We start from the raw sequence: 72,089 nt of genomic DNA, 5'->3' as shown, positions 1-72,089 counted from the left end.
CTTCAGGACTTCCCTACATCCACATCTTGATTCAACTAGTTTATGCTTCTAAACTGTACCAGAAATGACACATACACTGGTGTAGAAATAGAGGAATGGAAGCGCTGCAGGGATCTGTTAGTAGTGGCTCTTAGATGGGTGCTCTTTGGTGTATTTGCACTGTCCCCTTCTTTCTTCTGTTTCTTCAGATGCGGCGGTTGTTGGGGTGGGTGGGAGAGGGTAAGCTGAGCAAGCTGTGTATGTATGTATATATACCGGTATGTATGTATCTGTATCTTATCTCTATCTGTGTGCTCTATGTTTTATGTATCTGGTTCATGTTTCATGGGTTCCCCCTTGAAAATGAGATGCTGCATCTCAGGGGGCTATCCCTTCAATAAAAAAAAATCTGAAATGGGGCAATACTGTCATCTAGTGGTGAGATACTGAATAGCACTGACCTCCCAGTAAACCTCGTCATCAAAGCAGTTGTCATCAGCAGGGTCTCCCCAGCAGGGGAACCTCAGGAGCAAGCCTGTGAAGACAGAAGAATGGATGTTAGCTGGGGTTTTTTTAAGTATGTGGAAAAAACAGCATAGATCATGTTGTAGATTCATGCTGTGTTCATAGCAGACTAGCCTAGCAGTGACAGAACCTGGCCAGCTCTATTTTTGCAGAGTTGCAGATTAAGTATTGCTCAAGTGCACTGATTATATGAAAACGGAAAAGGTTTAAATATCACAGGGAAATTATGTTTTTCTTCCAGCTGTTACATAATGGAGCAGGGAATTGTGGGACGAGAGAAGAGGAGTGGAAGTGGTGAAACAAAAATGTAAGGTTGATGCTTCGCGGTGTCATTGGAGGACTGAAAAGCAGTTAAAGCCAGCTCAACTTTGATTTGTAGAAGTCAAAATAAGCAGAAATGTATTTCACTGAATGGAAATGACAAGCTTAGCTGGGGTAAATTTTTAGGACGCTGAAATACAGATTCTCTGTGATATTTGAAGATCGTGGAAAGTAGCCTATAACTGTTTAGACTTGAGTCTCTGTAGTGGTTTCATGATGGCTGCAGGCTTGTTTGTTTGTTTATTTTTAAAATAACTTCTAAAAGATCTCTATGAATACATGTTATGCATCTTCTTTGGGTTGTCCTATTGTCAATCCACAAGACATACAGACCACTTGGCATGACAAGGAAATTGTAGGCCTATATTGGTTCAGATATTACGGTATACAGTCCAAAGTTTCCAAACTTACCAACGAGAGATCCTCCACCAAGTCCAAATGCTATTGACACACATGTCCCAGCAGCTTGGAAGCCACCCTGCGTCAGCACAGTTCTGTCTTTAAAGTCCCCGAAAAAGTCAAACGTGTTGACCAACCTGTGGAGAACGGGGCATAATGTTAAGTTTCCTGCGAGATCCGATTACACGTCATTTTCTATCTGAATTCCATTTTGATCGTTTCGAGAAAGCGAAAGGGCCATTTATTTATAATGATACTGCATTAACATTTATTCTGATGGTTAAACAGTGACTTAAATCCCTAAAACGTGTTCTTGATGACTTAAATGTGGCCTAAATTCTCAAAGTTTTTTCTTATATGAAGAGATTACATTTACTAAAGAATAAACATTGCTGAGGAGATAAAGTGTTGTAATTCAGTTGTCTCCTGGAAGAGAAACAAAGCCTGGTCACCTGACTGTGATATCAGTGTCTCGGTTTACTGATGGAGAGATGTGTGTTTCTGATAGTTTATGAAGATAAAACAGTTTCCACTTTGAGACACACCTGTGTGTGTGTGTGTGTGTGTGATGGAGAGATGTGTGTTTCTGATAGTTTATGAAGATAAAACAGTTTCCACTTTGAGACAAACCTGTGTGTGTGTGTGTGTGTGTGTGTGTGTGTGTGTGTGTGTGTGTGTGTGTGTGTGTGTGTGTGTGTGTGTGTGTGTGTGTGTGTGTGCGTGCGACTGCGCGCGCGTGTGTGTGTGTGCAATGGATAAAAATGTGTGCGTGCGTGCGTGCGTGCGTGCGTGTTTCCACTCACCCCTCCCTTGTATAGACTGCTTCAGTGGCTGCTGCAGCAACGATGGCTCCGGTAAACCCTCCCAGCATCCCTGGTACGGCGTGCAGGTTGTGGACGCCACAGGTATCTTGGATCTTCAAGTATTTCTCCATCGCAGGCTGGAAGGCAGCAAGTGACAGGGGATCGTTTGTTACCTATACGTCATGCGTCATATGTCATGCGAGGCCTTTTGTCAAAATGACATGGAGAAAGTTAAGCAAATAATAGCAGAACGATTTGACATTACTCAACCCATTTTCAAAAAGAAAATAAGAACAAAGAAAACATTCACAGAGGAATGTCCAGGTTTTTCCTGTGCAATCAAAATTGTATTTCTATAGTTTGTTTAAGTAGCACAGCACCCATGGGGACACCTTCCTACTCCAGGAAGTCATATTGCATTAATTTAATTCACTCTGCTACACTGTAATGACACAGTGTTCATTTCATTCCGAAGGGTTTATGATTACAAATGAAAGGCCCGTCCATTTCTACTCTCTTGGTGGTGAAATTAACACTTGGGGTTTTACCGTGCATAGCAGTGTTGTTTTCGTTGACTAAAACTATGACGAAAAATGTTCGTCGACTACCTTTTTTCACTGACGAAAACTAAATGGAAACTAAATAAAAACTAAGCCATGGTGACTAAAACTGAGACTAAATATATTGCCAATTTCGTCAACAAATAAAAACTAGACTAAAACGTTAGGAATGGACTATAGTCATGGACAAGAGATCCAGTATAAGCCATTTTACACTTGGTTGCATGCTGAAAATAGCAGATCTACAAGCTCACAACGCGTCGTGAGCTTGTAGATCTGCTATTTTCAGCAAGTGTAAAATCAGTCATTACGACGGCATCGAGGCCCGCCAAAATACATTTTAGTCGACTAAACTAAACTACATTTAGTTGACTAAAATCTTATGATATTTAGTCGACTAAAACTAGACTAACACTAAAACATTCCAGGTGACTAAAATGTGACTAAAACGAAATGAAAACTATTCAAGGGACTATGACTGAAACTAAAATAGAAATTTGCTTAAATTAGCCTCCCCCTGGCCAGCCTGATGGAGGGGAAGAAACTCCCCCCTGTCAGGTGTAAAGGAGCAACTTGGACACTCAAGCATGAAGGAAGCATGAGTTAAGTCCGTTTCTCTCCCCAGGTTGGCGGAGGGTGTGTAGAGCCCAGGATCACATTAGATGATTGACACAGGGGTGAAAAATGGGTTACAAAATCGTGGGATAAAAAATATATTAAAAAAAGAAAGAAATTTGCTGCCAGAAACAACACGGTTTCAAACATGGACATAATCAAAATGAATAATGTGCGTGCTCACAGAGACGACGACGTAGCCGAAGGTGGAGATGATGCCACAGCAGAAGCCCACGATCAGTGCGCCGTATGGTGTGATCATGAACTCAGCGGATGTTCCCATGGCCACGCCCCCTGCCAGGGTAGCATTCTGGATGTGTACCTGTCAGTCACAGAGGGAGGGCGTGTCAGTCAGGTCAAAAAATACATGCCTATTAATGTTATGTCTTTATATTGTTTTAATGATGACGATAACTGGGGGGAGGGATGGGGTGAGGGAGAAAAAAAAATGGTATGTTCAAACTGTACTAAATTGTTGATGCCTACTACCAATAAACATATATTAAAAAAAAAAAAAATACATGCCTCAGACAGTCTGCAAATCACATCTCAACGGTATGATCATTGATCATTGCATGCTCATCTCATCTCATTTTATTTAATGACACTTCAGCTTTAACCATGCCGTGGTTTTCAACCCTTTTCATACCGACTAGGCCCATTATTTATTGGGCATTTGAGCCCATTTGAGATAGAATTAATTGTAAACAATTCCATGCTGTGTATTGATGTTAATGGTACCATAGGAGAGATAACAGGCAAACGTTGATAAAAATTGCAATTATTCTACATTCTCTAATAGAGTAGACTGCTTGTACATTAAGTAATGCAAATGTGTTTAACAATAACTTTTGAGAGCGTAAAATGAAACCAAATAAACCTGTAAGGGTCCATTTGGTTTCATTTTAGACTCTCAAGAGTTAAAGATCTATAAGGGTCCATTTGTTCGGGACCACCTGGAACCTCCTCATTGAAGCAAAGTGGACAGTTCAGAAACCCGCCTACCAGTGACATCATCAAACAAAACTTTGAATGTTTTGTTTTATTAATGCGAGAATAATGGCTTCTACTATAACATGCTAACTGTCCAGGAAGAGAAAACATGGAGTTTCTCTTTAGCTTGTATTCCCCAGTGATGATGTCACTGGTTGGTAGGCAGGTTTCTAAACTCCCCCAGTACAAAAATAGCAAGCCTTAGTGAATGAAGAAAGGTTGAAAATGGGTGAAATGGTCATTTAAGCCCTATTTTGCATTCTCAACAACTTTCAAAAATAGTGGAAATAGCAGATTGGCTATATTTTTTGTTTTAGAAATGTTTGGATTTTTATTATTATTATTAATATTTGTAATAGTGTCTTTTTTTAATGCAAGGACGCCCAGGTTGAAAGTGGTCGAGTATCTCTTTAGTTGTTTGTTTGTTACCATATCAAGCTTGCCGCCCTTCTGGGACGCGCTGGACACACACACGGTGGTCAGAACACAGGAGGCCAGGGCCAGGTAGGTGTTGATGGCTGTCCTGTGCTGTCCGTCACCGTGGTCTGTGATAGCGCCGTTGAAACTGGGCCAGAACATCCACAGGAACAGTGTGCCTGTGTGGTTCAACAGGACAATAGGATTCTGTCACCATGCATTACAGTCATTGTTTGTTTTTGGTGTTTTTGGTTTTCATTTTATATGCAATTTTAGTAATCCCTATCACTGCTAGTGCTAACTATACTTGTCTGCTCTGGTACACCAGCCGTTTCTTTTTACTTGACTGCGAGGATGTACTATTTGTGGGGGAACACGCTAATCCTAGTCATTCCAGTTCCACTCCCTGCTGAACAGGTGCCGGACCAACTTGCAGGAGTCATAGTGAAGCTACAAAGATCACCCTTCCCCTGCCGGCTGCCCACCCACAAACAAGACTGACTGTGTTTGTTGGTGCGACTGGCAGGCATATATAGTCAAGACATTTCCAACTCACCAATCATGGCAAACACATCAGAGTGGTAGACGGAACCATTGCGGCCGCTGCTCTGGTGTAGGTTTGGTCGGTAGAGGACCCAGGAGATGGCCAGGCCGTAATACCCTCCGAAGCAGTGAATAATCATGGAGCCACCGGCATCTCTGCACTGCAAATAATTAGAATTCTTCTCAATATTTACATTTATCAATTATCAAACATACAGTAACTGATTCAGGAGATAATTAATTGTGTATTGTGTACTTTATGGGACTCACATGTAGGAGGCTGAGTATAATGTACTCTTCCACAGCAAACAGCGTGACACCAAATAGGGTAAGAACCAATAGCTGCACTGGGCTGACTTTTCCCAGGCAGGCGCCGTAGGCTATCAGACAGCCAGCTACACAGAAATCTGCATTGATGAGACTGAAGGAGGGTGGAGTGGGGACAGGACAAGATATATGATGTTGGACATTGAGCAGACTAACTTGCAGTGCAGTGCAGATCGTAATCTTTTAAGAAGAAAGTATGTTCGCCATTCAAACCGTCATTCAAAACTTTGAGTACAACAAAGGAAAAGAACACACGTGTACTCAAGAGTGACAGGAGTAATGAATGAGTAATGTGAGTGTTACATAAGCACTGTAGCCTACGTTCATGTGATATAGCCTATTGTATGTAGGAGTTTAAGTTACAGTAATAAATCTACAGTATGTTGACAGATTTATGGCATGACTGCACTGTTCTGATTTCTAGGAAAGCTTTAATTACCTCTCAACTCCGATGTAGATCTTTCCGGTTTCGTGGTCGAGAGAATGAAACCAGCCTTGCATGAGAAGAGCCCACTGGACACCAAAAGCTGCAATCAGAAAGTTGAACCCCACCGCGCCGAAGCTGTAGCGTTTCAGAAAGGTCATGAGGAAGCCGAAGCCAACGAAGATCATGACATGGACGTCCTGGAAGCCTGCAAACAAATAGTGTTATGGTTAATTCATATATATATATATGAATTAGGCTTTAGTTGAAGTCACAGGCTAAACTGCATTGTAATAATATCAAGTTGAGGTAAGATTATCCTTTTCACAGTGTCATGTGTCATAGCAGGGAGGTGCAGCTAAGAAATGTATTGTTGATATGTTCAATTTAGTTGTACCAGTAAAGCATTGCTTTTGGCATTATGTGGAAACAAGTCCAAGGCAACTTTTGATTTTGAAACAAAGTATTGTTTCATTTGCCTTTAGTCAACAACAGTTCAGCTGCTCATTAGATAACAATCTACGTAACAATTAATGTTCTCTGTGATCATCAACTTGTCAATGAAATGAATCAGTACAAAACTGCCAAGGAAGGCATACAATGAAATAATTTGTGTTTGACCGTTCAAACAAGCAGCACATGCATTCTGATAATCAGTGCTAATTGAAAAGATCCAGAGATGACCTATGTCAGCACTATGGACTCTTTTGGTGTAGTGTTGTAATACAATGATTATTCATAAAATTGGTTAAGTAAGTATTTTCATTTTTTTCCTGTGGCAGATTCGTCTGATTTTCAAGCTAAGAATTTTCTTTTTTATAATGTATTTCCACTTTAAAATATCACTGTAGGTGAGATGGCATGCAGAATAACTTAATTCACTAAATTAATCTAGATAATGCTGTTAAATAAAAATATTAATATGCCAATATTAATATGCCAATTTCAATGTTTTTAAGTTAGACTATACCCGTTTATGAAATTAACTGCTAGACATGTATTTTGAAATGTGAATTCCTAACTCCTTTGTGTGTTCTGTCTGTAACTGGAGTTTTAATTATGCTGCTCTCTGTCTTGGTCAAGTTTCCTTTGAAAATTTGTTTTTAGTCCCACTGAGATTTAAAAAAAGAAATCTCAGTAGGACTATCCTGGTTAAATAACTAGACATTGTAGCCTATGTACAGCAAATTAACGCAAAAAAAATATCCAGCTAAAAGATACAAGTGACCGTTCTTAAATACTTACTTGGATATCTGAAGTAGAAGTCGTTTTCGGCATCGCTGGTAATGTTGTAGTGTTTTTTGTGCTCAATCCATTTCCCCGTGTCCGACTCGTCATCATAACGGATGAAGACTCCAAATAGGATGATCATGGCAATCTGCCATACCATCGACACCACTGGCAAACTGACATGCACATTGGTGTTTTTCTGCCGGCAGAAGAAGTTCTTGGCTGCCTGAACACAGTTCCCCATGGTGGTGCTGCTGCTGCCTCTGAAGATGAACTATCTGTGGTCAGTTCTCAGTCTGCCGTTGCTCCTGAGAGACTTGCAAGCATCACAACAGGTATATATGGGCCTTTGGAGAGGCGTGTCCTCCTACTCGGAGCACCACCTGTACAGTATGTTAGTTCCTCCTGACCCAGAGGTACAGTATAGCCCCTGATGGTGACATTCTTAAAACATGTGCTGTAGCACATGACAGCTATAGGGAACACACACACACATACACATGGATTTACATCACACACATACTGTACTACAAAACAGCACAACTGGCCCGTTGTCAACAGTATATTTAGTCATAGTTTTAGTCACCATAGCTTAGTTTTCATTTAGTTTTCGTCAGTGAAAAAAGGTAGTCGACGAACATTTCTCGTCATAGTTTTACTCAACAGAAACAACACTGCTCACAGGCCTCAGTCTGATGGCCTCAAAAGTCTAATATCTCCTCCGGTCAATAGGGATGTCTAGTGGGGTTAAGGTATTGGACTTTGACGTGGGAGACCCGAGTTGGAATCCCAGGCGTTACCTATTTTGCGTAGTTCACCACCTGTTCGGTGTGTATATATGTCCCAGGTGAGTTTCTCAAGGACTCCCACCCAAGAATTTGAAGTTGCTGCATGCATGAGTCATGACTCTCTCCACTGCAGCAAAGATGAGGCTGTGTTTGTTGTCTGCATGGCCTCCTGTAGTCCATGATGTGCTCTTGGGTCTTATTGATGTTGTGACAACTTGTGAGCTGGAGTTGTATCCTCACAGTGAAACACCACAGTCGAGAGTCGAGACATGTGATTGTGTGTTCTGCCTATAGTGTAGGACCACATGTAGGCATAGTAGGGAAGGGACCAGTGATGTATCCCAAGGTCATCACCTGGGACGTATCCTCAGTGATGTATCCCAAGGTCATCACCTGGGACGTATCCTCAGTGATGTATCCCAAGGTCATCACCTGGGACGTATCCTCAGGCCATCAAGGTTTCTCGGACATCATACCCCTCACTCAGGTGACCCAGCCGAGGTAAAATGGTACATTTATATACGTAACACCTTTATCCAAGGCGCTTTACATAGATTGTGCATTACATTCACCCATTCATACACCGATTGCGGCGGAAGCCATGCAAGGTACCAACCAGCAAATCGGGAGCAATTTGGGGTTCAGTGTCTTGCCCAAGGACACTTCGACATGTAGACAGGAGGAGCCGGGATTCGAACCACCGACCCATGGATCATTGGACGACCTGCTCTACCTCCTGAGCCACAGTCGGTGATCAAGTCCCGACTTACGTCCCAGTAGCTACCCTCGATCAGTCCCACTAGGGAAAGACCAGGGCCATACAATCCGCCGCCCTGGAACTACTCTGCTTTCACATTCTGAGCTTGTAGGTAAATATTTGGCCAAAGTTACTTGCCAAATGGTCCAAATTACCCGACAAATAACCGATTTTCACGACCGCACATGAACGTGTGCGAGCGGGGACCGTTTCATCAGAAAACCCATGGCTGATAAAGCCTAGTTTCGCCACTGAGCCTCACCATATGTTTGTGCTGCACCCCCCACCTCCTGTACTGTAGATCGGCTACTTTCGCCATTTCATCAATTTGATTTGGCCTAATGTTGGTGTGTTTAACAATGAGTTTAAGTCTTCTAAACACTTAGACAGAGGATCGGCTTGGCACATTTTGTTGCCCCCCTCGGCATGTTGCCCTATATGCACAGTTTCGTGCCTGGCGGCGGCAATGACATTCTTTAAGCTTAATTGAGTGTCACAACAAGCTTTTAAAATTCTACATTGACACAATAATATCTGCCCAGACTCTTAAGTATTATAAGAGCTCCCCTGGAGAGCTCATCTTGACCATCTGACATCAGATATATTTGTATTGATTTTTTTCCATAAAAAGAAATGAAAAAAAGTAATTAAAAAAACATTGCCCTTCGCGTAGGCTATTAAAGGGCCAACATCAGTCACCAAACATGGTGTTTTCAATCAATCTATCGTGGTTAAAAGGGAGTTTGAAGTTACAATGTGTTTGTACAGGAAAATGTATCTAAATACTGAATCAAGAAACCTAAAATAGCCCCAAACATGCTTGAACGTGAAATAACCCTTTAAGAAGTGAGTGGTGCAACCCTGTGTGTGTGTGTGTGTGTGTGTGTGTGTGGGGAGTTTCAGACCCACAGGAACGCACGATTCTGGCAAAGGTTGAGAAATTACAGAGTTACCGTGTGTGCGGGTCATTCTACTGTACTGTACTGTACTGTACTGGCACACCCAAAATCACCATATATACAGTTAATATGTGTGTGTGTGTTTGTGTGTGTGTGTGTGTGTGTGTGTGTGTGTGTGTGTGTGTGTTAGGTTGCGCACAGGTAGTGAAAAATAACCATGCTGTTTTCGTGCTCAGACCCACCCAGCCAGCCACACACACACAGCTCCGTAAGGGAGTGGTTGCACCACTCAAAAAGATAGCATCCTCTGTGTCATTATGTGGAACAGATTAGAACTGCTAGTCTGATGACTGATTGAATGATAGCGAGTGTGTGAGTGAAAGAGAAAGAAAGGGAATATACTGTAGAGTGAGAGATTCCTATACAGTCAACCGTTGGATGTCTGTGTCCAGTCTATCCACAAATCAACTCTGGTTTGAGTAACACTTAAAGCGGCACCATGTCACTTTTTCTTAATGAATTCAATTACATTTTGCCCAATCTGTATGGTAGAGTATGTTAATGACAATATCTAACAATATAGAAAAAATAAGGTAAAAGTGGAAGCTCTATGCAATACAATAATGCTCTTTTTCAATGCTGACAGCAAATGAAAAACTGAATAATTGCAAAAGAGATAAATAAAAATGTGTTAGACCTGAAAGCATGTTAAATGTTAAATAAAGTAATTGTGAAATAATTGTGATTATTCATTACAGTAATTAATGTTGAACTAGGCTTTGGTTATAAAATAATTTAATTGTCCATTTAATTACAATATGCATGTGACCACATGTAACACACTAGTGCACGTTTGTCTCTCTTCTGCCGAAAACGTGTGCAATGAGTTCCTGCTTTACCATAATACTATATGAAAAAAAATAAACATTCCAGATGATATCACGTGTTTATATACGTATGCAGTTTATGCACTATACTGAATTATGTGCAACATGAACTCTTACTATCACTTACAGCTGTACAGTAGGCACACGTGTGCTCATGTGACGTCAAAACAAACACTGTACAAGTGATTTTCAGTTGTACAAACTTATGCCACACTGTCACCACCGGCACAGATTGACGATTGTACCTCCATTGCATTCAAACTGAATCAATACTTAAAATGAGCTTTGTTTCTATAGATTCGTAGTCTACAGTATGTAAGCTGCAGTCCATGTGGGGAGGACTGATAACATTTATTTTAATTGCTTTTTTAGTCAAATAATATACAAAATGCACTGGCTTCCACCGTTCAGCGTTCGCACCAAGAGTACATCTCAAATCTACTGCCAATACAGAATATCTACCATTTAGCCACTTAAACACAATATTTGTTGACTGGGGTCCCCCAGGTGCCCCCCCCTTTTTTCTCCCACTACACCAAATCTCGAAAAACAACAGCTCTACAATCTCACAGTGCGTTGCTTACTAAATGCAACCTCTCAGTAACAGTTTAGCCTTTTACAGTGTGGTCCGTTGGAATGATGAAAAGAATATGTTCTGGGCTCACGCATGGCAGGTAACTTTAGTACAAACATTTCAGCAATGGAACACTGAAACATGTGACAAAATGACAGTATAGACGCTTCAGATTGTATCTCTATTAGGTGGGTGGCATTCCAAAGTAGTCACATGGTGTGTTTTCTCCTCCTGCCCTTGACGAGAACATTCCAGTATCGAGATGTAGCTCGAGATTTTATGAGGTGTCACTCAGAAGCAGCAGTGATGCACAGACCAAGCAGCAGACCATATATCAGACTAATCAGACAGCACAGAGGTTTGTTTTTCTTGCCCTTCTCTTTGCCAAGTTGAAGCATATCCATGCCAAGACTGCTATTTAGTTTCACTCGTGATTATTAAACCATATATTATAAAAAATAAGCTTGTCATTTTGATTCAACCACATGAACCCTTGCGTGAGCTTGTAGCTTCTGGCAAATACCTCCCATTATAACAACGAAACTAAACACTACAAAGAAACAAATAATAAAAACTCAACTCAAACTAGCGTGAGACTGTCATAATCTATAACTGAAACTACACTAAATTGAAAACAAAACAAAAAACAAGTAAAAGTACAAAACCTTGCACGCATGCACACACGTGAGGACGCATGCACACAGACACACACAGACGTGGATGCATCCACTGTATTCCGAGTTTGAAGTCACATGTAGAACTCTCACATGCACGTGAACACACACACACACACACACACAGAGCCAGATCAAAACATTACCAGTAAGACGCCTGAGGGCGAGAATATGTTGCGTGCACGCATCCGCCTCATTGACGGCAGACTGCTGGGCGAGCGCTGGCATGGGTGGTCAGACCGACATGGAATTAATTCTGTACTGGCCATATAATAATAATAATATATATGGAATGTCAGAACAGGTCAGCTCCATACAGTATATGGAGATCTAAGGGTGGCAGCGGGGACATTCTCTTCAGTGTATGTACAGGGTTTGATGAGGGCCCAGGTAGGGCCGGGCCTTCATTTTCGTGCCTGTTGAGAACTCTAGTTTTCGCCGGCTGCCGGGTGTGGCTGCACTAATAACGTTGGGGCAGGCCCGTCTAGAGTTTAAATGGACAGGTATCAGTCAAAAGGGAGACATCGAAGAGGAAGGATGGATGGGGAAGGATCAACATATGGAATGTCAGAACAGGTTCTGACATATATCCATATATGGAGATCTAAGGGTTTAGGGTCAGGTGTAGAGTTGCTGGCCAATAGAGCGTCGCAGTCCCTCCCCCTTTCAGAACGACGAGTGGCCCAGGAATATTGTGTTTGTTGTCATGATTTGTCACGATCCGAGTTGGCTTTGTCCGCGGCGTAACAGTCTTTATATAAATACTTTTTGAAAACCCTATGGATCTCCATATGGACTTAACTGCGACAGCAGGTCGCATTTACTATGACATCATCCCTGATGATGTCACGTTGTTATGGCCGATAACCAATATAAACGATGTCGATATGATCTTATCTGTATTAAAAAATAATAATAATTTTGTCCATTCTGAAAAAACGCTGAATTTGAAAAAGCAATGCATCTTTATTCCAAAACTAGGAATGCCCCATTATTGAAATGTTGGCCCATATCCCAACATAAATTTTGAATGTAGTATCTTTATTTAAAAATGCGATACTGGGGCGGTAATAGATAGTACTCCCAGCATAATCACTAAGGTGGAAATGGCACATCAGGGGGGGAACGCGTCATCAGTGCCCATGAGGCTGGGTTGGCGAAAGGGCCTTTCTGTGTGGAGTCTGCATGTTCTCCCCGTGTCCCCTAGGGTAGGTACACCGTCACAAAAAACATGCAGTAATCCTGGTCTCTAAACTTCCACCCCCCGGCCAGCCGGGGCGGAGTGCAGCGACCAGGATTACATTAGATAAGTGACACTGGGTGAAAAAATGGCACGTAATGTAATTATTCCATTCCATAACGATGTTTGATAGAAGTGATGTGGAAAATGGATGTAGAGGTTGTTTGCATCTAGTGTTTGTATGAATAACGAGTCTGCTCGCCCCTTTACCAACACGCCCCCGCGATTTTTTAAATGTAGTTAACAGTTCATTTAGTATTTCCCTCCCTCTCTGAAATCTGAAATTATCTTGTATACAGATTTATTTGATTGTATAGTAGTCGATCTCTATACTCTGTAAAATTTAGAAAGAACATGTCACAGAGACGGTGACTGCTTAATTAAGTTAATTTAGGACCTTCTAGCAGTTAATTTAGTTTTATTAAACACATTTCTTCCATGTAGCCCATGTTTTGTAATGGCATCATCATGCTATTATGCCCGTGGGTATACAGAGTGAACTTAACAATGATAAATGAATAATCACCAACATGAATTATGTTTGTTATTTACAGCTAGGTAGAGTAGTGGGGCGAGATGGAAAAGGGGCGACCGTACCCGTTACCGTTTGCATTACCATATGGATAGCGTTACGGTGCAGTACTGTACTTTCTTTGCAAAGCTATAGAGTTAATTTGCTATTTTAACATTGGTTAATCACACACACACACACACACACACACTGCAATTCAGTCACACAACAGCTACAGTCTTCATCAAATGTCTTGGCAAGTGCAAACATATCAATGACAGTAATCCTTCCTACTGCCAAAACCCTGCTCCCTTCTTAGAATCAGACATTTGATGTATCACCAGACATTTCAATTACTCCTTTTCCTTCCGTGGTGAAAGCTATGAGGCCTTTATTATGTAGCTCTGCAAGGTTGGGTGTGGAGAGATCAATGACAATTGCCATGGCAGCAGTGCTTGTTATGCATGTGAGTTTGGCCTGGTTAGTAAATAGTAACAGACAACATGTTACAGAAAAGGAGCAGGTGGAACGGTACGGTACGGGCTAAATAATGCTCTGCTACAACAGTAGGAGGAGATGGGGGCAACATAGAAACTTATTTTAAGCTTGCAGATGACAATCTTTGGTTGCTCTTTTAGTCTTTATTGAGTGTCGTTAGTGTGCTATAGGCAAAGCTGAATCTTTTGTCCAGTTTTCAAAATAATCATCTCAACTGGTTATTATATCTGATGTGGTGTAGTATAGGGTTAAATGCACTGAGGGTGTACTTGCTACTGTCCACAACAAGTGTTTCCTGGAAATGCAAGAACGATAATGTGATTTATTCTGTGATATTCACTGGCCCGCGGAGCCTACGCTGTGGCACCACAATGGCTGTGACTAACAGTGGAGGAATTCAGGCACTGTACAGGTGCAGGACGGTGCAGAGGGAGATGACAGGGCGATATACAGTAGGAGACAGCCAGGTAGCCGACTGTCTCTGGGTTACAGTGACCGGGAAAAAAATGATATGACTCTCAGATAACCTTCAACCAGCGTGCGATGCTCTGAGGAATAGATCACATTTTGCCGTGTAGTGTCTCTCACAATGGCCAACATGTGACAGGACTGGTTTGCTTACATACTGATATAAATCAGCCCTGCGGTTACACACACAACTTTCCTTTCATACAGTACTGTAACACGTCACCCTCACTGACCCATAGGCATTGCTGGGACGGCACTATTAAGTGGTTCTCCTCCTGCCTGACCGACTGGACCTACCAAGTTTCTTGGAAAGGTTTGCTTTCATCCCCCGAACCCTCCTAACTCTATGATGTCCCACACGGATCTATACTTGTTCTCCTCCGTTTCTCCCTGTACACTAAATCTCTTGGCGCTGTCATCACTGCTCACAATCTATCTTATCACTGCTATGACGATAGCAATACTGCTACTCAGGTGGAAGAGCACATCACTGCATGCCTGGCTGACATCTCACAGTGGATGTCTTCTCACCACCTCAAGCTGAACCCAGACAAGACTGATCTTCTCTTCTCCCTAGCTAATAGTCCTTCCCCACGCAGGAGATAACTATTAATCTCCAGCGCCTTTGTGACTTCGGTTCCAACAGCCAAGAACCTTGGTGTTGTCCTGGACAATCAGCTCTCATTCAAAACACACATTACAGCGGTCACTCCATCCTGTACAGTGATGTATTGTATTCCCATGCTTTTGTTCTTGCTTAATGTAAGTCGCTCTGGATTAAGAGCGTCTGCTAAATTCCTAAATTGTAATTGTAAATTGTTTACAAAGGATTAGACCAGGATCAGCCCAGCTTCCTTATCCAGACATCAGTCATATCAAAACTCTCCTTACTGGCATAGTTGGGTCGTTTACGGCAGTTCCGTGACCGCGGAGAGCAAAGGTCCGTTTCTCAATGGATTTGTCATCTGGGAGGGTTATTAGACAAATTGAGCCCCCATGTAAATCGCAAAAATGCGGAGAAAGTTCATGAGAGCCCCAAATCTATAAGCAAAATTACCTAAAATGAATTCTGCTTACAGTAGCATGTGACGTGTCAAACTAGGGGGTTTGACACCCCTTGGGCTAAAAACGACCATAGCCACTTGCCCAAATGTGCTCAAATGTGCTGACCTCATCACATTTGTGATGTGACGGCTATGGCTGTTTTTTGCCCAAGGAGTGTTTTTTGTGCAAAACTAATGCTTGGAATGGATTCAGAATCATGAAAACCCCCTAGTTTGACACGACACGTTGTGAGCTTGGAGATCTGCTATTTTCAGCATGCAACCAAGTGTATAATTACTTATACGGAATCTCTTGTCCACTAGTCCCTTCCTAACATTTTTGTCTAGTTTTTATTTGTTGACGAAATTGTCAGTATATTTAGTCTTAGTTTTAGTCATCATAGCTTAGTTTTCATGTAGTTTCCATCAGTGAAATAAGGTAGTCGACGAACATTTTTCGTCTCACAAAAGCCAATGAATGTCTTGATGGTGTATAATATTATTAGGTCTACTATGTATTGGGCCTACAGTATCTACTACACAGAGAAGCCTAAACATTGACATTTGCATTATTACAGTATGTACGTAATTCTGTACGTCAGACCAAGACGTGACAACGATTCCCAGCCGAACAGCTACAGTATTTGCACGCAACTAGTATTACCTGGGGGTAAAAGTTACATAGGATGACAGGATGTCTGTGATTTAAGACCTGTGTGAATTGGCCATATCCGTAATTTGTCTTGTGACATTTGTCGTTGACATTTAACAAAATTTACAATTTGCAGTAATATAGTATATATGTACCTGAGGGGGCTTTGGAATAGCAGAGCTGGCATTACATACATAAGACAAACACACTTGGAATGGGAAATAGAGCGGGAGAAATGGACTAGGTAGAGTTTTTTGTATTTAATTTTTAATGCTACCGAAGTTTTTGTGCACAGCAACTCTAGAAAACAAGATATTGTGTAGTGAGTTTGAACTGACAGGTCCTTTTTGATGTCAATCAAAGTCACCAAGTGGCACATGCCAAAAATAGTTTTCTGATATTAAAATGAAATATTCTTTAGGGGCATGTCATGTGATCTACCTGCACAGCCTTTGTGATCTACTGGTAGATCGCGATCTACCTTTTGGACCCCGCTGGTGTAACAGACAGTAATCTACTGACACTGTTTGAAATCTGTCTTTAATTGTTCATAAACTCCTCTGATATGCTACTTTTCCGGTTGAATCAGAATTACCGGTAGGCCTATGTATTTATTTTTAAGCCGACAGGAATTGTACTGTATTTGTACTGTATTTAACAATAGACCTACAGTATATTTGTTGAAAAGACACGGATGAAAGGGGGGAAAAAAAGAAATAACCAGATTAAATTAAAAATAACCCCCTCGGGGGTCCCCAAATTATTAAAAAAAATATATATATATATTTTTTGCAACTGAATGGCTGGAAAATGATAATTAAGAGTTTACATAGTACACATAAACTTTCCTTAATGATTATATCTGGTTTCAGTATTCATATCCGTTTTCGGTATTAATTTATGATATATTTTCTCTATTATTAAGGTCAGTTTGTATTGGTGGTGGGGAGTTGGGGCGGGCGGGGCGGGGGTCGCGAGACATGGCCAAAGCATTTCCAGGGGTCTCCAGCCAAAAACGTTGAGAACCCCATCTTTTTTATCTAAATTTAACACAATTAACTATATTAGGACACTGTTGTTTTCACTCTACACTAAATATCTTGGGTGAAAATAGCAGACCTACAAGCTGCTGGAGTCGAACGGTCTTTGCTCTTGTCAAATTTAATTCACTAGCTTTTCTTTTTCTTCTTCTTCTTCTTGAGCATACTGTTATTATACGGTCCTGTAAATACTTCTACAGTTGTGGATATTAAACTTTTGGTACAAATTATAACGCATACTGTCAACAATATTAAAAGCTTGCGTCAGTAAGGTTTCAATAATGCTATGCAGTTGTTAAAATATGATGCATGTCTTTGTGGTGCGATTTAAAGTTTTTTTCTTTTACAGTAGGTTATACAGTACAGGATGATCATGTTTAATAATATGGTTACTGTAACCAAGCGAACGGATGTTGGTGTACAGTATGCAATCCTTCGATTAGCAAGCAGCCCGAGGTTAGAGGCAATCCTCAAAATCACGGGACTGTCAGGTGAAGATGGAAAGTTGCAGAACATGCTTGACAGGCAAAGATTGTTTTAAAAGTGAGACGGTTGAGCAATCAGTCTCTACACCTGTCATGAGTATCTTTCATATCCAAGGCGTAACGGCGACGGCTGACGTATGCCACACCTTCATTAATGCAGGTATTTCTTGACTTCTTTTTGGCAGATGAATGGCCAAATCGGTGCCTTACAGTGGCAGAACATAATGAAGTCTATTGCAACAATGACTCCATTTACCGGAATTATGTTTTAATAACCATGATTTATGAAGAAAATAAATTGTTGAGTTTGATTTTCTTTTCTTTTTTAACATTATAATTCCAATTCTAGTACAGTCAAGGGAAAGGAAGAAAAAATTAATAGAAAGCATTGCACTGATTGCAGAATGTAATTATCTTGTCTCAGTGCTCGAGTAAAATCCAACGAGTGAGTTGACTTTAAGTACTTGTTCTGCAACTGCATTTTTCACGTTGGCATTCCTCAACTGACAGAATCCATTATAGCTGAAGCAATTAGTGGCTAATAATGCTGTCTGTTCTTATTGAACAATGAATTATAGAATTAATAAGTAATGTAATCTACACTGAAATGTATTACATTTCAAAGCTACACAATTCAACAAGTCCATTATTGCAGTGCCGGTGACAGACACCTGGGTCTAGACAGGATTCAGACATCAAACGAACTTCACCTGAACCCTTGTGGGAGTATCAGACTATCAGTGTCATCCTGCCTGTCAACCATGCACGTGTCTTCTGTCTACCATGTGGTGGTAGTCAGTAATCAACATGTACTTGAGTAAAAAGTACTGAAGTATTGGCATCAAAATGTACAACTTAATTTAAGTATAGTACTTAAGTACATGTAATTAGTTACTTTACACCACTGCTGTCACAACAAGTTAAGTGTGATATGTCTCTGTCTCGTGATCAACTTCTGAATTACGTGGGTTCAGAGAAAGTGTCATCTTTATCACCTGCTACTTTACATGAGTACAGAACAAGTTACGCATGAGAAGCCCAGCGCTGAACGCTTGGCTGATAAGCACTCTTGCTTGGGAAACCCTCTCTACATACTGTATGGAGCTGATCTGTTCTGACATTCCATAGGTTGATCATCAAACCCTGTACACTCAAGACATGCTCCTTTTATGGCCAGTACAGAATTAATTCCATATGTTGATTTCCCCCCCCCCCCCCCCCCACACACACACACACACACACCCCCCATGCCAAAGCACCAGCAGTCTGCCGTCAACGAGGCGGACTGCAGGGTGCACTTTTATTCTACTTGTTTCTACTATTTGTTTCTTTATTATTCCATGTATAAATATGGCAGTTCTGGCCCTGCATGGAGGAGGGTATTCAAAACGCGGTGTAGGAGGAGGCACCAGTTCTAGACGTCTCTGATAGGTGATATGTCTTCACGTGACATTAGGGAGGAGGCCTAATTTGAAGACGGAAAATATTCACGAGGTTGGCAACGTGTGTCGTTAACGTCGTTAAATCGTTTGATTGATTGATTGAATACCTAATTTTTGCAAAAGTATACAGTCACTGGTACAATTATACAATGACGCTGAAAGGATATTAAAAAAATCACACCTGTGTGAAGTGAGGGGCGCTCTTATCATCATACGTCATCTCATCATACATCATCTCATTCGGGCCAATCACAATTTGCGTCCTCACTTTTATCTTCAATGTTTGTGTTTACACAAGCCCTCAACGCTGGACACAGGAGGGGCTAGCGAAAAGAGTCCTTCCCATACAGCGGGAGCCGAACCTGGGTGAAAACGGAAAACGGAATCGTAACCGCTAATACCGCTATGACCATATGGGGAAAAAAAAGTAGTGTCAGAAGTGGATCATGGGTTCATTAGTGGCTAAGCTTAGCTTATTGGCAATAAATCACAGAGCTTCGTGATACGTTTCTACAACATGGTCAATGACGCCCGACTACGCTGGAGGGCCAAACGGATAAAGTAAAAATCATATGCATGTTGAAGGCTGTAAAATCAGCTCTGAAATCGAGAAATCTATTCTGAAACTCACAGGCAAGAGAAGCAAGGAAGGCTGTAGTTTTGGTTGTTTCTTAACAGTTTTGTAGAATTACAGTATAAGGTACATTTCAAGCACAACTCAATGTTAACTGTGGACGACACCATAAAGCATTACACTTGCTTAGGGTCCACCATTTTCAATTCATCAGAACATGTAGAGACGTACAAATATACACTTCTATATAACTAAAAACAGGAAATCATCATAAAAGGAGGTAAAAAGGTTGATTGATTTTGACAGATTTTACGGGGGCCACTTAGTCCTGTAGCAAGTACTCAAAAAAAGCTGTCGTTTTTTTAGATACCCCTACTCGAGGTAGGTATGAACCAGGCGTCTACCCTACATCACCATCAGTCAGAATGTAATTTACCTACAGAAATACTGAATTTAGGAGGAAATTGTACTTTTGTGGTGAGGACTACTTTACTTTCTCTCATTTACAAGAAAAACATATATTCCTGTCTAATATGCTGTTACTGCATTGCCTAGGATGCTATTAAACAATAACCAGTGGTTGTGTGGAGATATCTAGTACAGTATACATATACATCATCTCATTCCGGCCAATCACAATATCTTCAATATGTTCTATTCATTTGAAATTAATTGTATCGTTCTGCATTCTTATTTATTGGTCCCTCTCATATGATGTTTGTACTTTTGTATCTTTTTCTACTGTCTGAATATGTGATGTGAATTGTGATTACGTGTCTATTCAAGCATGTCATGGAAACTTGTGGTAGAGAGCACTGAGTTTAACCTGGAGTTTGGTGAAAGTTGGTCTGTTTCTTGAGTCATACTGCCAGCAGCTACACATGAGGCTGTAGACCTCCGAGGGGCAGCCGGCGGGAGCAGGCAGACGGTACCCTGGGAGACATTGAGCACAGAGTTGGAATTTCTAGTTAGATGATAATATGGTACAGTATAACCGTATGCACATGAAGAGACATTTTTGAGTGGTGCAACCACTCCATTATGTAGCTATAGTGTCCGTCCCTGGCTGGCTGGCTGGTTTGAATTAATTTAACCACAATTTAATTTGAATCCTAGTGTTCCTAGAATTTCTGGGGGCGAACATTCAGAAAAAATAACCTATGTATGTACAAGCTCACAACGTGTCACCACGCTTTGTGATTGATTGATTGATTGATTGATTGAGAGCGTCTTTAATGTTATGAAGTAGTTTCACAGGTACTGTACAATACATGCAGGCAGTGTTGTTTTTGGCAGCAAATTTAGATTTTTATAGTTTTAGTCATAGTCTCTTGAATAGTTTTCATTTAGTTTTAGTCACATTTTAGTCACCTGGCTGGAATGTTTTAGTGATAGTCTAAAGTCTAGTTTTAGTCGACTAAATCAACTGTAGATTTAGTCGACTAAAATCTTACGATATTGTATTTTTTTATAAAATGTATTTTGGTGGGCCTTGATGCCGTCGTAATGACAGTTTTTTTCACTTGCTGTAAATAGCTGATCTACAAGCTTGTAGATCAGCTATTTTCAGCATGCAACTAATTGTAAAATACCTTATACTGGATCTCTTGTCCATTTCGCCGTATTTCTGTGAGATGTTGAATTACCGGCACCGTACATGTAGGTGTTTTTGCCTCGAGGTACTGTACTAATACATGTTGTATTTGACAGCTTTAGTGACTTTGTAGATTTAGATTATTATTACAAAACATACAGTAACCACTTCAGCCCAATATACATTTCAGCCATTTGAAAATAGCCGATCTACAAGCTGTGCCGCATCGTGATCGCGACGCACCGTAGATCTGCTATTTTCAAAAGACTTTTATACATTTGAAAACGTGAAATATGAGACAGGACTAAGTACATTTTGAATTCCGGAATTTTACTATTTCTATATTGCAGAATTAATACTTTTACTAAAAAGTACTTTTTCCATGGACTATTATCATAAATTCATCCTCAGTGCTTCTGTACCCTTCTCCACCTCATCCCGTGTCTGTTGGTTGCTCATGTGGGTATATGGAGTCACTCCCTTGGAGAAAGTCTCCCATAGCAAGACCCCAAAGCTCCACACGTCACTCTCTGTGGTGTAACGACCTGAACACACAAGCAGGGGGCAGCATTGGCAAAGACACTGCCTATAACTGTCACTACCATTAAGCTATACTGTATATGCTTTTACAGAAAACTTGTCAGGTGTTATACACAACCAAACAGAGTTGTTGCATTTTCCAAGGTTGGTCAGAAGCAAATGGGCCGTACCATAGTTGAGGGCCTCGGGGGCCGTCCATTTGACTGGGATCTGTCTGAAGACTCCTGTGGCAGAATAGACACCATCCTCTTGCTCACGTGACATACCAAAGTCACTGATCTTCACAATACTCTCGTGTCCCACTAGACAGTTTCTTGCTGCTAGATCCCTGAAATGACAAAGGCTGTTTAATGTGTCGGTGAGTGGGTGTCTGGGTGAGTGAGTGTCTATGAGTGTCTGAGTGAGTGTCTATTAGTGTCTGAGTGAGTGAGTGAGTGTCTGAGTGAGTGAGTGAGTGAGTGAGTGAGTGAGTGAGTGAGTGAGTGAGTGAGTGAGTGAGTCAGTCAGTGAGTCAGTCAGTCAACTCCAAAGCATAATTATGCTCTGAATGTGCAATTATAGAGGGAATGCGTGTGACATCATCATCGTACCCAGAAGTTATGTGGGAACGCCTACTGAGTGCCCATACTGTACCTCCAAACAGAAAAGTCCTATATCTGATTGCATTAAACGATGTTAAACGAGGTTAAACTATAACTTTATGCATGCGGTGCATACCCTCTATACTGTAATATGGTATGCACACGCTATGCTTTTATACTATTTCATGTCTTTGATTCATAGTTTGTGTCCTTAAAGTGTCCTGATTCATAGATTTGTTAGACCTACCTGTGGATGCATTTTTTGCTCTCCAGGTACTCCATGCCAGAAGTTACATTTTCTGCCATGTTCACCAACATCTTTGGCTGCGTGCCGTAACCCACGGTGCGTAGAAAGGTGAGAAAGTCACCACCTGTTTGACAGACCGACAGACCGACACACACACACACACACGAGAACACACACACACACACACTCCAACTATTAAATAATCAATATTATTGTATCTAGAATAATTATGGTCAAAGCAAGGAAAACCAGGACAGGGCCCTACTGTAGCTGTTGTGTAAAATGGTGTGAAATGAGGATCATATAATATACTGTACCTTCCACTAACTCCATGATGATGTAGATGGGTTGTTTCTGAGTGCATACCCCAATGAACCGGACAATGTTGGGGTGATCGTACTGCTTCAGGATCCTGGACATAGTTGTGAGTTTAGACATGAGTCGCAGTGATGAGAGAGGAGATGAAGGGACAATAATGAAGGTGGAAAGAAAGGGGGGGGGAATTAGGAGAAATAAATAAACACTGGATGCCTCTCAAGACAATCACACAGTGTATTCTAACCTCATGTACATGCTGTACGGATATGCTATGTGTAAATATGTAGATACATTTTGTATGCTTTCCCCCCACCTGACCCCCTATTATTCTGGTGCGTGCGTGTGGTGAAAGGTGCGTGCGCAACTGCATGCATGCCAGGCACTTGTACGTATGTTGTAAATGTAGTGTATTGGGTGTGTGTTTGCACCAAACCAACCTGGCTTCCATAAGGAACCTATTCTTTTGTTCTGGTGGCAGGTTCTCTCTGCAGGTTTTGACAGCCACTGGGGTGTTATCAGAGCGCAGGCGACCCATATGAACCTCCCCAAAGTTTCCCTGGGCAATAGAAACACACTGGCTATTAGGCCCTAAAGACCCAGTGGGAAAACAATGGTTCATTCACAATGTTAATGTTCATTTCAAACAACCATTTAGACGACATATTTAGCAAATATCAACTCACCCGACCAACAATGTGTCCCAAGATAACATCATCATGCTCCAGAACCCACTTGTCCTAATTTTAATATAAGGGACAAAGCAACAATTTATGTGTGTGTGTGTGTGTGTGTGTGTGTGTGTGTGTGTGTGTGTGTGTGTGTGTGTGTGTGTGTGTGTGTGTGTGTGTGTGTGTGTGTGATACCTTAAGGACAGGTTTCTGAAGCACAATGTCTGTCCTCCTAGTGACATGCTGATGTGAGGAGACCAGGCTTTGCACCAGTAGGGGAACACTGTGGAACCCTTCTCCATCCAGACGGTACAAATTCTACTGACACAGAAATGTATGACAGATTACATGCATGTTTGTGCACTGTACATTTATGCAGATTTGCAAGCGTGTTTGGTAGACTATTTGTTTGTGTGGAGATTATTATTATTTTTTTTAACCTTTATTTAACCAGTAAAAACCATAAGTTTTGTGTGAACTGGCCAAGAGAAGAGGCGAAATAAGTAACACAGCTATAGAAAGTAACAATAAATACAAGACAATAACAGGACAGACATGTAACGTTCATAATCACAGTATACCACTAACTAAGATGCTCAGAAACGTCTAATAATGCAACCAATAAGGCTAACATATAAAGAGATTTGATGAATGTGTGCATTTTATATTCACACATTCTCACACACAAGGAAACCATGCAAGGCACCAACATGCTCATCGTTACCGCAGGGATTCTTTTGCTAAAGGACATTTCGACACGAAGCCAGGAGCCTCAGGTGAACAACCGAGTCTCTGTTGATAACTAGATATTTTAAATATTCAAAGAGTTGTGGTAGAGTGTGGTAAAAACCATATATTTCCTGTTTTTTTTCTCTCTCTCTCTCTCTCTCTCTCTCTCTCTCTCTCTCTCATAAACCCACAGTATTAGCTTACAAATTATAGAGGAACATGTCACTTCTGCTCTAAGCTATTTGTGTACTGTATGTGGTAGTAGTAATTATAAACAATTATGTTCACCTGTGGTAAAACATATAGGACATTACTACAAACCTCTCCCAGTGATACCACTCCTGTTGGTCTTTGTTTGGAGCTAATAGAGAGCAGTACAGTAAGGCCTACAGCCGCTGGCCTGCTGGAAATAGCAAACACACTGTGGCAAAAATCGAACATCATTGGGGTTTTACTAAGTGGAATTAAGGAACAAGGGAAATCAGCGAGACAGAGACGGCTGCCAGTTGTCAGGGAGGGATGCAACGTGTCGTGGCCGCGGGTAATGGAATTACCCCACCGTCTGTGGTTCGGTAAATGTTTGCTTTGTAATGAATTGTAAAGATTTTTGTTTTATTTCACGGCCCATTTCGACCAGTTGAGACGCCACAAACTGATTGGGGAGTTTTCCAGGGAGTAGATGCGGCGCTCTGGAATATCAGTTGAACATAATTTTAAAGTACGAAGGAACAAAAATCGTGTACCAGTACTGTATGAGGTACAGTATATGGTGCACAGCTCCGTAATCATGATCCCAAGAGCCCAGTAGCGGTACACTTTACCAGAGCAGCACACAATGTTTCAACTCTTAGATACCTGGGTATAGAGCAGGTTAAACTGCCCAGACGTGGTGAGGATATCAACAAATTATTACTCAAACGAGAAGCTTTTTGGATCTACACTTTAGAGACATTAGCCCCCAAGGGTCTTAATGAGGACTTTGATTTACGGCCTTTTCTGTAGTCCTTGTGGCATATTAGGGTCAGTAACCCAACCTTTTCTTTTATTCTTTTTGTTTTCTCTGATTGTGCGCTTTGCACACTTTGGGTTTAAGATGCCTTAGGGTTATGTACTGTGTACTTATTGTGCCTTTATGCATTTATCCTATTCTGATGAGTCTTTGGCTGTGGGATTTATGTCTCCAAAATCCTTTTTCACCTTTATTAGAGTAGCAGAGGCTCCTCTAAAATCCGTTTAGTAGTACAACTCTTTTATGGGTGTTTTTTCTGTTTTCTGTTTCACTTGACGTTTATGATGGTGTAAACCTGATGTCTTGTGTCCCAGTTGATTGGTTTATCTTAAAAAGAATATGGTTATGATGTATAAGAATAATGGGTCTGTCTGTCTTCATATTTACTATGATGGACATGTATGTTTACATCTTTAAACATTGATTGACGGTGTTATGAGCACCAGCTGTGTCTGGTCATGTGACACAGCAGTGTCAGGTATATGTAGGGGCTTGTTTGTGATGTTCATTGTGTGATGAAGAGCCGTGAGGCTCGAAACGTCATGTCTCTGTGGTGAGAAAATAAAACCATAAGCTTTTGGAGCTCAGTCCAGTGTGCGGACCTTACTTTCTTTTATATGGTTGCACAGGCCACCAACCTTTTAGATTAACTCAGTGGTTCTTTATGTGGGGTCCCGACTAAATGATAGTTAGGAATTGGAACCAAATGGATCATTAATTATAGTAGTCTGTATAACTTCTGTAACAGACTGGGGCCTGCCATGGGCAGTGGCGTGCACAGATAGACACTAAGGGGTGCTAGAGCACCCCTGCCCTTTTCCCTCTGGACAAATGTGCCCTTTTGAAAATAAATAATAATAGTATTTTTTTTGCTACAGTAAAACAGTATGTGGACCATGGTGACATTGATCAATTCTAGATTTAAAAAAAAGCTTCTAATATATTATTTAGGCCCCAAAATCTATAAATCTCACACTATTAAGCCAACCGTCCGGTTCCACGCGCTGCACAAGGTGCCCTTTTTTCACATGAGCACCAGCCACTGGCCATGGGGGTCCTTGATAATAAAAAAGCGAGAGAACCAGTTGGATCAACTTACGCCAACTCTCTGAATGAGGAAGTGTCGACAGGCACCGGCCCCGTAGACAGAGAGGACGTACTCTTGCTTCCCCTGGCTCTCTCTGACCAGGAAGTCTCCATCGTTCTTCAGCAGCTCCTGCACCTCCAGCCGGGGGATAGCACCATGATACCAGTCCTGCTGCTGCAGCGGTCGCTCCACCTCTGGCACCAGGGCCAGGGCTGGGGGAACCTCTGGCACCAGGGCTGGGGGCACCTCTGGCACCAGGGCTGGGGGCACCTGCACACAAGAAGACTTGAATAAAGTTGTTCTACAAACCATATTATTATGAGTTCACACCTGTGTTGTTTTTGGCAGAAAAACTTTATTTATATAGCACCTTTTCATACATAAAATGCAACCCAAAGTGCTTCACATAAGCAGCGGAATGCCAGAAAACAAAAGCAGGTCAATACAAGACAAAATATATACAAATGAGCAAATAAAAATATAGCAATACAAAAAGAAAAAATGGTAAGGAAAATTGTAACAGAACATTGAGGGCTGTATTTTGCGTGTCTTAAGTACCAGGTCTTATTCCCTAACTTGAGTAAACTAAAGACCTGGAGGCGTGGTCAATGCTCTTTGGCCACTCAGAATAGCCAAATGGCATTGATCACACCTCCAGGTCTTTAGTTTACTCAAGTTAGGGAATAAGACCTGGTACTTAAGACACGCAAAATACAGCCCTGAGTGTGAACAGTCTAAACAAATGCCACATTGAAAAAATAAGTTTTCAACTCGCTCTTAAAACCAGCAAGGGAGGTCGCCCTTTTAAGGTGCAGTGGTAGTGTGTTCCACAACTTGGGGCCATAGACCCAGAAGGCGGCCTTACCGATGTTCTTATGTTGAGCTTTGGGTAATTTTAGTAGGAGAGCGGATGAAGACCTGAGTGTTCCAGTTGGAACATAAAAATGTATGGGATCCTTAAGGTGCCAAGTTATTAAGTGCTTTATGTAAGCCTATCTGGCTAGGCGGTCATTGTCGGGAGATAATTCACCGACGGAGTTTAACCACAGAGGCAAAGCCGAGTAAATCAAGCGGGGTGCAGCCGCGCAGCTGGTGCTCAGAGGGTTTGATTAGGCAGAGGTCTGTTATACAGCGGAGCGGTCATTATCATGAGATAACTCACCGCTGAATTAAAGCGTTTGACCAATCAGAATCAAGCATTCAACCAAGCCATGTAATAAAAACTAATAAAAGTGCTTTGAAATCTATTCTAAACGATACTGGTAACCAATTATTATACTGTACTGACTGTGATTCTGGTTCTAAACACGTTGCCCAGGTGGTTGATGATCCCGTCCTTGGTGAGGTGATTGGAACCACTCCTCTCCGTCTCCAGCTCCTGAAAACATCACATCACAGGCGTCAGCATAAGAGAAAACAGTGATCGGAAAATCAAGGTTGATATGCAATACATTGCAATTAATTATTCTGAATTTAAACCTAATCTTCATGGTTGATGTGTGTAAGAGGATTATTTTGCGTCATAAGCAATAGCTGTTTGTTGTTTTGAGTGTTGTTGCCCTTTTGTTGGTAGCCTATTGTATTAGTGATCTTGTTTTTTACAGTGAAATCAAAACAGGGATTTTTAATTCCCGTCATGTTACGACGACATATGACTAACATACTGTAGGACGTTTGTAAGACATAAGTGCTACTGGCAGGTTCAGTGAGGTGTTAGCCGCGTTACCAATTATATATATTTTTTGTTATTATTTCCAGAATTAATTTAAAATAACAATTTAGCTGATAGCCAATACTGATACCGATAGGTTTATTTAGTTTTGGTTGTTTTCATTTCCCTCTTTTGTACCAGGGAAACAAAGACGATCTAGTTGCCAATAACGGCAAATATTGGCCTAGATACCGATATGTAGCTGCATCCCTAAAAATGACTACCACTTCAAAAGTAGTGTTGCCATGGAGATACTGGCAATAATGACGGCCATGACTGTTCATGCTAAGAGAATGCCAGAAAGCCAGATAAAGAGCCACATCTCGGAGCCAAAACTTTCACTACAATTATTTGAAAACTTTAGTTACTAGTTACTTTGGCGATTAACCACTTCAAAACTATACATTTTGACCATTTGAAAATAGCCGATCTACTTATAGATTGGCTATTTTCAATAGATTTCCTACACATTTTGAACTTGTGAAATGGGACAGTCTGCAATATGAATACTTTTACTTTTAGTACTTTAAGTACATTTTGATGCCGATACTTTTGTACTTTTACTCAGGTACATTTTCAATTCCATACTTTTACTTGTAGTTCTACATTGCAGTATTGGTACTTTTACTTAAGTAAAACAATTGAGTTCTTTTCCCACCACTGGAACACATTATACCCTGGGAGTGGTGGTAGAGACCACAGAGCTGTCGTCATCAGGCATGAAGGCAGAAGGGGGGTCACGGGACCCCAGCCATTCTAGTCTCTCGGTGAGCAGCAGTCTTTGAGCCTCCAGCCTGGCTCTGGCGCACAGGGTCAGCAGGACCTGGTGCCGACACTCCTCTAGTGCGTGCAGCTTGCTGAACTGGTACACCCTGCAGGATTAATTTATTATTCTCGTTTGTTCATCAACATTCACTGTTCTTTTTTCTTCGTCTCTTTTTACCATGCAGTCCCATCCCTATTCTTGGGCTATAGCCATGGTTCACACACGTCTGTCACGAGCGTCATGGAGGAACTTCAGCCTGGTTTACGCACGTTACGCTCCAAATAGTGTTGTTTCCGTCGACTAAAACCAAGACCAAAAATGTTCGTCGACTACCTTTTTTTCACTGACGAAAACTACATGGAAACTAAATGAAAACTAAGCTATGATGACTAAAACTAAGACTAAATATGTTGACAATTTCGTCGACAGATAAAAACTAGAGTAAAATGTTAGGAAGGGACTAGTGGACAAGACATTACACCTACAGTAGCTATGTGGGGGACCAATAAGGGCTTATGTGGGGGCCAAAAAGGGCTTATGTGGGGGCAAATAAGGGCTTGTGTGGGGGGCCAATAAGGGCTTGTGTGGGGGGCCAATAAGGGCTTATGTGGGGGCAAATAAGGGCTTGTGTGGGGGGCCAATAAGGGCTTGTGTGGGGGGCCAATAAGGGCTTGTGTGGGGGGCCAATAAGGGCTTGTGTGGGGGGCAAATAAGGGCTTGTGTGGGGGGCCAATAAGGGCTTGTGTGGGGGGCAAATAAGGGCTTGTGTGGGGGACCAATAGGGGCTTATGTGGGGGCCAATAAGGGCTTGTGTGGGGGACCAATAAGGGCTTGTGTGGGGGGCCAATAAGTGCCATTGGCCCTTCAAGACGAACATTTGACAAGTAATGATAAATTCCACTATCATAATGAATTATCTTTTAATCTGCCATCAGTCAGTTTTAGTTTCAGACTAATGAGAACATATTGCTTATTTTACTGTCCAATGACATGAAATGGCACAAGGGAAGGACTCCACACGGCCCTGTGTTGAACTATGGCTACCTCACCTCTAGCTCTGCCTCTGAAACATCATGTTGAACTATGGCTACCTCACCTCTAGGTCTGCCTCTGAAACATCATGTTGAACTATGGCTACCTCACCTCTAGCTCTGCCTCTGAAACATCATGTTGAACTATGGCTACCTCACCTCTGTCCTTTCTTCATGCCCCCATTCTCTGCCTCCAGTTGCAGCTCCAGGTGGTTGACTGAATCCTGCTGTGGACCCAGGACTCTAGCCAGGAGTAGCAGCTCCTCCTCGGTCGCAGTCAGTCTGCAGAGAGAGAGAGAGAAGACGGATAGGCGAGGGCAGGCGTGGGCAGAATAATAGAGATAATAATAAGACAGGGAGAAGCAAGAGGTTTAAACTAGGCTGGGGGACGTATACCCGGTGGAAAAAGATGGCACGGATAAGCCTTGAGTGATAGAAGAGTTAGCAAGGGTGGGAACAGTGGAAATCAATATGCCACTGCAAGTTATGTTGAGGGGTTAGAGAGAGAGAGAGAGAGAGAGAGAGAGAGAGAGAGTGCACTGTGCGTGCGTGCGTGCGTCCAAACAGATTAATTATGCCTAATTTATGCTCCATTGTAACACATCACAGGCCCAACACATCACATATCCGCAACGCGTTGTGAGCTTGCAGGTCGGCTATTTTTAGAGCACGACAACTTCAAGTGAAGTATGAACAGGGCTTAAAGGCAAGCTGTATGCTCTGTACTCACCTGTGTAAGAGTGCCTCCAATGTGAGGTCATTCAGTTGAATCTCTCCGGGCTTTAGTTGAGCAGCGATGTCCTCTACAGCGCCACAGTCAAAGTGTGCACAGACTGGGATGTCACCTGCAGATCTATACCCAAGACAGATGCACACGCACACACACACACACACACACACACACACACACACACACAAATAGAGATGTTAGCATCTTTATTTGCGTTCACATTAACAAGAAATTCTGGAACACAAACATTTGTAGATTTCAGGATACAGATCACGGGTATAAAGGAAGCATCTCCTTCTCCATACATGGTGGTGGTGGTGAATGCCAATTCTCACAGACATTGAACAGAAATTTGCCAGCTCTCAATTGGCTTGGGCATTCCTGCAATCCGCAGGCTTCTCAAAACTGATTCATGGACATAACCGAGGCTTCCAAATATGAACACAATGGAAACCTGTTCTTTCCATTCCCCTGCTATATTAAATCTATGACCTCGGTAGGTGCACACACACACACACACACACACACACACACACACACACACACACACACACACACACACACACACACACACACACACTACCTGTTCTGTTGGATGAAGTTTTCATATTCCTTTTCAGGGTCTATTGATTTCAGAGCCGAGAACATCTCCTTGTGGATGCGCTCCACTTCATGGTGGACAAGACTGGACATGTCAAAATACTCCTGCAAGATCTCCCTCCTGGGTCAGAGGTTATGGATGGCATCTCATAAGATTAATACAATAAAGATAATACATTAATATAACTAGAACAGTGCCCGGGTGACACTCATGCATGAAGGAAGCACACCCTCCCCAGGTTGGCGGAGGGTGTGTAGAGCCTAGGATCACATTGGATAATTGACACAGGGGTGAAAAATGGGTTACAAAAATCGTGGGATAAAAAAAAGTAAAAAAGATAATATATTAATAAAGATATAGTAAAGAAAAAATTATATAATAAAAATCTCACTCCTGGGTCAGAGGTTATGGATAGCACCTCAAGTTACAATGTTAACAATATGTGGCCAATACAATCATTTGGATTATACAAACTGTAATAATGTAGTAATATGATAAATGGATGGTGATGGTATAAGAGTAAAATAAATCTAAAACAAAAAAGAATCACATCATGGGCTTGCCAGTGTGTTGTGTGCTTCAGTGCACGCGCGCGCACACACACACACACACACACACACACACACAGACTTCAGCTTACAGTATGAGCACCATCTCCTGCTGTAGGCTCTGCAGTGCATCAAGCAGGGCCGGCTGGATCTTACTGTAATGTTGCTGGTGATATACTTGGGCTGCTCGCACAGACAGAACATAGTCGTTGTGCAACTCATGGTGTCTCAGCATAGTCTTGACATAGCGTTCTTTTGCCTTGTCACGTTCCTTGTCTGCACGCACGCACACACACACACACACACACACACACACACACACACACACACACACACACACACACACACACACACACACACACACACACACACACACGACATTTAGTCGACTAAAACTAGACTAACACTAAAACATTCCAGGTGACTAAAATGTGACTAAAACTAAATGAAAACTATTCAAGAGACTATGACTAAAACTAAAATAGAAATTTGCTGCCAAAAACAACACTGCTGTTTTGTTAGTGCCTCTAAAGCCCTTTAATAGTGAAGTGAGAGTGGGCCCACCTTTACTAGCGTCCTGGTACTTCTTCTTGGCCAGTGCTGCGTCCCTCGCAGCTTGTCTGTAGCTACTTCTTAACCGCTCCAGCTCTGTGTGGATTACCTAGTGCATGCAGAACAGCACAGAGGGAAGTAGTCCTTTTACCCATTTAGACCTGAGAACGATTCTACAAATGTCTTCTAAATCCCATGTTTCTATGTCGGTGGTTCTCAAACATGTTCATGTCAAGCTCGTGTCAAGCTCGTAGCGCGGCAATACGAGCTTGTAGATCTGCAATTTTTCAATAGATACAGTTTAAAATAATGGTTAAAACACCAAAAGGGACTTTACTGTCCAATATTATTGTGTGTGGGTGTGTGTATGACTGTGAGAGTGTGTGGGGGTGTATGCGTGTGTGTGTGTGTGTGTGTGTGTGTGTGTGTGTGTGTGTGTGTGTGTGTGTGTGTGTGTGTGTGTGTGTGTATGTACGCGTACGCTCACATAATGTTTGCATTTTATTATTATTGAAATAAAGGTATAGGGGAAAGGATAGGTGCTGGGAAAACAGTTTGTACTCGCTCTGGAGTGTCGGTCAGAACACTGGACGATGAGGCAAGATACAGAGTCCAACGGTTTAATGGGAGTTAAGGTGGTAGCGGACAGCATACAGAATGCACAGGTAGTTTCTATGCGTGTGTGTGGTTTCTGCAGGATAAACCCAGAAAGGTATAAATCAGCTCTGTATACTGTACTAAAGAGTTTAACACATGAATAGTCAGGTTAACATCAGATAAAACACAATTAACCAAAAATATACACATTTAGCACCGTGGTTACCTTCATAACTTACTACACATACAGCAGTCATTACTAAACATACAGCAGTTATTAATAATGTTCAAAACACAGGAGTTTCATTCCAAGCCATCACTACATAAACCATAGTTACATTTAAGTTACTAAACTAGAGCGCCCGCGAGGCGGCCTCTGTAGCAGCTGGCAATTATTGGCAATGATTGCATCGCGGATGCAGAGCACTCGCTCATGTAAAGAGGGGAATAATATATAGACGGTAAACATACATTCCAAACAAACTGTAAACAATACACAACCCAGGTAAATGCTATGGAATAATCCAGACAGGTAAAACTAGGCTGCAATATCAGGAAATAAACGAAGACAGCCTAAATAGCGTCATGTCCGTGTTGCAGCTCAGCGCATGTATGCACTGACCGGGTCATAAATAAGTGACAGAAAGCACGTTACACTCGGGAATAAATCACAGCAACATGTAACACAACTCACCACTGTTCAATGACGCACACAGGGTAAAGGAAAGTAAAGAACAGGAACGGGAATGTCCGTGGTGAGTTTGTATTGTATAACTCCGACGGGAGAAAACACCGTCTGTTGGCTTCACGTTGTTTGATTAATAAATGAAAAGGTGGGCGCACTCCCGCTACATGCCTGCGGGATGCGCTCATGCACGCGCTTCGGGAGCGTGCCTCTTGGACTTTGTAACAGCCGCCCCCACAATTGAGTAGCAATTGTGCTCCCTAAGGAGCAGGCAGGGATGAATCGCCAGGCGAGGGGCTGTCGTCAGGAAGTTCAGGGAGAACGATGAGTCGGACGACAGGGCGCGTGTAGACACGATCTCCGATCTTCACTTCCGCTGATCTGACTCTTCCATCTGCGCCAGGGTTCACTTTGGTGACACGGCCGATGGACCAAAGTGCGCGAGGCAGTTGAGGGTCTGCCATCATAACGACGGTGTCCACTGCGAGGTTATCCGTTGACTTCTGCCACTTCTGCCGTGGTTGCAGGCTTGGCAGGTAGTACCTGACAAACCTAGACCAGAAGTGATCCGTCAGGACTTGACTCTGCCTCCAGCGCTTACGGCTCAGGAGCTCCGATTGCGGGTAGACCACTGGAGGTAGGGAACTGCTAGGCCGCCCCATGAGAAGGTGATTTGGGGTGATAGGGTCAAGGTCAGAGATGTCCGATGAGACGTAACCTAAAGGCTTCGAATTCAGGATCCCTTCCACCTCTATCAAGACGGTCCGGAGGACCTCCTCTGTGACAGTCTGCGCTCCGATCGTGGCTCTGAGTGTAGACTTAACGGAGCGGATCTCACGTTCCCACACTCCTCCAAAGTGTGGGGAAGCTGGTGGATTGAAATGGAACTCAATCCGGTTCTTGGCAAGGATCTCCTTCAAATCAGGGTGCATAGCCGCAAAGGCCGTAGCCAACTCCTTATCGGCCCCTCGGAAGTTCGTGCCCTGGTCTGAAAAAAGCTCGGCCGGGGTTCCACGGCGAGCAGTAAACCTTCGGAGAGCCATGAGGAAGGTATCGGAGTCGATGGAGGTCAGGAGCTCCAGATGCACGGCTCGTGTTGTGAGACATTTGAAAATGAGACCCCACCTCTTCTCTGTCCGACGTCCTATCTTAACCTGGAAGGGCCCGAAGCAGTCCATGCCGGTGGAATGGAAAGGCGGCTTGAACAGGCGGAGTCGGGCAGGTGGCAAGTCAGCCATGAAAGGAGCTGAAGGCTTAGCTCTCCATCTTTGGCACTCTGGGCAGGAGTGTTGTTGTTTCCTGATGGCTTCGCGTCCGCGTAGAATCCAAAAGGAGCGCCTGAGTTCAGCGAAGACTCGCTCAGGCCCAGGATGACGTAGTCGGCAGTCAAAGTCTCTGATCAGCAGCATAGCCACACGGTGGTGCGGATCCAGGACGACAGGATGTGCTGCTGAAGGATCGAGCTCTTCTGCACGGCGCAGCCTGCCTCCGACTTTGATAAGTCCAGTGGCAGTGTCGAACTCCGGGGACAAGGTGATAAGACGACTGGTGGTAGGCACAGACTTGCCTGCCCGCAGTAGAGCGTAGTCATCAGGGAAGCAGTCGATCTGAGCTCGTTGTAGGATGAGACTTTCGGCCTGCTGGTACATGGCTGCGGAAGGTGATGCTCCTTGGCCAGCCGCCCCGTGAAGCTGCTCTGCCGTGGCGTTGACCAAATCTTTCCATGTGTCGTACTTTTCTGGATCCGGCACAGCTGGGTCTGGACGAATAGCGGTCAACCCACAGAACAGGGATCGGCGAAGCTCTGAGGTATCCTTGACTGACTCACTCACCGGAGACTTGGGCCACTCGGCTGGTGGCTGCAACAGGAAGGGAGGTCCATCACTCCATCGATTGGGTCCAGCCAGGTCCACCAAGGGTTTTCCTCTGGTTAGATCGTCAGCAGGGTTGGCAGCTGAGTTGACGTATCTCCAGGGTTCAGAGCCTGTGAGTTCCTGCATCTCAGCTATCCTGGTCCCCACAAAGACCTTAAACCGACAGGAGTCGGACTGCAGCCAGGTGAGCACTGTTGTCGAGTCAGTCCAGAGTATGGTCTCTCGGATAGGCAGAGTGAGCTCAATCTTCAGCAACTTGGCTAGCTGGGCCCCAGTGAGAGCGGCACAGAGTTCCAGCCTAGGAATGGAATGTTGCTTCCGTGGTGCGACCCTTGACCTGGCCATCAGGAATGCCAAGTTGATGTTGCCTTCACGGTCTTCAGTGCGTAGGTAAGCCACCGAGCCATAGGCCTGCTCAGAGGCGTCACAAAAGATGTGGACATCATGGGTTGCATCTGGATGATCCATCCGGGCAGGAACATAGCAGCGAGGCAGGCTTATCTTGGGCAGGGAAGAGAGTTCGGTTACCCAGGTGTTCCATGCTGCCAAGAGCTCCTCAGGAAGCAGCGGGTCGTCCCATTCTCTCGGCTTGTCCCAAAGGCGCTGAACAAGGACCTTGGCCCTCGTGGTGAAGGGAAGGAGGAGACCCAAAGGGTCATACTGGCTGGCCAGCACGCGGTATACGTTACGCATGGTAGGTGGACCGTGGTCCACCGTCCGCTGCTTGTAGCCGAGGGCATCAGAAGTGCAATGCCATTGCAGACCAAGGGTGCTCTCTTGTATGTCCACACGGTCTTGGGAGAGCCAGAGTTCTGTATTGCTAGAGAGCGCTGCCTGGGGCAGGTGACTGACCACGGAGGGAACGTTGCTGGTCCACTGTCTGAGCTCAAACCCTCCAGAGGAGAGGAGAGCTCGTAGCTTATCCACCAACTGTCTGGCAGTAGTATAATAGTGTGGGGGATCACTACCAATTCTGACCACTAGTGGCGCTAGTGAGCAATTTAATGCATAAATTATGCAAATTAGTAATTAAAATTCTCGACATTCCATGAATTCCATATATATAATTAGCATAATCATAAATCATAAATATCCATAAATATAAATATCCATAAATATAATTAGCATATAATAGTTTATAATTAAATAATAATAAAAACGAATAATAGGTTATTTATAAATCTATAAAATGCATGATGTGGGGTATGTGTGTGTGTGTGTGTGTGATTAGCTGATCTCATCTCTCTCTCTCCCTCCATGTGCCATGCCTCCCGCATACAGAGATGCTGACTCGAAGGTGTGAAAAACAAACAAATTTACATGTTGTATTTGTCACTGGGGCTAAGGTGGGGGGATGGTCGCTAACCTCAGGCAATATTTATTTAGGGCAGGGGGGTCACTGTTTGGTGGGGGATGGTATCTAAACAGGTGCAAGTTAGATAAACAAGGGGGGGATGGGCTCTAACCAGGTGCCAGGTGCGACATGCAAATTAAATGAAAGCGCGGGGGTGGGGTGGGGGGGATGTGGCCCCCCTCTTTGTGGAATGCTAGGTGCCAGACATGCAAATTAAATGAAGCGGGGGGTGAGGTGGGGGGGATGGTATCTAAACAGGTGCAAGTTAGATAAACAAGGGGGGGGATGGGCTCTAACCAGGTGCCAGGTGCGACATGCAAATTAAATGAAAGCGCGGGGGTGGGGTGGGGGGGATGTGGCCCCCCTCTTTGTGGAATGCTAGGTGCCAGACATGCAAATTAAATGAAGCGGGGGGTGAGGTGGGGGGGATGGTATCTAAACAGGTGCAAGTTAGATAAACAAGGGGGTGGGGTGGGCTCTAACCAGGTGCTAGTAGTAAAATGCAAATTAGATAATCACAAAGGTGGGGGTCCTTATCTTTGAAGTGAATTGTATGCATAAATTAATCAAGGTAGTATTTAAATTCCTTACATACATTGACAGTGGGTGTGTGATTCCACCTAGTGGTCAATATCTATATAAATATTTACACTGCAATACCATTTATGCCCTGATGTGATCTCAGTCATCTAGGGAAATGTTTTTCAATCATTGGTCTGGGGACCACCAGTGGTCCTTGAATGTAATTATTGTGTAAGTCAAGGATATCCCCCTAGTGGTCAATTTCTATAAATATATTTACAACTGCAATACCATTTATGCCCTGATTTCAGTCACCTAGGGAAATGTTTTCAAGCAATGGTCTGTGGGCTACCGATGGTCTTTGAGAGGGTTCAGGTGACCCTCCCCAGCTAAATCATGGAGAGTTGGTAACCAAATAGTCTCCTTATAGATCTTTAACTCTATACTTTTCAATTTTTTGTGTTTTTGAATTTTTATGTTTCATGGTGTCCTAAGGTGTATGGTTTATTGTCTGTCTTGTATTATTTTTGGTGTTTTGTGTTGTGTCTTTGAATTCTGTATGCTTCATGTGGTACTAATGTGTTTGGGTTAATGTCTGTCTGGTATTATTTTCGGTGTTTTGTGTTGTCTCTTTGAATTTTTTATGTTTCATGTTGTCCAAATGGGGTTGGGTATTGTATATCTTGTATTATTTTTGGTGTTTTGTGTTGTGTCTTTGAATTTTGCATGCTTCATGTGGTACTAGGTGTTTGGGTTATTGTCTGTCTTGTATTATTTTTGGTGTTTTGTGTTGGGATCTTTGAATTTTTTATGTTTCATGTTGTCCAAACGGGTTGGGTATTGTAAATCTTGTATTATTTTTTGTGTTTTGTGTTGTGTCTTTGAATTTTGCATGCTTCATGTGGTACTAGGTGTTTGGGTTATTGTCTGTCTTGTATTATTTTTGGTGTTTTGTGTTGGGATCTTTGATTTTTTTATGTTTCATGGTGTCCAAATGGGTTGGGTATTGTAAATCTTGTATTATTTTTTGTGTTTTGTGTTGTGTCTTTGAATTTTGCATGCTTCATGTGGTACTAGGTGTTTGGGTTATTGTCTGTCTTGTATTATTTTTGGTGTTTTGTGTTGGGATCTTTGAATTTTTTATGTTTCATGTTGTCCAAATGGGGTTGGGTATTGTAAATCTTGTATTATTTTTTGTGTTTTGTGTTGTGTCTTTGAATTTTGCATGCTTCATGTGGTACTAGGTGTTTGGGTTATTGTCTGTCTTGTATTATTTTTGGTGTTTTGTGTTGGGATCTTTGAATTTTTTATGTTTCATGTTGTCCAAATGGGGTTGGGTATTGTAAATCTTGTATTATTTTTTGTGTTTTGTGTTGTGTCTTTGAATTTTGCATGCTTCATGTGTTACTAGGTGTTTGGGTTATTGTCTGTCTTGTATTATTTTTGGTGTTTTGTGTTGGGATCTTTGAATTTTTTATGTTTCATGTTGTCCAAATGGGGTTGGGTATTGTAAATCTTGTATTATTTTTTGTGTTTTGTGTTGTGTCTTTGAATTTTGCATGCTTCATGTGGTACTAGGTGTTTGGGTTATTGTCTGTCTTGTATTATTTTTGGTGTTTTGTGTTGGGATCTTTGAATTTTTTATGTTTCATGTTGTCCAAATGGGGTTGGGTATTGTAAATCTTGTATTATTTTTTGTGTTTTGTGTTGTGTCTTTGAATTTTGCATGCTTCATGTGGTACTAGGTGTTTGGGTTATTGTCTGTCTTGTATTATTTTTGGTGTTTTGTGTTGGGATCTTTGAATTTTTTATGTTTCATGTTGTCCAAATGGGGTTGGGTATTGTAAATCTTGTATTATTTTTTGTGTTTTGTGTTGTGTCTTTGAATTTTGCATGCTTCATGTGGTACTAGGTGTTTGGGTTATTGTCGGTCTTGTGTTATTTTTGGTGTTTTGTGTTGGGATCTTTGAATTTTTTATGTTTCATGTTGTCCAAATGGGGTTGGGTATTGTAAATCTTGTATTATTTTTGGTGTTTTGGGTTGTGTCTTTGAATTTTGCATGCTTCATGTGGTACTAGGTGTTTGGGTTATTGTCTGTCTTGTATTATTTTTGGTGTTTTGTGTTGGGATCTTTGAATTTTTTATGTTTCATGTTGTCCAAATGGGGTTGGGTATTGTAAATCTTGTATTATTTTTTGTGTTTTGTGTTGTGTCTTTGAATTTTGCATGCTTCATGTGGTACTAGGTGTTTGGGTTATTGTCTGTCTTGTATTATTTTTGGTGTTTTGTGTTGGGATCTTTGAATTTTTTATGTTTCATGTTGTCCAAATGGGGTTGGGTATTGTAAATCTTGTATTATTTTTTGTGTTTTGTGTTGTGTCTTTGAATTTTTGCATGCTTCATGTGGTACTAGGTGTTTGGGTTATTGTCGGTCTTGTGTTATTTTTGGTGTTTTGTGTTGGGATCTTTGAATTTTTTATGTTTCATGTTGTCCAAATGGGGTTGGGTATTGTAAATCTTGTATTATTTTTTGTGTTTTGTGTTGTGTCTTTGAATTTTGCATGCTTCATGTGGTACTAGGTGTTTGGGTTATTGTCGGTCTTGTGTTATTTTTGGTGTTTTGTGTTGGGATCTTTGAATTTTTTATGTTTCATGTTGTCCAAATGGGGTTGGGTATTGTAAATCTTGTATTATTTTTTGTGTTTTGTGTTGTGTCTTTGAATTTTGCATGCTTCATGTGGTACTAGGTGTTTGGGTTATGGTCTGTCTTGTATTATTTTTGGTGTTTTGTGTTGGGATCTTTGAATTTTTTATGTTTCATGTTGTCCAAATGGGGTTGGGTATTGTAAATCTTGTATTATTTTTGGTGTTTTGGGTTGTGTCTTTGAATTTTGCATGCTTCATGTGGTACTAGGTGTTTGGGTTATGGTCTGTCTTGTATTATTTTTGGTGTTTTGTGTTGGGATCTTTGAATTTTTTATGTTTCATGTTGTCCAAATGGGGTTGGGTATTGTAAATCTTGTATTATTTTTTGTGTTTTGTGTTGTGTCTTTGAATTTTTGCATGCTTCATGTGGTACTAGGTGTTTGGGTTATTGTCTGTCTTGTGTTATTTTTGGTGTTTTGTGTTGGGATCTTTGAATTTTTTATGTTTCATGTTGTCCAAATGGGGTTGGGTATTGTAAATCTTGTATTATTTTTGGTGTTTTGGGTTGTGTCTTTGAATTTTGCATGCTTCATGTGGTACTAGGTGGTTGGGTTATTGTCTGTCTTGTGTTATTTTTGGTGTTTTGTGTTGGGATCTTTGAATTTTTTATGTTTCATGTTGTCCAAATGGGGTTGGGTATTGTAAATCTTGTATTATTTTTTGTGTTTTGTGTTGTGTCTTTGAATTTTGCATGCTTCATGTGGTACTAGGTGTTTGGGTTATTGTCTGTCTTGTATTATTTTTGGTGTTTTGTGTTGGGATCTTTGAATTTTTTATGTTTCATGTTGTCCAAATGGGGTTGGGTATTGTAAATCTTGTATTATTTTTTGTGTTTTGTGTTGTGTCTTTGAATTTTGCATGCTTCATGTGGTACTAGGTGTTTGGGTTATTGTCTGTCTTGTATTATTTTTTGGTGTTTTGTGTTGGGATCTTTGAATTTTTTATGTTTCATGTTGTCCAAATGGGTGGGGTATTGTAAATCTTGTATTATTTTTTGTGTTTTGTGTTGTGTCTTTGAATTTTGCATGCTTCATGTGGTACTAGGTGTTTGGGTTATTGTCTGTCTTGTATTATTTTTGGTGTTTTGTGTTGGGATCTTTGAAATTTTTATGTTTCATGTTGTCCAAATGGGGTTGGGTATTGTAAATCTTGTATTATTTTTTGTGTTTTGTGTTGTGTCTTTGAATTTTGCATGCTTCATGTGGTACTAGGTGTTTGGGGTATTGTCTGTCTTGTATTATTTTTGGTGTTTTGTGTTGGGATCTTTGAATTTTTTATGTTTCATGTTGTCCAAATGGGTTGGGTATTGTAAATCTTGTATTATTTTTTGTGTTTTGTGTTGTGTCTTTGAATTTTGCATGCTTCATGTGGTACTAGGTGTTTGGGTTATTGTCTGTCTTGTATTATTTTGGGTGTTTTGTGTTGGGATCTTTGAATTTTTTATGTTTCATGTTGTCCAAATGGGGTGGGGTATTGTAAATCTTGTATTATTTTTTGTGTTTTGTGTTGTGTCTTTGAATTTTGCATGCTTCATGTGGTACTAGGTGTTTGGGTTATTGTCTGTCTTGTATTATTTTTGGTGGTTTGTGTTGGGATCTTTGAATTTTTTATGTTTCATGTTGTCCAAATGGGGTTGGGTATTGTAAATCTTGTATTATTTTTTGTGTTTTGTGTTGTGTCTTTGAATTTTGCATGCTTCATGTGGTACTAGGTGTTTGGGTTATTGTCTGTCTTGTATTATTTTTGGTGTTTTGTGTTGGGATCTTTGAATTTTTATGTTTCATGTTGTCCAAATGGGGTTGGGTATTGTAAATCTTGTATTATTTTTGGTGTTTTGGGTTGTGTCTTTGAATTTTGCATGCTTCATGTGGTACTAGGTGTTTGGGTTATTGTCTGTCTTGTATTATTTTTGGTGTTTTGTGTTGGGATCTTTGAATTTTTTATGTTTCATGTTGTCCAAATGGGGTTGGGTATTGTAAATCTTGTATTATTTTTGGTGTTTTGGGTTGTGTCTTTGAATTTTGCATGCTTCATGTGGTACTAGGTGTTTGGGTTATTGTCTGTCTTGTATTATTTTTGGTGTTTTGTGTTGGGATCTTTGAATTTTTTATGTTTCATGTTGTCCAAATGGGGTTGGGTATTGTAAATCTTGTATTATTTTTTGTGTTTTGTGTTGTGTCTTTGAATTTTGCATGCTTCATGTGGTACTAGGTGTTTGGGTTATTGTCTGTCTTGTATTATTTTTGGTGTTTTGTGTTGGGATCTTTGAATTTTTTATGTTTCATGTTGTCCAAATGGGGTTGGGTATTGTAAATCTTGTATTATTTTTTGTGTTTTGTGTTGTGTCTTTGAATTTTTGCATGCTTCATGTGGTACTAGGTGTTTGGGTTATTGTCGGTCTTGTGTTATTTTTGGTGTTTTGTGTTGGGATCTTTGAATTTTTTATGTTTCATGTTGTCCAAATGGGGTTGGGTATTGTAAATCTTGTATTATTTTTTGTGTTTTGTGTTGTGTCTTTGAATTTTGCATGCTTCATGTGGTACTAGTGTTTGGGTTATTGTCTGTCTTGTGTTATTTTTGGTGTTTTGTGTTGGGATCTTTGAATTTTTTATGTTTCATGTTGTCCAAATGGGTTGGGTATTGTAAATCTTGTATTATTTTTTGTGTTTTGTGTTGTGTCTTTGAATTTTGCATGATTCATGTGGTACTAGGTGGTTGGGTTATTGTCTGTCTTGTATTATTTTGGTGTTTTGTGTTGTGACTTTGAATTTTTTATGTTTCATGTTGTCCTAAGGTGTATAGTTTATTGTCTGTCTTGTATTATTTTTGGTGTTTTGTGCTGTGTCTTTGAATTTTGTATGCTTCATGTGGTACTAATGTGTTTGGGTTATTGTCTGTCTTGTATTATTTTTGGTGTTTTGTGTTGTGACAGGCGGCCTGTTGTAATAATATAATATTTTGAATTAGTACCACATGAAGCATGCAAAATTCAAAGACACAACCCAAAACACAAAAAATAATACAAGATATACAATACCCAACCCCATTAGGACAACATGAAACATAAAAAAATTCAAAGACACAACACAAAACCCCGAAAATAATACAAGACAGACAATAACCCAAACACATTAGTACCACATGAAGCATGCATAATTCAAAGACACAACACAAAACACAAAAATAATACAAGATATACAATACCCAACCCCATTAGGACAACATGAAACATAAAAAATTCAAAGTCACAACACAAAACACCAAAAATAATACAAGACAGACAATAACCCAAACACATTAGTACCACATGAAGCATACAAAATTCAAAGACACAGCACAAAACACCAAAAATAATACAAGACAGACAATAAACTATACACCTTAGGACAACATGAAACATAAAAAATTCAAAGTCACAACACAAAACACCAAAATAATACAAGACAGACAATAACCCAACCACCTAGTACCACATGAATCATGCAAAATTCAAAGACACAACACAAAACACAAAAAATAATACAAGATTTACAATACCCAACCCATTTGGACAACATGAAACATAAAAAATTCAAAGATCCCAACACAAAACACCAAAAATAACACAAGACAGACAATAACCCAAACACTAGTACCACATGAAGCATGCAAAATTCAAAGACACAACACAAAACACAAAAAATAATACAAGATTTACAATACCCAACCCCATTTGGACAACATGAAACATAAAAAATTCAAAGATCCCAACACAAAACACCAAAAATAACACAAGACCGACAATAACCCAAACACCTAGTACCACATGAAGCATGCAAAAATTCAAAGACACAACACAAAACACAAAAAATAATACAAGATTTACAATACCCAACCCCATTTGGACAACATGAAACATAAAAAATTCAAAGATCCCAACACAAAACACCAAAAATAATACAAGACAGACAATAACCCAAACACCTAGTACCACATGAAGCATGCAAAATTCAAAGACACAACACAAAACACAAAAAATAATACAAGATTTACAATACCCAACCCCATTTGGACAACATGAAACATAAAAAATTCAAAGATCCCAACACAAAACACCAAAAATAATACAAGACAGACAATAACCCAAACACCTAGTACCACATGAAGCATGCAAAATTCAAAGACACAACCCAAAACACCAAAAATAATACAAGATTTACAATACCCAACCCCATTTGGACAACATGAAACATAAAAAATTCAAAGATCCCAACACAAAACACCAAAAATAATACAAGACAGACAATAACCCAAACACCTAGTACCACATGAAGCATGCAAAATTCAAAGACACAACCCAAAACACCAAAAATAATACAAGATTTACAATACCCAACCCCATTTGGACAACATGAAACATAAAAATTCAAAGATCCCAACACAAAACACCAAAAATAATACAAGACAGACAATAACCCAAACACCTAGTACCACATGAAGCATGCAAAATTCAAAGACACAACACAAAACACAAAAAATAATACAAGATTTACAATACCCAACCCCATTTGGACAACATGAAACATAAAAAATTCAAAGATCCCAACACAAACCACCAAAAATAATACAAGACAGACAATAACCCAAACACCTAGTACCACATGAAGCATGCAAAATTCAAAGACACAACACAAAACACAAAAAATAATACAAGATTTACAATACCCCACCCCATTTGGACAACATGAAACATAAAAAATTCAAAGATCCCAACACAAAACACCCAAAATAATACAAGACAGACAATAACCCAAACACCTAGTACCACATGAAGCATGCAAAATTCAAAGACACAACACAAAACACAAAAAATAATACAAGATTTACAATACCCAACCCATTTGGACAACATGAAACATAAAAAATTCAAAGATCCCAACACAAAACACCAAAAATAATACAAGACAGACAATACCCCAAACACCTAGTACCACATGAAGCATGCAAAATTCAAAGACACAACACAAAACACAAAAAATAATACAAGATTTACAATACCCAACCCCATTTGGACAACATGAAACATAAAAATTTCAAAGATCCCAACACAAAACACCAAAAATAATACAAGACAGACAATAACCCAAACACCTAGTACCACATGAAGCATGCAAAATTCAAAGACACAACACAAAACACAAAAAATAATACAAGATTTACAATACCCCACCCATTTGGACAACATGAAACATAAAAAATTCAAAGATCCCAACACAAAACACCAAAAAATAATACAAGACAGACAATAACCCAAACACCTAGTACCACATGAAGCATGCAAAATTCAAAGACACAACACAAAACACAAAAAATAATACAAGATTTACAATACCCAACCCCATTTGGACAACATGAAACATAAAAAATTCAAAGATCCCAACACAAAACACCAAAAATAATACAAGACAGACAATAACCCAAACACCTAGTACCACATGAAGCATGCAAAATTCAAAGACACAACACAAAACACAAAAAATAATACAAGATTTACAATACCCAACCCCATTTGGACAACATGAAACATAAAAAATTCAAAGATCCCAACACAAAACACCAAAAATAACACAAGACAGACAATAACCCAACCACCTAGTACCACATGAAGCATGCAAAATTCAAAGACACAACCCAAAACACCAAAAATAATACAAGATTTACAATACCCAACCCCATTTGGACAACATGAAACATAAAAAATTCAAAGATCCCAACACAAAACACCAAAAATAACACAAGACAGACAATAACCCAAACACCTAGTACCACATGAAGCATGCAAAAATTCAAAGACACAACACAAAACACAAAAAATAATACAAGATTTACAATACCCAACCCCATTTGGACAACATGAAACATAAAAAATTCAAAGATCCCAACACAAAACACCAAAAATAATACAAGACAGACCATAACCCAAACACCTAGTACCACATGAAGCATGCAAAATTCAAAGACACAACCCAAAACACCAAAAATAATACAAGATTTACAATACCCAACCCCATTTGGACAACATGAAACATAAAAAATTCAAAGATCCCAACACAAAACACCAAAAATAATACAAGACAGACCATAACCCAAACACCTAGTACCACATGAAGCATGCAAAATTCAAAGACACAACACAAAACACAAAAAATAATACAAGATTTACAATACCCAACCCCATTTGGACAACATGAAACATAAAAAATTCAAAGATCCCAACACAAAACACCAAAAATAACACAAGACCGACAATAACCCAAACACCTAGTACCACATGAAGCATGCAAAATTCAAAGACACAACACAAAACACAAAAAATAATACAAGATTTACAATACCCAACCCCATTTGGACAACATGAAACATAAAAAATTCAAAGATCCCAACACAAAACACCAAAAATAACACAAGACCGACAATAACCCAAACACCTAGTACCACATGAAGCATGCAAAAATTCAAAGACACAACACAAAACACAAAAAATAATACAAGATTTACAATACCCAACCCCATTTGGACAACATGAAACATAAAAAATTCAAAGATCCCAACACAAAACACCAAAAATAATACAAGACAGACAATAACCCAAACACCTAGTACCACATGAAGCATGCAAAATTCAAAGACACAACACAAAACACAAAAAATAATACAAGATTTACAATACCCAACCCCATTTGGACAACATGAAACATAAAAAATTCAAAGATCCCAACACAAAACACCAAAAATAATACAAGACAGACAATAACCCAAACACCTAGTACCACATGAAGCATGCAAAATTCAAAGACACAACCCAAAACACCAAAAATAATACAAGATTTACAATACCCAACCCCATTTGGACAACATGAAACATAAAAAATTCAAAGATCCCAACACAAAACACCAAAAATAACACAAGACCGACAATAACCCAAACACCTAGTACCACATGAAGCATGCAAAATTCAAAGACACAACACAAAACACAAAAAATAATACAAGATTTACAATACCCAACCCCATTTGGACAACATGAAACATAAAAAATTCAAAGATCCCAACACAAAACACCAAAAATAATACAAGACAGACAATAACCCAAACACCTAGTACCACATGAAGCATGCAAAATTCAAAGACACAACACAAAACACAAAAAATAATACAAGATTTACAATACCCAACCCCATTTGGACAACATGAAACATAAAAAATTCAAAGATCCCAACACAAAACACCAAAAATAATACAAGACAGACAATAACCCAAACACCTAGTACCACATGAAGCATGCAAAATTCAAAGACACAACACAAAACACAAAAAATAATACAAGATTTACAATACCCAACCCCATTTGGACAACATGAAACATAAAAAATTCAAAGATCCCAACACAAAACACCAAAAATAATACAAGACAGACAATAACCCAAACACCTAGTAACACATGAAGCATGCAAAATTCAAAGACACAACACAAAACACAAAAAATAATACAAGATTTACAATACCCAACCCCATTTGGACAACATGAAACATAAAAAATTCAAAGATCCCAACACAAAACACCAAAAATAATACAAGACAGACAATAACCCAAACACCTAGTACCACATGAAGCATGCAAAATTCAAAGACACAACACAAAACACAAAAAATAATACAAGATTTACAATACCCAACCCCATTTGGACAACATGAAACATAAAAAATTCAAAGATCCCAACACAAAACACCAAAAATAATACAAGACAGACAATAACCCAAACACCTAGTACCACATGAAGCATGCAAAATTCAAAGACACAACACAAAACACAAAAAATAATACAAGATTTACAATACCCAACCCATTTGGACACCATGAAACATAAAAAAATCAAAGATCCCAACACAAAACACCAAAAATAATACAAGACAGACAATAACCCAAACACCTAGTACCACATGAAGCATGCAAAATTCAAAGACACAACACAAAACACAAAAAATAATACAAGATTTACAATACCCAACCCGTTTGGACAACATGAAACATAAAAAATTCAAAGATCCCAACACAAAACACCAAAAATAATACAAGACAGACAATAACCCAAACACCTAGTACCACATGAAGCATGCAAAATTCAAAGACACAACACAAAACACCAAAAATAATACAAGATATACAATACCCAACCCCATTTGGACAACATGAAACATAAAAAATTCAAAGAGACAACACAAAACACCGAAAATAATACCAGACAGACATTAACCCAAACACATTAGTACCACATGAAGCATACAGAATTCAAAGACACAACACAAAACACCAAAAATAATACAAGACAGACAATAAACCATACACCTTAGGACACCATGAAACATAAAAATTCAAAAACACAAAAAATTGAAAAGTATAGAGTTAAAGATCTATAAGGAGACTATTTGGTTACCAACTCTCCATGATTTAGCTGGGGAGGGTCACCTGAACCCTCTCAAAGACCATCGGTAGCCCACAGACCATTGCTTGAAAACATTTCCCTAGGTGACTGAAATCAGGGCATAAATGGTATTGCAGTTGTAAATATATTTATAGAAATTGACCACTAGGGGGATATCCTTGACTTACACAATAATTACATTCAAGGACCACTGGTGGTCCCCAGACCAATGATTGAAAAACATTTCCCTAGATGACTGAGATCACATCAGGGCATAAATGGTATTGCAGTGTAAATATTTATATAGATATTGACCACTAGGTGGAATCACACACCCACTGTCAATGTATGTAAGGAATTTAAATACTACCTTGATTAATTTATGCATACAATTCACTTCAAAGATAAGGACCCCCACCTTTGTGATTATCTAATTTGCATTTTACTACTAGCACCTGGTTAGAGCCCACCCCACCCCCTTGTTTATCTAACTTGCACCTGTTTAGATACCATCCCCCCCACCTCACCCCCCGCTTCATTTAATTTGCATGTCTGGCACCTAGCATTCCACAAAGAGGGGGGCCACATCCCCCCCACCCCACCCCCGCGCTTTCATTTAATTTGCATGTCGCACCTGGCACCTGGTTAGAGCCCATCCCCCCCTTGTTTATCTAACTTGCACCTGTTTAGATACCATCCCCCCCACCTCACCCCCCGCTTCATTTAATTTGCATGTCTGGCACCTAGCATTCCACAAAGAGGGGGGCCACATCCCCCCCACCCCACCCCCGCGCTTTCATTTAATTTGCATGTCGCACCTGGCACCTGGTTAGAGCCCATCCCCCCCTTGTTTATCTAACTTGCACCTGTTTAGATACCATCCCCCACCAAACAGTGACCCCCCTGCCCTAAATAAATATTGCCTGAGGTTAGCGACCATCCCCCCACCTTAGCCCCAGTGACAAATACAACATGTAAATTTGTTTGTTTTTCACACCTTCGAGTCAGCATCTCTGTATGCGGGAGGCATGGCACATGGAGGGAGAGAGAGAGATGAGATCAGCTAATCACACACACACACACACACATACCCCACATCATGCATTTTATAGATTTATAAATAACCTATTATTCGTTTTTATTATTATTTAATTATAAACTATTATATGCTAATTATATTTATGGATATTTATATTTATGGATATTTATGATTTATGATTATGCTAATTATATATATGGAATTCATGGAATGTCGAGAATTTTAATTACTAATTTGCATAATTTATGCATTAAATTGCTCACTAGCGCCACTAGTGGTCAGAATTGGTAGTGATCCCCCACACTATTATACTACTTCTGGCGTCCTCTGCTGAGGGTAGGCTCTGCAGGCAGTTGTCGACGTAGAAGCATCTTTCCACGGAGAATCTGACGTCTTCACCTGGGCTGCTGTTGTCAGTAACATGCCGCTGGAGGGCAAAGGTGGCACAGCAGGGTGAGCAGGTTGTGCCGAAGGGTAGCACTTGCCACTCGTAGATGTCAGGAGGCATGTCTCTCTTGAGGTCGCGCCACACAAACCTTAGGAGTGGCCTGTCTTCGGGCAGGAGCCGGACCTGATGAAACATGCCCTTAATATCACCGCTAATGGCTACGCTGTGTTGACGAAAGCGTAGCAGCACCCCCAGGAGAGAAGGACCGAGGGTAGGTCCAGGGAGGAGAGCGTCGTTGAGGTTCAGACCTTTGTACACATAGGAGCAATTGAAGACGATGCGGTTCTTCTGGTTATGCGACACCATGTGGTGGGGTATGAACCACGATTCCCCCTGGTCCGCCCTCTCCGGAGTGGTCAGCTTGGTGACTGAGCCTGCGACTTCAAGCTTGCTGATCTCAGCTTCGTAGGCTGTGGCCTTGTCCGGGTCCTTCATGAGCCGCCGCTCGGTGCTCCTAAGACTCGGCATTACGGCTTCTGGAGAGGCTTGGAAGTGGGGTGCAGTCTTCCTCCTGAGCATGGGCGTGGCGTAGCGGTAGATACCATCAACGTTGACACGTACCGTTCTGTTCTCCAGGAGAGCGATGGCCTCGTGATCTTCCTTTGACCGTGTCACCAACTTCTCATTACGAAAAGGTAGCGTATCAACCTGCCAGAGTCGCTCAACATTACGGAGAAGTTCTGTTGTAGCAGGGTTGGTGGAAGTAAAGAGGCAGTTCTGTGACTGGCAGTACTGTGGCAGTTCCCTGGCTGGGCCCTGCAGGGTCCATCCGAGGTTGGTCTTGATGGCTGCAGGTCCCCCTGGTGGTCCGCAGCGCACTGGCTCAATTGGTGTGATTAGGTGGGTCTGATCGCTGCCAATGAGCAGTAGAGGGCTGCCTCCGTCAAAGGACTCCAGGGGCAAACCCCTCAGGTGCTTGTACTTCCTTTGTAGGGCAGACACGGGATAGGAATGGTCCGCAAGGCTCAGGTTCTCGGAGGTAAAGGCACCCTCAATGTGGTATAGCTGTTGAGGGTGAGAAACTGGAGAGATCTTGAAGGAGACGTTGGCTCCATGGATAACCTCGATGTCCTGCCTGACCGTTCTCAAAGGCAAATCTTCAGGGGTGCCCCGCAGACCCAGTTTGGCAGCGGCAGTAGATAGAAGCACAGTGCGTTCGGAGCCGTCGTCAAGGACTGCATACGTGTCTAAGGTGCGGTTCTCAGAATGTAGCTGGACTCTGATGACCTTCAGGAAGACTCGGCTGCAGTCGGCTGGCCGGCCCAGATACAAGGACGTCTGGGCGGCTATGACCGGGTTATCCTTCGCATTCACGTTGTGCAGAATCTGAAGGTGCTTCTCCTGACAGATGTTACACGGCTTCTTCAGGTTGCACTGCTCAGGAGAGTGTGCTCGACCACATCTATGGCATCGCTTGTTATCCTTCAGCCATTTGGCGATCTGCTCCATTGTGAAGGACTTGAAGGTATCGCACTGACTGAGGAAGTGCTCTGTACCGTCGCAGTAGGGGCAGAACGGTTTAGGCTTGTTCTTCTTGCCTTTCTCCCCAGTAGAGGATTTGACGGATGGAGCAGGATTGGCTTGCGAGGGGTTTTCAGCGCCGTGGAGGATGGTCGCTGTCCTAGGATGGGCAAAAGGCTCCTTCCGTTGTGCCTGCTTGTGGGAGACAGGCTTCTCCTTCTTGTCATTAGGCTGCTCCTCATTGCCCTGGCACCAGGCTTCATACTGGAGCCACTGGGAGAACTCAAGGAGGGTGTAGATGTTCCCGGGTTTGTGAAACATCTGTCTGCGGAAGGCTGCACGCAGCTCAGTAGGTAGTTTCCCCAGGAGCCTTGCCACATGTGACCCGCAGCTTAGTTCGATATCCCCCTCGGGGCCGAGGGTCTGTAGTATGCCCACCAGGGCACGGATCTGCAGAGCGAACTTCTCAAAAGCTGCGGTGTCTCCCCGCCTTATGTCAGGGGAATCCATCACCTGGGTTATCTTCTTCAAGGCCAGCATGTGAGGTTGCCCGTATTTCTCAGTTAACGCCCACATAGTATCAGTGTATGGAGTCGCTGAATTCAGGTAAGAGTCGGCAATAAGGCATGCGTCCTCCAGCTTCAGGTGGTCCACAAGGATTTGATACTTGAAGAGCTCGGTACCGTCGGGTGGCAAGAGATTCTCCAAGGCGATCTTGAGTCGGGCGAATTCTCCAGGGTCCCGATGGACGAAACACGGTATGCTTGGCTTTGGTCCACGGTAGCTCCTCTCGTGACCCGATGATGGCAATAGCTGGGGATTGCCTCGAGGTGTATGGGCTTGAGCAGGGGTACGCATGGAGGCATGAGCCTGAGTGGGAGGCCTCGATTGAGCATGCGTTGCCTGAGGATACATAGGAGGCTGAGGACGTGAAGTAGACCAGGGATATGAGGCCGTCGCTCTAGGTGGCGACGGATAGGCAGACCAGCCTTGGTGGTCAGGCAGCTGCGGTGCAGGATAAGAACCGTACTGATAGGTTCCCGCGGCAGCAAGGTTAGCCTGAACCGGATAGCCCTGAGGTGGCTGTTGCTGATCATGGTATGGGGAATGTGTAGAGGGGGATGTCATGAGGCTCTTCATTGTCTGCAGCTCACGCATCATCCTCTCCATTTGTTTCATCATGGCATCTGCAGGTCCCTCTGGTTCCCGATGTGCTCTCCCGTAGGAGGCAGGATTGTAGCCTCTATCGTCAGGTGCATGCCTTGGATGTTCAGCGCTGGACTCATGGTATCCTCCCACGTAGGGGACAGGATCGTAGCCTCTGTCGGCAGGCACATGTCTTGCACGTACAGCGCTGGGCTCATGGTATTCTCCCACGTAGGGGGCAGGATCGTAGCCTCTGTCGGCAGGCACATGTCTTGCACGTACAGCGCTGGACTCCTGATGGGTCGACATATGGGGTTGGTTGATCACAGGTGCATAGGCCGTTGCTTGGGCCGATAGAGCATACCTCTCGTTAGAGGCTGCTTGCTGGTTTGGCGGCAAACTGACCCGTTCTTCCACCGTTCTTGGTGGCCGGTTATCAGACTGCCTGGTCGACCTGGAGCTGAGTTGGGCCTCTTCAAGGTCGTCACGGTAGTCATCATGACCGCTCGATGCAACTAATGCTGCCATGTTGAATAAGTTCAGTAGATTGTTCGTCCTCAGTGAGGACTCCTCTTCTACTCCTTCTTCTCCTGGCGTATCTGTATGCTGTGCTACATGATGTAAATCGGGTGCAGATTTACGTCTGAGGCGTCCCAGAACGTAGTCTGTGAGGTGGCTTGGGGGTTGAGTCAGACGTTTAGGTCGAACAGACCGTTCGGGGACGTCAGTCTCAGGACCGGTAGACTCCATTATAACCCAGGGTAAGCACAGCTATCCGGCTCGAAGGACCACAATGAAATAAAGGTATAGGGGAAAGGATAGGTGCTGGGAAAACAGTTTGTACTCGCTCTGGAGTGTCGGTCAGAACACTGGACGATGAGGCAAGATACAGAGTCCAACGGTTTAATGGGAGTTAAGGTGGTAGCGGACAGCATACAGAATGCACAGGTAGTTTCTATGCGTGTGTGTGGTTTCTGCAGGATAAACCCAGAAAGGTATAAATCAGCTCTGTATACTGTACTAAAGAGTTTAACACATGAATAGTCAGGTTAACATCAGATAAAACACAATTAACCAAAAATATACACATTTAGCACCGTGGTTACCTTCATAACTTACTACACATACAGCAGTCATTACTAAACATACAGCAGTTATTAATAATGTTCAAAACACAGGAGTTTCATTCCAAGCCATCACTACATAAACCATAGTTACATTTAAGTTACTAAACTAGAGCGCCCGCGAGGCGGCCTCTGTAGCAGCTGGCAATTATTGGCAATGATTGCATCGCGGATGCAGAGCACTCGCTCATGTAAAGAGGGGAATAATATATAGACGGTAAACATACATTCCAAACAAACTGTAAACAATACACAACCCAGGTAAATGCTATGGAATAATCCAGACAGGTAAAACTAGGCTGCAATATCAGGAAATAAACGAAGACAGCCTAAATAGCGTCATGTCCGTGTTGCAGCTCAGCGCATGTATGCACTGACCGGGTCATAAATAAGTGACAGAAAGCACGTTACACTCGGGAATAAATCACAGCAACATGTAACACAACTCACCACTGTTCAATGACGCACACAGGGTAAAGGAAAGTAAAGAACAGGAACGGGAATGTCCGTGGTGAGTTTGTATTGTATAACTCCGACGGGAGAAAACACCGTCTGTTGGCTTCACGTTGTTTGATTAATAAATGAAAAGGTGGGCGCACTCCCGCTACATGCCTGCGGGATGCGCTCATGCACGCGCTTCGGGAGCGTGCCTCTTGGACTTTGTAACAATTATCCTGTCTGTGTGTGATCTCCTACAATTATAGCATTTATCTACTCTTTTTATTTACTGAGTTGGCAACACATATTGTAATGTTCGATTGTTTGTCTTTTTGCTTTCTGTATGTCCTTGTCTATTTCTGTTCATGAAAAATGAATAAAGTTTAAGTTGAAAAAAAAAAAAAAACACCAAAAGGGGTTTCCGTACAGAATGCGATAAACTTTAGTGCCCAAGGCATATTACTAATGTTCAAAATGTCATGAAGGCACTCCACACAGGCACCCCCGCTCAGTGGCCTTGTGGTTAGAGTGCCGGCCCTGAGACTGTTCTTGTACATAATAAGTAACCGTCTATGTATTTTGTTTATGGTGTATCATTGTGTATGCACATTTTGTGAGTGTCTTGTAAGCCTGTGCGGACTGAGCATCTTATGATGTAGGACACTTTAATAAAAACTCTATCTATCTATCTATCAAGCTGCCTCACACTACAGAAACAGCAGAGAGTCTCCATGTGGCCTCGTGGCTCAGCAAGGCTTACTTTACCCCACACTGCAGGTATTATTTTATAAAAGAAATAGCCATGCCGTCTACAACGTGTCATGACTCGAGTAATATATATAATACAAATAATATCCGCTTTTGTTTTGTAGTCTTGTGGCGACACCTCGGATAGCTCGGTTTTCTGTCCGTACCATTCCCAAACATTACAGTACAGCTCCAAAACGAATGATCCAGAGTTAGTTTGGAAAGCAATAACTACATTTGCAGTGTGTCTGGGGCAGACACTCACGACCAAAATAGTGTTTCAGTGTGTCTGGGGCAGACACTCACGACTAAAATAGTGTTTCAGTGTGTCTGGGGCAGACACTCACGACTAAAATAGTGTTTCAGTGTGTCTGGGGCAGACACTCACGAATAAAATAGTGTTTCAGTGTGTCTGGGGCAGACACTCACGAATAAAATAGTGTTTCAGTGTGTCTGGGGCAGACACTCACGAATAAAATAGTGTTTCAGTGTGTCTGGGGCAGACACTCACGACTGAAGTAGTGTTTCAAATTAACGTTTTTTTTTTAAATTGAAAAGGTTACATCATTATGAGATTCGACTACGGTATATCCACAAAAGTTACCTGGACTTGTTTCACAGCACACTTTTTGAAAACTATACTACATCAAAGCATTGGCGTCAGCCCTTCATCTGTACACTGCAGCAAGAAAGGCCTAGCAAATCAACTAAATGTCTACAAATTGCTATTATGAACCAATATGGATTGCTGAAATAAACATAATTTGCGTGGCTGCTATGAAATTGGGTAATAAAAGGAACATTGTGAGGTAAACTACAGTAGCCTAATGGACTGTTAATCAAAATATGTTTTGTCACCAAACTGGGTTTCTGGTACATTAATTTTCATTTGATGCGACTGCTCTATATTAATAGAGCCGATATTACAGTTCTGCCTTGCGTGTCAAAAAGGGTTAGCCAGAAGGTTCATACAAGAGGGAAAAATCTGGAGTGAAAATGATAATTTAAGTACCAGTATAACACACACACACACACACACACACACTCACTCAATATAAGAAAATCTAATATTGTGAGCTAAGCTTTGACTAGTCGCCATTTCTCCCTTTTGTAAATTCAGAACGTTGTGGTCACGTGACAGACAAAGTTGGTTCGGTATTAGCATGTGTTTGTGCACGCGGGTTTATCACACCTTATTGAGCTCCTGTTGTAGTAGACTCCATCGCTCGCCGTAGGTCTTGCGGAGTTGCTGCTTGTCTCTGATGAGGAGCGTCAGCTTGCTCACGGGACCGTCCAGCAGGTCCTCTGAGCGCTTACGCATCACGCGGCTCAGGCTGTCCGTCTGACAGTACAGTACAGCCCACGACTAACAGGGGAGCAGAAAGGGAATGAAAAAGAATGACAAAAAAAACCAAATATGGATGGTGATAAAAAAGCAGAAAGAACAGCTCCATTTGAGTTCACATGGGCTTGTCAGTCTATGTTGTGTTGTTGTTGGTATGTATTTGGTTAAAATGGGTAGGGTTTAAAAAAAGGCAAGAGCTTGCTCTGGTGCACTGGCCTAAAAGTGGGTCCTTAAAAACGGCTAAAACGTCTGAAATGTATGTATGTAGGTATGTATGTATGTATGTATGTGTGTAGTATTTAAAAGGGGGGCTTTTTTGTAAAAAGCCCAGCCCACAATACCTTCATATATTTAAAACTAATCCAAAATAGGGTTACCAGTGAAGGGCAAAATGCCTATTCACTGGGGACTATGCAAGGCAGAGGCGTCCACCCCCCTGAGTCCAAGTTAGGCTAGACGGCATACCTATGTATGTATGTATGTACTGTATGTACTGTACTAGAATTTTGCGCCCGCTTCGCGGTCACTCAATCCCAGCGTTACTGGTGTGGGCTGAGAGCTGGTGACTCGAGCTGGTGACTCTGATTGGCTTGCCACATCTTTTCCGAACATGTTTTAATTGGCTAGTGGCCACATCTTTTGGCCACGTGACCAACTTTACAATTGTTAAAATAGATGTATGTATGTATGACCCTCTGCTGTTTGTTTCCTTTGAATCTACCTCTGGGGGACAGCGCCCCCTATTGCGGGAAGCGCCCAATAGAATGTGGATAACAAGATGTTGGCCCATTTGGTCCGCCCTCTGCCCGGCCCTCTTCCTGTGGGGGGCGCCTATAATAATTATGTTTTCATTCCCACTAACAACAATGAAATACACATTCTGAATGCCCCTGCTGACCGATTCAGTAGCGCAGCTCAGAATATGTCCTTGAGAGATGTATGTAATGTATGTTTCTATGTATTATAATATGTATGAAACTATGCACCAGTGTTGATTTCGACATTTCGTCGACTAAAACTAAGACGAAAAATGTTCGTCGACTACCTTTTTCACTGACGAAAACTAAATGGAAACTAAATTAAAACTAAGACTAAATACACTGACAATTTCGTCAACAAATAAAAACTAGACCAAAACGTTAAGAAGGGAATATAGTCGACTCTAGACTTTTAGTGTCTCGTGCTCACTCCTCATGCACTGAAGGAAGCATGACATGAGCTCAGTTCAGGGAGAGTAGCACCCAGGCAGGATTACAGTTTAGGCAATTGGCACTGGGTGAAAAAGTGGGTTACAAAATCGTGGCAAAAAAATGAAGGGAGAAAAAGAAAACATAAGCCCCATGCAAAATAAAATCTAAAATAGCCATTTTGTACAAATTCACAACGCTTTATTTTAGTTTAAGGCAACAAATGTGTTGTGTTGCCTTAAAATAAAGTAAGTCTCTGAGCTGTTCTCTGAAGATGTTCTTCCTCTTCCTTGATGTATGTAACTTCTGTAATGAATGACATGCCCAAAATAGGGACACGTTACTGTGTACATTTTCTGCAGTGACATACCCAAATATACTATATATAAATGTACTACGGTGGAAGAAATGCAAATGACCTCCTCTCCTTTCCATGCCATGCCATGCTGGAAGGCAGCGTTCAGGAGAATTGCCTTTTCTCCGAAGCCTCCTGAACTTGAACACATTATTTTGCGTTGAACAAATGTGTTGCTCCCCGAAAATAGCTGATCTGCAAGCTCTCAACACGTCGCAGCACGACACGTTGTGGGCTTGCAGATCTGCTATTTTCGCTATTTCTGTCCAAAAATGCCCTCTTATGGGATTTCACCCCCTGACCCTCTAACACTCTCTGCACAGATTATTATTGTATGCAGTGATTCTACCCCAGGCTATAGGCATCACCTTGTTGAGCAGGCTGATGTAATCCATTCCTCCTCCAGACTGAGGCCTAGTATCCACCAGGACAGACATCTGGTGAAGCTGTGCAGAGAACTCCCGTTCACTCTTGGCCCGTTGCGTCATCCATTTCTTCATGACCTCCATCAGGTGAAGCTCAGAGTCTTGGAGCCGCAGCAGGGCTGCGTGTGCTTGAGGACACCAGAGAACCTCCCCAAACCCCATCTCTGGAAATGAAGGTCAAGAACTGTTATTATTCAATCAAAGCAAACGGCATAAACAATATTAGTTTGCCCCTTCAAAAAGTTACAAGTTAGTAAGTCAGAAGGCCGCAGCCATGTCGTGCGTGCCAAGCCGTCATTCTCGGGGGGCAAGACGGGCAGTGTCGGTATAGGCCAATCAGAGGCAGATGGGGCGTTACTATGTCTATGCTCGGACGTAGAATAGATTCACGCTATTTCAATTGGGCCTATTGACTCAGAAGCTTTCAGCTTTCAGGAAGAAACCAAAAATACACAGGGAAGACATATTTGAATATATGTCAACCAGACCTGACATGTACTGTATACAAAACAGAAAAAGTACAAACAGCACAGCACTCCATCTTTAACCAACCCTTTAGTTAGTAAAACACACTTGAGTTACAATTGTACCGCCTTCAGTCAACATGAAATCGCTTGGTCAAAAATAGCAGATCTACTGTACAAGCGCACAATGTGTTACAACACAATGCGAGCTTGTGGATCGGGTATTTTAGGCAAAGATTTTGTGTAGATGGAAAAAAGCTGTACAGTAAATCATCCAAATAATTACTTGATTCCGTGAAAAGATTCTTCATAAGATCTCAATCAGATTATTATTTAAAACAATCAGACCATAATTGACTTGTATAATATATAAACGTAAAAATGTTTGTCCAATACAAATAATAAGAGCCAATGACAATACCAGTCAGCCTCTTTGTCTGAAGTCTCTGCAGAGAGAATGAAACAAACAGAACATAAACAAACAATGGGTACAAAAAAACATTGCTTTTCCTCCTTTACATTTGGCCCAAAGGTAACTTAAAGAATTAAAAGTAAAAAAATAATCTTCACAAATATAGTAAAAGTAAAATGTATGTTGAATGAAAACTACTCACACTTTTCATTTCATTCAAAATGTTATTTAAGTTAGTTAACTCACTACCCACCTCTGCTATGCACGATATGTTTTCTGTCTCTCAGAAATAATCCAATGGAGTCTGTAGAAGGTCAAATTGAGAAACATACTAGGCTATGTGCCGTTTGTCACTGATAACAGTCACTGATAACTGAGCCAACGTATAACCAAGGGGCTATTACACATTTTCACTTCCCCTTGGAACAAAACAGAAATTAGTTGTAATTAAACACTTCCTCATGTGTTCTCAAAACTGTTCTGTTAATATTATGACTTCAACAATAAACAATTACTGCCACAGTAATTCCTATACTGATTTATAAATGAATCCAGAGTCAACCATGAACCAAACCAAACCAACCAACCAGCTAGTTAACCATCCATCCCTATCTCTAGCATCATTTCTCTCTCCCCTCTGTCACTTCTGGTCTGTGGTCTGTCCTCAGCCCTATATGTTCCCTTAAAAGGTCAAGCATTGAACAAGCATTTAGGATGCTTCATAGTTCATACTTCATATGAGCTAACACATTAGACCAAAAATGCTGGTAACATTTTTCTTCTGTTGTATGTGTCTATGGAGTTAACATTACTCCATAGACACATACTTAGGTGTGCTTAGAATATTGAAATGTCTTCCCTGTGTATTTTGTTTTCTTTCTGAAAGCTATATAGTATTTTCACGTGCACTTCTCAGTTCCAAGTATTTTCACACGCACTCTCTGTTCCGAGTATCAAGACCTGATAGTCGCTATCACGCTGCAGACCAAGACCTCGCCGGTTCATCGGAATGTAGGTTTGTTTCCCTGCCCACATCCCAGTCTTTGTTTTTCTACAGGCAGGCGCTCGGGTGAATTTCATCCGTGTTTAGTGATAGTGAGAGAAAAATCCCATACACCCACAATGGAATGAAAAAATACCTGTATTTAGTGAAGGTGTCCTAGGGTTAAGGATGCATACAACTTGCATGGTTACAAATCTAAGCGGCGTGTGTTCATATTTGTAAGCCTCTGGTAATGTCCATGCATGAGTTAGTTGTGAGAGGCCTGCAGATTGCAGGAATGCCCAAGCCAAGAGCTATGGCATTGGCTAAATGCAGTGTCTGTGATAATTGGCAGTAGCCAATATAGTAGGAGTAGGAGACAATGCTTCCTGTATCGCGATTGAATCCAAAGTTTGTGCATTTGTGTTGTAACACAAATAGATGTTAATTGTGTGTGCACTGTGCAGTCTGTGCACGTTTGCATGTGTGTATCACTGTCTGGACACACGTCTTTCCACTAGCATAGATAGAGTACTGTATGTGCGGATGGTAGAGATGGTGCAGCAAATGAGTATTGAAACGGTTTCAAATATTAAAATTCAATATTTAAATGAAAATGACGTCCATAAGAGCGCCCCTCACTTCACACGGGTGTGATTCTTTAGGGGCGCTAGCCCCTCCTATATACCTACAGGTTTAATGTTTGTTTTAAAAATGCCATTGACAATAAAGAGAATTTAATGTTTGTTTTGTTTCAATGTTTGTTTTACATCATCATGTTGTAAGGTGATAGGAGCGCACCTCACTTCACACGGGTGTGGTTTTTACACCTTAACGTATCTTTTAACTGTTAAAACTGTTTAACTGTTCAAATTTAACTGTTAAAATTTAACAGACCAAACATTTGTTTGTAAATATTAGAGCAAAACTGGCTCTATTTTGAGATATGGTGCAATAACAATTAAAAGAGCACATTGTCCATCCAGATATTTCAAGAATACAATCAAAATCTATAAACAAACTAAAAAAACATGACTGTGTACCTTAATACCTCAATCAATAGCTGTAATCATATAAGGGCCTTAAAGTCAAGCTTGACTACTATGATGGTGTTTTTAAAACATCACCCCAAATGGAATGCTAAAAAGCCCTGTGAAGAATTTACAAAAAAGATGACAAAGTTCACTGTGTTGGATTACTGATCATCTGAAGTAAATTTACAATCTCTGCAAACTGATTCCTACCGTACTGAGATGAGTGAAAACCAATGGCTTCCTGGAAGGTGGGAAAAACACAACATCTGCCATGTGGATTTACAGTAGGATTTCAACCATATTTGGGCAATACTGACGCCAAGTCACGCCATTTCCAATTACATATAACATAATCTGTCAAGAACAGATTCCGAGCTGCAATCTGTCGGCAGGAGCATTCTGAACATTAAGGGATTGGGGGAATGACAACATAAACGCCACATCGGAAGAGGAGGGCGGATCAAATGGGCCAACATCCTGTTATCCACATTCTATCAGGCTGCGGGCTGCGCCCTCTATGGCTGCGCCCTTAGAATAATACTCGCCCAAGAGGCAAAGTAAAAAAAACAGCAGAGGGCGCTGTTCTGTCCCTTTATTGCCAATGGGTTCCCAGACTGCACAGTGCACATCGCAGAACATCAGATGACTCCTACAGCTACAGCATGGGATGAAGGTACGTGGACTAATATTGGGTGAAACCTGAAACTGTCCACCTCTGTACAGAGTACTATACAATAATACTGGTGTAAGTCTTAACCCTGCAACTTACACAAGCTGATTCAAGCAACGCAGTGCTACTGAACATAAACATAGAATGTCTGTGAAGTTACTATTATGCCTACAATAAATAGTTAGCATTTATTCCAATAATAATAATAATATTTAAGAGGAAAGTGGCTTAAGACCAAATTCCTGGAACAGCGTAAATAATTCTCTCAATAAAAACAATAATAAAACGTACAGCTCATGTAAAACAAAAAAATATATATTCATAATAACAGCCTACATAGTATCAGTGATAACTAGAAAGATGCAATCCTGCGGAATTGCGAGTGTGGTTGCCAATCTCGATTAGGAACATTGCTCAATTGGAAGAGCTGAGTTGGGTATGTCACCGCATACGGTCCAATCCGATGAGGGCACATGAAGTGCACAAATGCCTTTCCGAATCGCTGACCAATCGGAGGGGAGAATAGAGCGTTGTTGCACGATTTAAACGTTTTCAGCGATTTAAGCACTGGAGTGCAATAACAATATAGTGCTATGCTTGCCTATACTGTAGGCAACCACAGGGGTTACATCCAGGGTGGTGCTGTCTGACACCTAGGCAAAGGTACAAATTACAATGCATTTGGTCCTATATGGTAGAAAGGACACATTGGAATGCCTTTGTTGTGGTGTCTGGGCTCTCTACAAGCAGCCCATGTCTTGATCACAGACACTCTGGCGCAGGTAGTCTTCATACATTGCTTTCTTTTTGGCCTTGACCACGTCCTGCACGTAATCCAGTCTCTCTTGCAGCTCCCTCTTCTGTTTGCGCGACAGAGTGTGCGGAGTCCTGAAGGATTTGCTAGCGAGGAGGAGCAGGATGTAGGACAGGAACACCAGCACGCCACATCCGTAGAACTGCTGCTTCGCAGACAGGGAGTTGAACACGTGCACCACAGGAGTCATGTGGAGAGAGAGCTTGGCGTTGCTGTCACGTCCCAGCAGCGCTTCTAGCACGTCTCTGGAGAGGTTGCTCACGAGCAGCAGGACCATCCATGCCAGTGGCATGCTGAGCCCCAGCAGGCCCAGGAAGAAGCCTTTGAGGTGCAGCCGTTGATTCTCGACGCTGGCCTGCATGTCGTCGTCGAGGACGATCTCGATGGCCTCGGTGATGAGCTCGCAGTCCTTCTCCAGTGTGTTGAGCGTGTTCTGGAGAGCATGGTTGATGGTCTTCTCGACGGTGCGACACAGCTCCTCGATCTGGTTGACACAGCGGCTGGGCTTGCTCGGAGTAGGAATGTAGATAGTAGGCATGTCGAAGCCACACTTGTTGAGTCCCGGCCGCTTGCACAGCTCCTGAACGATCTGCATCATCACCCTCTGCCGGTCCGAGTCTCCGCCGGCCTCGTCGGCCTTGCTGAGGTAGAAGCGCAGCCGGTCCCCGTGCTTGTCGTTCAGGCGCTCCACGATGTTCAGCGTGCGCTTGCACAGAGCCTGGCCCATGGGGTCGAAGAACACCAGGATCAGGTCACACTGTTCCCCCAGCCACATGAGAACCTGGTCCACGTCGAAGGGATACTTCATGTCTCCGTCCACGAGGCCCGGCGTGTCCACGAATGTCACCAGGCTGAAGCGCTTCTGCCGCGACGTGCAGATCTCCGTGCTCAGGTACTCTGACACACCTTTGAATTCCTGCAGAGGCTTGAAATGTGGGTATAGATGAAAGGTGGCGTTTCCCGTGAGAGATTCTCTCTTGCGGCCACTAGTGACGAAGGTGAAGCCCTGGGTCTCTATAGCGACACCGGTGCGTTGGATGTGTTCTTCGACGTACCAGTTGATGAAGGTGCTCTTGCCAGCCGAGTGGTTTCCCATCACCATGACCGTGATCTTTTTCCTCGGTGGCTGCAGCGTTATACCAACAGACTGGGCTACTGTGATCAGCCCACTGTCTGCGTCGATGTACAGCTGGTGACAGTCACGTAAGATGCGCTCATCACAGGACACGGTGCCACATACCGACTCTGCGTTTGCAGCACTTCGGTTCTTAAGTTTTCCGAACATTGCAAAACGCTGGTTGTTCAGTCTGGTGAAGTTAATCTCGCTCATTTAAAACAGAGTGGCGTGTTGCTTGAATCACACAGGTCCATTTAAGAAAATATGTGCTACTGAATATATCTGACATGGATGTCAGAATAGCTGACGACATTGATGTCATCATAATACCTCCCCCATCTGACGACATTGATGTAGTCACAACGGTAACGGTATGCCCGTATATGGAGCGCAAATCAGCATTACACACGTGCATATCTGGGATTCTACCTAGTATGCCTTTAACTTTTTGAGGGGCGCTAGCCCCTACTATACAGGTTTAATGTTTGTTTTTCCTTAGACAAACATTAAAAACGCCATTGACAATGGACAGAGTTTAATGTTGGTTTTGCCACTAACACAAACATTAAATGCCATTAACAATGAACAGAGTTTAATGTTGGTTTTGTCACTAACACAAACATTAAATGCCATTAACAATGAACAGAGTTTTGTCTGTTTGTTTTGTCCTCAATGTCGTAAGATGATAAGAGCGCCCCTCACTTCACACGGGTGTGATTTTTAGAATGGAGATGCCTGATATCACAGTATATTCATTTAGATGACACCAGAATGGTCTTTCTTTGCACAGAATGGCCAGGTGCTCTAACGTTGTGTCGAAAACCAAACGCTGCTATCTACAATGGTTGGGTCATGTACTCCGAATGGCCCTGGATCGAATCTCAAAGGTTGCACTGTATGAGTGAGATGGACCCCAGTAGGGACAAGAAGTCAAGGTCGAGCCAAAACCACCTGGTGACGAAACGTGACAGCTCAGCTAAAGGAGATGAACCTTAAATGGGGCAAGCGAGGCACAACATGTCCCGTTGGAGGCAGATCATCAAATTAAGCCTTATGTCCCACTTGGGACGAAGCCAAGTAAGAATGGTCTTTTAAATAACCATTTAGGACGGGAAACCGTTTTGGGGTACTTGTTCATAATGGTTTCACGCAACTAGAGTTGCATGGCGAATCATCGGTGCGGTTTGTGCCTAAGAAGGCGTTTTTAGAATCGGCCTCAGTCCTAATAATGAGTTAAGGAAATGAAATCCTGGCTGCCATCTGAAGGTCTCATTAATAGTCAACAAGCATTAAGAAATGGTTAACTGAACATTCATTAGAGTAATACGTCTAATAAAGTTTTAGCCAATGTGTTTACATCCATGTCAATGGACTTCCTTCAGGCATTATACCGCTGATATTAATGAAGGCTCTGTTCCATTCTGGTCAAACAGAAACACACTCTGCTACACCAGGGATACTCAAATAGATTTACCTGTGGGCCACATTACAAAAATGGCAAGGGGCCAGGGGCCAGTAGATAAAATTACGACATTAATGATACTTGATAACTTCTCTCTTTCAATTGCTTTATTTTCGCAAAATGTATCAAAGTACAATGTGCATGCACACAATATGTAAATAAATAAATGTGTTAAATTTTCTTGCATAAACACAAAGAGCTGTTTCCATAACTGCACAAATTATTGCACATAACATGAGTAGCTGTTATAATAACATAACATGAGTAGCTCTTTGCCTGCCTGCCTGCCTGCCTGTCTGTCTGTCTGTCCATGAGTAGTTATTTGTCTGTCTGTCAATGAGTAGCTGTCTTACTGTCTGCCTGTCTATGAGTAGCTGTCTGCCTGCCTGTCTATGAGTAGCTGTCTGTCTGCCTGCCTGCCTGCCTGCCTGTCCAATTGTCCATGAGTAGCTGTCTGTCTGCCTGTCTGAGTAGCTGTCTGCCTGCCTGCCTAATTGTCCATGAGTAGCTGTCTGTCTGCCTGTCTATGAGTAGCTGTCTGCCTGCCTGCCTAATTGTCCATGATTAGCTGTCTGTCTGCCTGTCTATGAGTAGCTGTCTGCCTTCCTGCCTGTCCAATTGTCCATGAGTAGCTGTCTGTCTGTCTATGAGTAGCTGTCTGCCTGCCTGCCCAATTGTCTATGAGTAGCTGTCTGCCTTCCTGCCTGTCCAATTGTCCATGAGTAGCTGTCTGTCTGTCTATGAGTAGCTGTCTGCCTTCCTGCCTGTCCAATTGTCCATGAGTAGCTGTCTGCCTGCCTGTCCAATTCTCCATGAGTAGCTGTCTGTCTGCCTGTCTATGAGTAGCTGTCTGACTGCCTGCCTGTCCAATTCTCCATGAGTAGCTGTCTGTCTGTCTGCCTGTCTATGAGTAGCTGTCTGCCTGCCTGCCAGCCAGCAAGTTGGTTAACAGAAAATAAATTGTTATGGCTGAGTAAAATAAAATACAATAAACACAATTTGCCTGAAAATAGATTACCCAGCTATGACCTTTTTCATGAAAAAAAATGAGTAGTGATATGGCTGACTGAGTAAAATAAAACAATCTACCTGAAAATAGATAGCTATAAGTGAAGAACAATTTCCGCAATTTCCGCAATTACAATTTCCGCAATTTCCGCAATTTCCATTTCCGCAATTTCCGCAATTTCCATTTCCGCAATTTCCTCAATTTCCATTTCCGCAATTTCCGCAAATTCCATTTCCACCATTGCTGCAATTTCCGCAATTACCATTTCCGCAATTTCCGCAATTTCCGCCATTTCCGCAATTTCCATTTCCACCATTTCCGCAATTACAATTTCCGCAATTTCCATTTCCATTTCCAACTATTAATGGCAGCTGGGTTTCATCATTCAAATAAAATAGAATTCTGTCCGTTTAGCTATAAAATGTCAGGGAATAGGGATACAGAGTATATGTCTTTCATTTGCATTGCATCCCCCCCCCCCCCCAAGCTTTTATTTTCGTTCGAGTAATATACAACTCTAATAGTATTACTTATAATAATGTAATTAAAGATAACTTCATTCAGATTTATTTATTTTTATTTCATTTTCCAGATTTTTTTTTCTTCTTTTTTTTTTATTTTCATTGGTGGGCCAGTCATAATGGTCCCACGGGCCTGATGTGGCCCGCGGGCCTGAGGTTGAGTATCACTGTGCTACACCATTGGTCAATGTGGTCTCATTTGGTTCCATTTGTACACTCCCAGAGTTATGGGTAACAAGTGCCCACAGCCCTCCTATGATAAAGGCTCTATATAAATGCACCATTTACCATTTACCATTTATGAGACACAGACTGAGTAGGAAAAGATTGTGGTATTTTATCATGAACATTAGTGAGGAACAATATGAAGATACTGTAAGTTGAAAGTGGTCCTTTAAGCATGCGAGTGATCTTTTCGATGTCCACAAAGTTGATGTTCTATTATGAATCAGCACGGCATGGTAAGGATTGGAAGAAATTCACAGAATCAAATTTGCATAGATCTTTATTTTTTTTTAGTAGAATCTATAATTGACATCAATTAAATAAGGAGAAAATAAAAGCACAAAAACAAAATCTTTAAATTACAAGAAAATTACACTGCACCATTCATATAGTACAAAAATAGGCCTTATTTTAGAGCTATGTCCCAAGTAATACAGTTCATTTTGTTTTCTATTATTCATAGGTCACTGGTGCACTGTGTGCAGCCACAGGTCAGTGACCTCGTAAGAGGTGGGAAGTGGTCAACAGAGCTGCATGAGGCAGTTCCACTGAACCTGCACACCCAAGTGTTTCATTTATACTTTAGACGTGCGCCACACACACACACGCACGCACGCAAACACACGCACGCATACACACACACGCACACACACACTTCAGCCCTTAAGTTGTTTATGGTGATGGGATACAATACATTCTCTACCGCCTCCCTCCACAGCTGCTGAACATGCAGAATGCCACTGAAAATCTTTATACAGTAAAATCAGTGTTAATATCAAGGTGGTGTAAGTGATATATATATATATATATATTTTATACGTGTAGTTCGATATTCTGACAGCAATCTTCGATATTCTGACAGCAATCATTGCTATAGTGTTCAGTAACAGTAGCTCTTCTATAAATACATTCTCAGTTGCCAATACCAATTTTATCTAATCGGGAGAGAACTCGTACAGGATAAAGGACTAAAGTGAAATTGATCACACATTTATAACTGGAAAAACATTCAAATTGAAGCTGATAAATGATCTTTGTGGAGTTCTCTCTCACTGGATAACATTATTGTTGCAGAAGTAAAAATGTATTTTCCGTTTTCCAAGAGCACGGGGGTTGGGGAGACCCGTTACTGAATTAACACTCAATGATTACTATTGGAATATAGATATTTAACTTTTGGACAAAACCAGGTTTTGTTTTTGTCTTTTTATCACATCAACTTTAGCTTTAGTGTTACAGGAAGGTGGTGTCTATGGAACCAACCAACTAACTGTAGGGTTAGTGTTAAATGAACACTAATCATTTACTGTGTAGATATTTAAAGGCAAAAATTACAGGAAAAAAACTAATTAAATATAAGTTGATGGATGCCGATATCCAAATGCAAAATAGGCTCACAGGACAAATAGTAAAAGAAAAGAAAAAATGAAAGGGTGTTCAGTCTTTGGTTAAGCCAAAGATATTGCTGGGATTAAGCCAAACTTGAAACTAACCACCATAGTTGTAGCATAGATAGGAATGAATCAACGCAAAATAGGACATTTCTGATAATCAGAGGAGCTACATAGAACCTTTTCAATAACAATCTGGACATGAATTGGATGTTAAAGAACCATTTCAACCAAGGATACTTTCCAGCACAGTTTTTGCAGAGCGCAATTATTTTTTTAGACCAAAATAAGGTCAAGAGATGAAGCTTTAAACATATGACTTTCCAAATCAGGAAAACAAAAACAAAAAAATCACATAAACAGCAAACATTTAAGATAGGAAAGCATCTCTGAATTAGCTTTCTGGTGTAACATCCCCTGTTCATTAATAAAATAAAAAGTATTACAGTATATGGATAATGCAGTCTTCATGTCTGCATAGTACTGGAGCACTGGTGGTCAACGTGAGGTTGGGGTTCAAGGGGACCCCGAGCTAATTGATTGATACGATTGTACACAGTTAAATTGGGTGCGTAGCATTATACAATCCCACACCCAATATTCCTACCATAGGGCCCCATATACTGTACTAACCCCATCCCCAAACCCTAAACGCATGTGGAAGCCATGGGTGAGTCTTGACCGGCCACATACTGTATTTTACAGGGCAATGTACTGTATATCAAAGTGGGCATCCTTGAAATTAAGGTTGTGAGCCACTGCACAATACATTTTGTAAGGATTCACACATCATTTTTGAATAGGTTTCATAACAAATAAGTCTAAAAACCCAATTTAGAGGTTGTTTTTAAAAGTGTATTCCCCTGGCTGAAGCAGCTGACTCCCAGTGCATTTTAGAGTTACTGCCGCCATTGGCAAGCGGGTAAGGTTAATTAATTTTATGATACTTGCCATTTATTACCTTGCCTTTCTAGTTGTAAATCTTTGCATATTTTGTGCAAGGTGATGATATCACAACGTTAATCAAATTAGCTCAAACATATTTATGGTACAGTGTTACCTCCAATGAAAGCTTTTATCAAGAAATCTTTAAATCAAGCTTCATTTTCTTGTGATGCTTGTACAACTTCCAAGCAAACAATCCCTGCCAAAAGGGAAAACAAACTGTGATTGTCAGGGACATAAAATCTATGTATATGTTGCTGTCGGGCAGAAACCCCTATTCTCCATATTTCATATTTGTTTTTTCATAAATGAATGCCCCAATTCGTCATAGTAGCCTAATGTCATTTTTTCTACAAAAGTAGCAAAAATAGCCGACATACGATGTAGATATATCTTCCATTTTTGCGTTTTTGTGAAACTGAAAGTGGCTAATTAACAAGAATGACTTTTGTTACAGGGGCATACAGGGCTCCATTTTCATCACCACTAAACCCCTTATCCCTAAACGTCTTTGCCTTTTTTTTTTTTTTTACTATTTTGCAAAACATTTTTGAATAGTTAAAATGGCCAGTCTACATACAAGCTCACAACGTGTCAATGTAGATTGGCTAGATGAACTATTCAAAAAATCTTTTTCAAAATAGTAAAAACAAAAGGCAAAGAAGTTTAGGGAGCGACGAAAATGGAGCTCACAGTACAGTATGAGGTTTCCACCCAACAGCAACATCAACATTGAAACATTGTCAAGTCTTGCTAACAGAAGAGATCGTGTAATGCCTGAAAGCAATGCTCTTGATTCCAAGTTGACTCTAGAGCTCTGTCTCAACACTCCTATGAACATTCCTATGAATATTAAGCCTGACTAATACTATACTTGGTTGTAAGATGATGACACGCACTGAAAATATCGAGCCACTCTACAAGTTCACAGTGCATTCGCATCGAGCTTGTAGATCAGCTATTTCCAGCACACACAACACCGTTGTACAACTGCGTATAAACTTAAAACTCTATTCCTACCCTTCCTATTTTAAAGAACATACATTTAAAGCACTTGGGTTAACACCCATGATGATCAACCCTAGAGGCTAATTATGCAAGTGATAAATCAAATATAAAGTTTAGGGGTATTATCATTTATGCCGCAGGCTTCCAGACCTGGCTGGCTGGCACTGCTTGTTATTTCTAAAAGAAAAATCGTGAGATTTTACTTCCACTCTTCCCCATGAAACGTTTTTCATTTGTGACTAATATGAACATCGCTGAACGGTGAGAGGTAGATGTCATCACCATGACAACCTCTCTCAGCAAGCTCACCAGTTCTGGACTGAAAATAAAATAAAACAGATGGATCCTACATACACTGGATCAATTTATGAGATGCAGATTTTAGAGGAAAACTGCTTTAGAATTCTTTTCACTGAAGATAAAAAACAAAACATCTTTGCTATTAATAACATTAAAATTCTAGTTAATTGCTAAATATACCGAACATAATCTCAGGTTCAGACCAGAGTATATGACTGGATGATGGGTGTAGAGAAGCTGTGAGACAATTAAGAGTTAGTGTCAAAGTGTCCTTGAGCAAGACGCTGAACCCCAAATTGCTCCTGATGTGCAGGTTGGTGCCTTGCATGGTTTCCTCTGCCATCGGTGAATGCGTGTGTGTGTGTGTGAATGGGTGAATGTAATGCACAATCTATGTTAAGCGCCTTGGATAAAGGCGCTATATAAATGCTCCATTTACCCATTTAACCCATTTTGGGCGGGAACCCCTTTTGGTGTTAGCATCATGTTATGCTTTAGCTATTGAAAAATAGCAGATCTACAAGCTCATAGCGCGGCACCGAGTGGCGCGCTGCGAGCTTATAGGTCTGCTATTTTTGAAAAATCGAAGAACGACTGACATAGAAACATAGCTTTTTCAGAAAACTGTCAGGATGTAGAAGACATTTTTAGAATCTGATCTCAGGTCAGATTCTCAGGATAGTGTAACTCTGCCTCAATCTGTAAGTACAAAGCTGTGAGCTCAAGGAGAGAAGGAAAGCTACAGGCCAAAATGTTTTCACACGAGAGACAGTGGTCAAAAGACACTTCACATTTCCCACTTGAAAGTCAGCTATTTTTGGCGAGCAACGCAGTTGTGCGACTAAATATAAAATAGGGCACTTCACTTGGACAAGCTCTCTCTCACACATAATAATAAGCACATGGTCATAATGATGCGAGTTGTGAGACATAACGTGTACCATTCAGTCTGCTCTGTAGTACGGTACAAGAGAAACGACACAAATACAAGGTTGATCACAGGTCCCACATTATCTAACAGCTGCTTTGACAAGCCCTCATGTTCATTCAAAAGTAATGTATTGAGCTGATATCAGCAGTCAAGCAGAAACTATGCATCTCCTTATTTCATCTTTTTCTTTTCTTGTTTTTTCGTAAATTAATTAATGCCCTATTTATACTACAGTCGTACGGTATGAAATAGCCGATATCTGCTATAGACAATTTTCGTCTATAATTCCCAAACAGGGACGGCAGGTTGAAAGTGGTTAAGTCCGTCCGTGGGTTTTATTATTATATAACAAATAAAGGTATTAAGCGTTTGTGACTAAACTACATTGGATCCATTATAACACAGGCTCTTTTTTGCATTTCCTGAAAAGTAATAGTTTTGGACATATCATTTCCGCCCGACAGCGACAATATGTTTCACAAACTCTGCAGCTACTCTCAACCGTAGC

At 41.5% G+C, this 72,089-nt stretch overlaps 4 protein-coding genes across 4 annotated transcripts in view; all 4 read right to left on the bottom strand.

Annotated features, from left to right (window-relative positions):
• The window catches only part of LOC308316230 (ammonium transporter Rh type C 2-like), an 8,786-nt gene extending 1,322 nt beyond the window's left edge, over window positions 1-7,464 (bottom strand). The window contains exons 1-9 of the mRNA XM_080764726.1: window positions 7,152-7,464; window positions 5,922-6,114; window positions 5,426-5,576; window positions 5,169-5,316; window positions 4,625-4,791; window positions 3,387-3,524; window positions 2,028-2,164; window positions 1,237-1,361; window positions 441-514 (exon numbers count right to left, since the gene is read on the bottom strand). Coding sequence (XP_080620852.1) covers window positions 441-514; window positions 1,237-1,361; window positions 2,028-2,164; window positions 3,387-3,524; window positions 4,625-4,791; window positions 5,169-5,316; window positions 5,426-5,576; window positions 5,922-6,114; window positions 7,152-7,380 — 1,362 coding nt within the window. The 5' untranslated portion in view covers window positions 7,381-7,464. The remainder of the gene's footprint in view (window positions 1-440; window positions 515-1,236; window positions 1,362-2,027; window positions 2,165-3,386; window positions 3,525-4,624; window positions 4,792-5,168; window positions 5,317-5,425; window positions 5,577-5,921; window positions 6,115-7,151) is intronic.
• Window positions 7,465-19,395: 11,931 nt separating this feature from the next.
• Window positions 19,396-59,432, bottom strand: fes (FES proto-oncogene, tyrosine kinase; the record flags this gene model as incomplete). The annotated part of the gene is made up of 20 exons (XM_080771045.1): window positions 59,426-59,432; window positions 58,240-58,460; window positions 56,177-56,350; window positions 32,393-32,489; window positions 31,921-32,104; window positions 31,263-31,400; window positions 30,680-30,802; window positions 30,109-30,231; window positions 28,829-29,024; window positions 27,730-27,819; window positions 26,454-26,711; window positions 23,812-23,934; window positions 23,632-23,685; window positions 23,386-23,504; window positions 22,948-23,042; window positions 22,631-22,754; window positions 21,973-22,130; window positions 21,685-21,807; window positions 20,469-20,601; window positions 19,396-19,456 (listed from the first exon to the last, which is right to left on the bottom strand). The coding sequence occupies exons 2-20, from the start codon at window positions 58,456-58,458 to the stop codon at window positions 19,396-19,398; spliced, it is 2,592 nt and encodes an 863-aa protein (XP_080627171.1). The 5' UTR covers window positions 58,459-58,460; window positions 59,426-59,432.
• Window positions 59,433-62,598: 3,166 nt separating this feature from the next.
• On the bottom strand, window positions 62,599-63,957 carry LOC308320534 (EH domain-containing protein 2-like; the record flags this gene model as incomplete). The annotated part of the gene is made up of 1 exon (XM_080771033.1): window positions 62,599-63,957. The coding sequence occupies one exon, from the start codon at window positions 63,955-63,957 to the stop codon at window positions 62,599-62,601; it is 1,359 nt and encodes a 452-aa protein (XP_080627159.1).
• Window positions 63,958-67,268: 3,311 nt separating this feature from the next.
• furina (furin (paired basic amino acid cleaving enzyme) a) overlaps window positions 67,269-72,089 on the bottom strand; it is a 98,836-nt gene continuing 94,015 nt past the window's right edge. Inside the window, exon 16 of the mRNA XM_080767287.1 lies at window positions 67,269-72,089. This exon is cut by the window's right edge and continues 1,952 nt beyond it. The gene's annotated coding sequence lies outside the window, so the exon portion shown is untranslated.

Source organism: Protomyctophum bolini, assembly GCF_963924005.1.
Source record: "Protomyctophum bolini genome assembly, chromosome: 1".
NCBI lineage: Eukaryota > Metazoa > Chordata > Actinopteri > Myctophiformes > Myctophidae > Protomyctophum > Protomyctophum bolini.
Note: the sequence above shows the minus strand (reverse complement) of the source record. Positions and strands in the feature narration are given on the sequence as shown.